The following is a 72,089-nucleotide window of genomic DNA, read 5'->3' as shown; positions in this document are numbered from 1 at the left end:
GCGGCTTCCCGCTCCTCCTCGGCGCGTGCTGGACTGGCCGGTTCCCCGGACGCTAGGCCCCGACGCCGGCAATAGACCGACGCCAGAGACAGAGCATCCAGATCCCACGGCATGACTCCAGCCAGCACGCACGCCACCTCACCGGAGATGGTCCGGTACCCCCGTATCGCCCGGATGGCCATCACCCTCTGCGCACGTCGCAGCAGGGTGATGTTGTGCCGGTCCAGGGCGTCCGCCCATACGGGAGCACCGTAGAGCGCCATCGATCGGACCACTCCGGTGTACAGCCGACGGCTAGAGGCGCTCGGCCCACCAACATTGGGCAAAAGGCGCGCCAGTGCCGCCGCTGTCTTCAATAGTTTCGGGGCCAAGGATGTAAAGTGGCCCCGAAAACTCCACCGACCATCCAGAACAAGTCCGAGGTACTTCATGCTCCGGGCGACGTCAATCTTGACGCCACCGACGACGATGTGGGCATCTGCCGGTGGGCCCTTTCGAGGAGCATGGAAGTAGATTGCCTCGGACTTGTTGAGGGAGACCTCCAAACCCAGCCGCTTTATGCGGCCGACGACCTCCGCCACTCCAGCCGTCGCGAGGACCGCCGCCTCCCGATAGGTCCTCTGCTGCGCCAAGACCAGCGTGTCATCGGCGTAACAGAGGACCTTTATCCCCCTCAGGGTGCCGCCCCGCAGCACCCAGTCGTACCCGATGTTCCAGAGGATCGGACCCAGCACCGATCCTTGTGGAACACCGGCCGACACAACAAACTCCCTCCAACCTCCTCCAGGAGCCGGAAAGGTCACAGACCTCCCGGACAGGTAAGCCCCGATGAGATGGAGGACACGATGGTATAACAGTGCCTCCTTTATGCAGGGCCATGGCAGGGAGTTGAAGGCGTTGGCGATGTCTAAAGACACCGCCAAGACTCCATCGCCTCGGGCCACCGCATCCTGCGCATAGGACTTTACCTCCAGTATGGCATCCACCGTCGATCGCCCCCTACGGAAGCCATACTGGTGGTCCGAGAGGTCCGGACCTGTCCCCTCCAAATGGTGTTGTAGCCTCCTGGCTACAACACGCTCGAAGAGCTTGGCGATCTCGCTCAAGAGCACGATGGGCCTGTAGGCGGAGGCTGAATCCGCCGGGCGACCCTCCTTCTTGATGAGGACTAACCTGCCTGTCTTCCACCGCTGTGGAATTATGGCTTGAGCCAGACAGGCAGTGAATAGTCCTCGCACTCTGGGCCCTAAGGTGTTGAGGGCCAGAGTTAGCGCCCGGCCGGGAATGCCATCCAAGCCCGGGGCGGTGCTCTTGAGCCGAGATCGGCGTACAGCTTCTTCGAGCTCCTCCTCCTCCACCGGTGGTGTGACGTTGTCCTCGTCGTCCTCCTCTACCTCCTCACGCGCTGCAGGGCGGGCCATACTGGGTGGTGCAAAACTGGCCCGCTGCGGGAATAGCGACGACAGAACCCCTCGGAGTATGTCCGGTCGGAGTGTCTGCGTCAGTGGCGGTGCCCAAGCCCGTAACCTACCGAGCACCATTCGGTAAGGTGTGCCGTACGGGTCTTGGTCTATCCCCGCGATCAACCGGTCGTGCGACTCGCCTTTCACACGACCGATCTCCTCCTGCAGCTGCGTTCTCGCCTCGACATAGACGCGGTACAGTCGGTCTTCCTCCTCCTGCACCTTCTGTACCCGTCTGCGATAGTGGCTGTACTGGCGTCTCGCCGCAACGCAGGTGTTACGCAGTTGCGCGATCTCCCACGACCACCAGTACACTTGCCGCCGTTGAGGGCGGCGCCCGGAACGAGGCATTGACGCGTCACAGATACGCGTCAGCGCCCCCTGCGCCCAGGATGCGGCGTCTTCTGCAGACGCCAAGCTCTGGGGCAGCCAGGATTCCACTATCGCGGCCTCCTCCAACAACTCCCTGTCGAGACGACCCAGTTGCCACCGCGGTCCGTACTCTCGCGAGTTTGGACTGGGGGCTGGTTGCACCGCTGAATGTGTGGAGATCTCGTACAAGATGTAGAGGTGATCCGAGAGAGTCTCCACATCATCCAGCACTCGCCAGCCCCGAACACGACACGCTAGGGCCGGGCTCGCGAACGAAACGTCCACGACGGATCCGCCCAGCCTTCGCACACACGTGTTCTTGGTCCCTCGGTTGAGCACAGACAAACCGGTGGCAACAACCCACTCCGACAGCGTCACACCACGCACATCCGTCGTTGCGGAGCCCCACACGCTGGACTTCGCGTTGAAATCGCCCGCGACCACCACTTCCGCCGGACGAAATCGCTCTACCATTTCCCCCAATCGTATAAGGAACTCTTCAAACTCCGCAAGAGTTCGATTGGGGGAAAAGTAGACCCCTACGACAACTAGGTCGCCGACAAGTGCTGCGACGCATCCCGCACCCCTCTCTACTCGTGAGAAGGGTGGAGAGCCCGCTGCGACCTGGGTGATAATAGTCACCACCCCGGTGTTGTCGGCTACCCAGTTATCTCTGTCGGGAACGCTGTAGGGCTCCGAAACAACCGCTACCTGGATAGACCACTGCGCCAGGCTTTGGACCAATAAGTCCTGGGCCCGGGCACAGTGGTTAATATTCGCCTGCAGCACACGGAGAGCCATTATTGGTCTTCCATGTGCTGCGCCTCCTCTCGCCCAACTGGGGCGTCTGGCTTGCCCGCTGGTGGCCCATTTTCTCCCTTCCTGCCGCTCCTCCTCTTCCTCGAGGAGCTGGCTTTCGCACATATGGCGCTTCCCACTGTATGGTCTGCGGGCTGTTCTGCCGCCACGCAAACCGGGCAGTGAGGTGCCGCCGAGCACTGATTTTGTTTGTGCCCAGCTTGTCCGCACCTGAAACACTGCTGGCTCCTATCATGTGCACTGCTGCACTTCGCCGCCATGTGACCAATTTCGTGGCAGCGATAGCAGCGCAGGGCTCGCTGTTGCAGCAGTTGCACACGCGCCGAAACGAAGCCCACTAGGAGCCTCGACCTGCTGACCTTCTTCGCTGCCATAACAGGGCAGCGAACCCACACTGTGCCCAGACCATTTCTGTCCTGCCGGATCTCCCCTGCCTTCACCGACCCTTCGTCTCATCCGCCAACTCGACTTATAGCCTGCACCACCTCCTCCGAAGTGGCAGAGTCATCCAGGCCACTGACCCGCAACTCTGCGCACTTCACTGGTCTTGCGACCAAAACCTCGCTGGAGTCCAGCACCCCACGCAGCCGCTGAGCTAGGGTATCCGCCTTTTCGCTGCTATTGGCGCCAGGTAGCTCCAGAACCCTGGCACCAGTAGAGGCGACTCTAAGACGCAAGTCAGAGATGCCCAGGTCTTCTAACTTTATCGCCTGCTTTACTTGTGACAGCACGTCTTTGTATGTCAACTCCTTGTTGACGGCTGCCGGCTGCAGAGTCAGCGTCACCGCCGCCGATCGCGGGGGGCGCAACTTGGGCTGCTTGGCAGACTTCTTCGCCTTCGTCTGCTTCCCACTAGGGACTACAGCCGCCTTCTTTTTGCCCTTGCGCACCACCACGCTCCAGCCCTCATTCAAATCGGCAGGAGTGGGAGGCAGCGGACGAGGCTCCACAGACGCCGCTTTCTTTCCTCCTGTTTTGCCTTTCCCTTTCTTTGGGCCCTGTTTTTGTTTTGGGCCTGGATTGGCAGGCGCGACTAGGGTCGTCACAGTGGGCTCAGCCACCACCACTGAGACGGCCGCCTGTCGCCTTCTGTCCGCCGCTAAAGGAGGACGAACTGGCTTTGCCGGTAGGAGCCTGTCCTCCAGCGCCGCCAGCCGCGTATTAAGCAATGTGCCCACCTGCACCATTACCGTACGCGCCACGTCGTCCTCCTTTTTCTTCTCTTCGTGTCCCTGTCGCTGGGTCCTTGATCGTTCTAATTCCTCTCTCATCAAGGACATCTCTTTGCGCAGCTCCGACAGCTCATTAGTTAAACGGCTGTTGGCCGCCCGCAACTGCGTCACCTCCTCGTTTGCCGTCTTATTGGCCAAAACTTCCACGGCCATACTAATGGCGCCGGCGGCCTGCTTAAGGACTTTTGTAAAAGTGCCCTTAAGATTGCCGGATCTGCAGGCGACTTTGTTGATAATGGACAAGCTGTCCTTGACCTGGTGCTGCAGATCTTGCACCAGTTGGCCACTCACACTAGGTCTCGCCGAGTCGGAGAAATCCGAGAGCCTGGAGCTTGCCCTGGACTGCACCGACTGCACCATCCCCTCGACCTCTTCCTCCGCTTCTAGCCGAAGCTCCTCTCGCCGAACCGAACTTAACTTGGCCTTCGGCTTTTCTCTCTCTCCGCCACTTTCCGAAGAGCCGGAGCGGGTCTTCTTGCTCCTCGGCCTCTTCCGATACTTGCGGTCTCTCCGCATCTCCTCAGTTTGGGGCTCTATGGAGACACTGCCTCCGACTCAGTGGCCGCCCAGAAGCGGCCACGTGAGGATGTTGAGCCCGACCTGGACCTTCCGCTGACAATGGAGGCGATTTCCGCCAGGTCCAGCCGCTCTATCACCACTTTCGCGTCTTTCACGCCACTAGCTCCACTTACAGGCGCAGAAGCCAGTTTCCCAACGCCTATGAAAGGCACAACTCCCTCCACTCCGCCCATCTCGGGCACTAACACACCACCGCCCTCCTCGGGCCCTCCTACTACATCAATTTGGGTTTTTGTTTTGTTTTTTAAGTCTTCCACCGCCTACCAACCTGGCCCGAGTAGGCGCGCACAGGTTGCTCCCGCGCGCTACTCCGAGCAGGCCGTCGAGGGTGCCCACACACCCTTGACTCCGCGACGTGCCTTGCAGGCTCCCGCCGCCGCGTTTCGCGGAAGACTCACGTCCCCGTGTCTCGCGGCCAGTGGCGGTCGAGGAGGAGCACCGTGAGGTTTTAGTGGGTATTGGGATAATACTATCCAATTAGCAGAAAATGTTAAATTCTTAGGCATGATTCTCGATAAAAGACTGAACGGAATTGCCCATGCTGAACATGTCAGTAAAAAATGTGAAAACGGCATCAACGCTTTAAGAGCTGTGTCTGGTGTGTGGTGGCGTGCACACCCTGAAGTAAGTAATACAGGTATTAATATACTTAATTATTTATTAATTATTTTAATTATTGTTCAAATTTTATTATTAATTCTTGAATCTGCCGTAGCAATTATTCAATGTTATGTAATTTCTATTTTAAGAACTCTTTATTCTAGAGAAGTAAATTAATGTCTAATCATAATCATCCATATCACTTAGTTGACTATAGACCTTGACCCTTAACAGGAGCTATTGGAGTAATAACCTTAGTAACTGGTTTAGTAAAATGATTTCATAATTTTAATATAAACTTATTTTTTATTGGATATATTATCGTGTTATTAACTATATTTCAATGATGACGAGATATTTGTCGTGAAAGAACATTCCAAGGAAAACATACTATTATAGTATCAAAAGGTTTACGGTGAGGAATAATTTTATTTATTATTTCTGAAATTTTTTTCTTCATTTCTTTTTTCTGAGCATTTTTACGCATTTCAGCGGTGAGGAATCATTTTAGAATAGAATAAAATAGAATATACTTTATTGCACACATAAAAGAAATATATAGAAAGAACAACACAAATAAAATTTAAAGAAAAACACGTATGCAAAGGCGGTCTTATTGCTTTAAGCAATCTCCACCAGACAACCTTTGAAACATTACGGATAAAATGTAACGAGGAGAAAGGGGATAACGTCTCAGTGCAAATTTTATGAAATATAATTAAATATTATATAATATATAATAAACTAAGTCAATAATATAAAATAAACTTACATAAAATGTGTTTAATGTTTATATACTTTACACATACATACATACATACATAAAACGTGTTCAAAAATATATACATAATATTAAAAAAAATAAATAAAGATAAACTATTATACTAAATTAAATAAGTACTCTTTCAGACGATTTTTAAAACTGTATAGAGATTTGGAATGACGAACTTCTGTAGGAAGTTCATTCCAAAGAATTGCAGATTTCATAGTAAAAGACTTAGAATAAAATAGGGTATGGGAAGTTGGTAATTTAAGGAGATTATCACAACGGGATCTAAGGTGGAGGTGAAGAAGTGAATCGGCACCTAGGAAACAAAATCGATCTTTTAAGTAGGAGGGAGAGAGAGAGTTGTACAGGATAGAATAGAGGAGAGTCAGCATGCGGAAATTTCGGCGATGTCGGATAGGAAGCCATCCAAGCTGACGACGATGATCAGAAACATGATCAAATTTACGTAAACCGAAGATAATAGATTTTGTAACCGCTCTAGTTTATTTAGTTGTTCCTCAGATAAGTCTGGGTAACACGAATCAGCATAGTCTAAAATCGGTAACAGTAGTGAATGAGCTAGAGCAGTTTTGGTCTTTATAGGTAGGAAATATTTCCATCGTTTGAGCGATCCGATAGTGGCAAATAATTTACGGGTAACCTCAGCTATCTGTACTGACCAAGATAGGGAATTGTCTATAATAATACCAAGGTTCTTAATAGATGGACTCAGGCTCAAATCGACGCCGCCAAACTGTATAGCAGGGAGGCTATTCTGGTCAAGTTTTTTTAGTTGCTTAGAGCCACCAATAATACTGACCTGTGACTTGGCAGGATTGACAGTTAAGCCAAAAGATTTGCTCCACCTACTAACATTCCGCAAATCTTCGTTAAGCTTATGAATAGCCTCACTAACATCATCAAACGGGGCGGCTAAGTAAATTTGAAGGTCGTCAGCATATAGATGAAAGGAAGAGCGAGAGATTTTGGGAAACTGAATTAATAAAAATGGAGAAAAGGAGAGGATAGAGGACACCACCTTGGGGAACACCGGCAGAAAGAGAGCAAAGGGAAGATGACTTGTCATTGGCTTGAACGTACTGTTGCCGATCACATAAATAGCTTCTGAACCACTCAGTGGCTTCAGGAGAGATATTTATTGAACGCAGAACAGCAACCAAGAGATCAGTATCAACAGAATTAAAGGCGTTGCTAAAGTCCAGCAAAGCAATGACTGTAAGATTTTGTTTGTCCATGCTAAGTCTGATATCGTCACAAACTTTAATCAAAGTAGTGACTGTGCTATGCCCGTTACGGAATCCAGACTGGAACTCGGATAATATATGGTTGTCAAATAGATATTGATTTAGTTGCTGAAAAACAATACGTTCCAAGACCTTTGACAAGAAAGGAAGGATGGAGATAGGACGGTAGTGAGAGAAGGATTTTGGATCTTTGGTTTTGGGTATGGGGATAACGCGGGCAATGCGCCACAAACTGGGAAAAGTGTTATGGGAAATAGAAAAATTTAAAATATGGGTAATGACTGGAACTAAGACTTCCAAGGGCAAATGCGGTTGATGCCATCATAACCAGAAGCATCAGATTTGATGGCTAGGATACTGTTTCTTACCTGGGATGAGGTTATAGAAGCAAAGTTAAAAGGAACGATTGTGGGAGACGGCAAGGAGTTGATATAATTCAATGTATTTGCTTCAATTGTGTTGTCCATAGATGTTATCGAGGCAAAGTGTTTATTCAAGGCATCAACGTCTAGATTGCAATTCAAATCCTTACGTTGCCGGCCAATGCCTAGCGATTCCAGAAATTTCCACAACTTACGTGGGCTTAAGTTTTTCATTCATTCATTTTATTTATTATTTCTGAAATCTTTTTCTTCATTTCTTTTTTCTGAGCATTTTTTCATAGTTTCATGATATAAAATTATCTGGGTAATCAGAATAACGACGGGGTATACCAGCTAATCCTAAAAAATGTTGAGGAAAAAATGTTAAATTAACACCAATAAGTATGGAAATAAATTGAATTTTTAATAAATAAGGATTTAATAATAATCAAGTAAATAGAGAATATCAATGAACAAAACCCCCTAAAATAGCAAATACAGCTCCTATCACATCACTGCACCTGCGTGGCGGTAGGGTGAGTACACACCACGCCCTCCGGTTCCTCACACTGTGACCTCTGCATGACAGAGAACACACACGACAGTGAGACACACACGAGACAAAAATTATTGTGCATTTTACACTAAAATATAATTTTTTTATAATGAATTTAAATTCATCTTTAGAATATTTTATTCTTATTTTTTATTTTATTAATTAATAATTCCAATAAAATGTTTTTCTTATTTATTTTATTTTTCAGAACTATAATTTCTATTTCATCAAATTCATGATTAGGATGCTGAATTGGCTTAGAAATTAATTTACTTAGATTTATCCCCTTAATCTCTTCCCCCAATAATCTATTAAATTCAGAAGCTTCCTTAAAATATTTTTTAACTCAATCTATTGCATCAATTAATTTTTTATTTTCTATCCTATTGAATTTATTTCTTATAAAAATATTTATTAATGATTTATTATCAATTATTATAAATTCTGCAATATTAATAAAAATAGGTTCTGTTCCTTTTCATTTTTGATTTCCTAATATTATAGAAGGATTATCATGATTTAATAGATTTATTTTAATAACATGACAAAAAATTTCACCAATAATTTTATTATCTTATAATATAAATTTTATTTTTTTAATTTTTGAATTAAGGATTAGACGGAGAAGAGGACAAGGGATGAGGAAGAGAGGTAAATTTCAGGAAACTATTGAGCAAGTAGGGTAGGGGCCTGCCCGGAGGAATGAGGTCCGCTAAATCAGATAGCTTGGACCATAGAGGGTGGGATGACAGCTGTAACATTTTACCAACAAACCGATCAGACAGGAATTGGCGACGGATAGGATAAGGAGGATCAACACACTCAACCTGCAGTGCGTTGGTGGGAGAAGACTTCATTGCACCTATAATAATTCGTAGGCATTTGTATTGGATTCTATTGAGTTTTTCAGTAGCAACTTTGTTAAAGGGGTCTAAAACAAATAATCCGTAGTCAATGTGACTACGGATAATGGCATTGTACAGTAGTTTGAGAGTATAAGGGTGTGCACGCCACCACACACCAGACACAGCTCTTAAAGCGTTGATGCCGTTTTCACATTTTTTACTGACATGTTCAGCATGGGCAATTCCGTTCAGTCTTTTATCGAGAATCATGCCTAAGAATTTAACATTTTCTGCTAATTGGATAGTATTATCCCAATACCCACTAAAACCTCACGGTGCTCCTCCTCGACCGCCACTGGCCGCGAGACACGGGGACGTGAGTCTTCCGCGAAACGCGGCGGCGGGAGCCTGCAAGGCACGTCGCGGAGTCAAGGGTGTGTGGGCACCCTCGACGGCCTGCTCAGAGTAGCGCGCGGGAGCAACCTGTGCGTGCCTACTCGGGCCAGGTTGGTAGGCGGTCAGCTTCCCCAAGCTGACCGCCCTCTGGCACATTAGGGCGGAAGGCGGCGATCGTGTGCCACCCTCCGGCGACCCGGTCTCTTACGGCGGATGGCGACTTCGGCAAAAGCCTCCCTCGCCCGTTCCGCCGACTCCTTCTCGAGCACCACTGCCTCGCAGAAGGATGAGACCGCATCCCACGACGTCTCGCTGCCGGCCATAGCCTTGACCACGGCCGGCAGGGAAAGGTCGTCCCCTATGACGTCGCGCAAAGCGCGACGTTGAGACGCCCAGGCTGAGCACACCTCCAACGTGTGCTGGGCCGTCTCATCGAGGCAGTCGTCGCAGTGGTGGCAGCGAGCGTCGGGCTCCCTCCCGGCGATCCGACACAAGTAACCCCCGAAGCAGCCATGCCCCGTGAGCACCTGTGTCATGCGGAAGGTTAGGACGCCGTGACGCCGCGCTAACCACTGGCGGAACACTGGACGAACAGCCTCGATCGTCCTCAGGCCGGCAGTTGGTGTTGCCAGCCGAGTTTCCCACAACTCCATTGCGGCTACCCGCACCTCCTCAGTGCGTGCCTGGCTTGCCGGTTCTCCGGACACTAGGCCTATTATTTCTTCATTTGGTTCATATATTTCATTATTTTCCATAATTTTAATTATTATTATTATTTGAGAATCAATAATTAATCAACGAATAATCCTATTTTCATTAAATATACCATCCTCTATTGAATGATATCAAAATTTACCTCCTTCTGAACATTCTTATAATGAACTTCCTATTTTAAGAAATTTCTAATATGGCAGATTATATGTAATGGATTTAAACCCCATTTATAAAGGAATATCCTTTTTTTAGAAATGGCAACCTGATCTAATTTAAATTACCAAAATAGAGCTTCTCCATTAATAGAACAAATTATTTTTTTTCATGACCATACATTAATTATTTTAATTATAATTACAATTTTAGTAGCATATTTAATAATAAATTTATTTTTCAATAATTATATTAATCGATTTTTATTAGAGGGTCAAATAATTGAATTAATTTGAACTATTTTACCAGCTATTACTTTAATTTTTATTGCACTTCCATCATTACGATTGTTATATATTTTTAACCGACTTCTGTAAGAAAAGGAGGTTATCAATTCGACTGTATTTTTTTTTTTATTATTTTTTTTTATGTTTGTTACCTCATAACTTTTGACTGGGTGAACCGATTTTGATATTTTTTTTTTATTTGAAAGGTGAAGCTTCCCGAATGGTCCCATTTTTTTTTGGTTCATGTCTGACAATGGTATCCATGAGAAAATCACATAAGTCTTAAATTTGCATTAGGTATGTGCGCGACAAATAGACGCATAACTTAATGTCGCGCAAACTGATTTTGATGATTCTTATTTTATTTGAAAGGATACACTTCAAGGATAATTTGGTGAAAGTTTGGCTAGATTCCGATTATGGAATCCGGTGAAATTTGAGAAAGTTTGTTTTTTTTGGTAAAAAATTGATTATACTGTAATAGTTAAAAGCAAAAACTTTTTAACTCGATGTCAGAAGTGAGATTCCTGATCGTTACATTTCTTTTCAATCAACCTCAAAAAAGAGAATGTTCTCATTTTCAACCAACTTCAAAAAAGGGAGATTCCCAATTCGCCCGAATACTTTTTATGTATGTTCTTGTCAATATACCAAAATGTTACTTTGCGCAAAAATAAACCCTAATTAAATGAAGTTTTACATGGGACATTCACAACCACTCGTTGACAACCACTACCACCACCATCACCACTCGTTCAAGAAGCATCATTTTAAGATCTACCCATCACTTAAAATCGTAAAATAAATTATTTTTTAACAAAAACAAAAACCGACTTCTAACAACGAACTAAAAAGTGAAAAATAATTTTACAAAGATTTTATTATTTTGAAGTCGGTGCTCAGTAGAACAAACAGGCTTAGTAATTAGATATTGTAGTAAAGGTGTTGTATTAGCATTAGCTTGACACCGACTTCAAAATAATAAAATCTTTGTAAAATTATTTTTCACTTTTTAGTTCGTTGTTAGAAGTCGGTTTTTGTTTTTGTTATAAATTAATTTATAGATGAACTTAATAATCCTTTAATTACATTAAAATCAATTGGACATCAATGATATTGAAGATATGAATATTCTGATTTTAATAACATTGAATTTGTAGGGAACATTACTTATTCAAAATTAATATTATTACATTTACTAGAATCATCCGCACGCAGCGCATTGGAACAATTCAAACCTGTTCCGAGTTTTTTTGCTATGCCTGTCGTAGGCTGCTAGCCAGCATCGCCACGTTTAAAGAGTCGGCTAGAATCGCTTGCGACATTCACTTGTGTATCCATTGCTCTCTTAGCTTGCATTCAATTCTCAACCTTAACTTCTTGCTATTACGTGCTAGTTTAGCTTGTATTTTCTATTGGTATTTATTTAAATTTCTTTATTTCCTTCTGTGATTATTTTCTCTTCACGTATCTGTGAGTTAAATAAATTTGGACAATTTCTCCACAAAATTTGGATTTTTAATTTTACTCATTTAGTGTAAAATAAATAAGATCATATTAAATAGTGGTATCACATCTCAACCGCTATATTGGTGACCCCTAAATTGGTGAGCACTACAATAAATACCTACGCTTACTGCTGGCAAGAAGATTTAAAACGGCAGGAGGCCATTTTAACGACCTTGGCAAGTGACCTCTGATACAAGATGGAGGACGCGACTACATCCAACGTGTGCAGAATTGGCGTGCGTATTCCACCATTCTGGCCGGAAGAACCAGCCCTTTGGTTTTCACAAATTGAAGGTCAGTTTGCTTTATCTAATATAACAAGTGATACTACAAAATTTTATTACGTTGCCGCTCAGTTAGATAATCAATTTGCTGTCGAGGTGAAGGATATTATCATTTCTCCTCCCGAGACGGATAAATACATCACTCTTAAAACGCAACTGATTAAAAGATTGTCTGCGTCTCAAGAAAAGAAAGTGATGCAGTTGCTGAGGCACGAGCAGCTAGGTGATCGCAAGCCATCACAGTTTCTGCGATACATGCAAGATCTTGCGGGTTCATCTGTCCCCAAGGATTTTTTAAAAACATTATGGTCGAGTAGGTTACCACAAAACATTCAAACGGTTATAGCTTCACAGCCTGATCTGCCTATCGAAAAATTAGCTGACCTGGCAGACAAAGTGCATGAGATAGCACCCTCATCACCACAGGTCGCAAGCACATCTGCGATGGCCACACCCCCTGCATCCTCCATGTTGGAAGAAATGGCCAAGCAGATCCAACTCCTGACCAAGCAGGTATCGGAACTCTCGACCCACGTACGTCACAACTCGGTCTCATCAAAATTTAAAGAGCGTTCCCGGAGCCATTCCAGACATCGCAGGAAGTCGACTACCCAGCAAAAATGTTGGTACCATTTTAAATTTGGTTCAAATGCTAAAAAATGTGTGCAGCCATGTAGTTACGGAGAGTCGGAAAACTCTCTGGGCAGCCGGAAGTAGCGGCCAACGTCTGCCCTTTACCTACAGGCCGTCTTTTCATTACCGACCGTATTTCAAAAATGCTTTTCCTCATTGATACTGGCTCGGATCTCTGCGTTTTTCCACGGTTGGCTACCAAGGCGCCCTGTACCAAGACAAAGTATGAACTTATGGCGGCGAACGGTACAGTCATTCATACTTACGGTCCTACATTATTGCACTTAGACCTAGGACTGAAACGTACTTTCACCTGGAAATTTACCATCGCTGATGTTTCAAAGCCCATTATCGGCGTAGATTTTTTGATATTTTACAATCTTCTTGTAGATTGCAGATGTCAGCGACTCGTCGATGGAAATACCACTCTGTCAGTGCAAGCAATAAAAGAAAATATCTCCGATGACCTTGCGTCAGTCAAAGCCATTTCGGGAGAATCAAAATACCATCAGCTGCTTCATGAGTTTCCAGAGGTAACGAGACCATCAGGTACGTCTTCCTTACCTAAGCATAATACCGTGCATTACATCAAAACCATTCCCGGACCACCGGTTACCAGTAGACCTCGTCGTTTAGACCCAGTTAGACTGAAAGCAGCCAAAAAAGAATTTGACGATATGCTGTCACAGGGAACTGCCCGCTCCTCTAACAGTTCGTGGTCGTCCGCTCTGCACTTAGTTAAGAAGAAGGACGACGGATGGAGACCATGTGGTGATTATAGGGCACTCAATGCTCGCACAGTACCTGACAGGTATCCGATACGCCATATCCAGGATTTTTCCTACCAACTCTCTGGTTGTACAGTATTTTCAACTATCGATCTAGTCAAGGCGTACAATCAAATACCAGTACACGTCAATGATATCCACAAAACAGCCATTATAACTCCTTTTGGACTTTTCGAGTTCCCGTACATGACCTACGGACTGCGCAATGCAGCACAAACCTTTCAGAGGTTCATGGACGAAGTGCTACGTGATTTTGATGACTTTTGTTTTGGTTACTTAGACGACATTTTGGTATTTTCCAGTTCTGAAGAACAACATCAGCGCCACATCAGACTACTCTTCACCAGGCTCAAAGAGTATGGTGTTTTGATAAACACATCCAAGTGTGTCTTCGGGCAGCGACAGGTAAAATTTCTTGGTTACCTAGTGTCAGGTTCTGGGACTCAACCTTTAGAGACGAACGTAAAGAGCATAGAGGAGTGCAGTGTGCCGAAAACTGCTAAGGAATTACGACGTTTCCTCGGTATGTTCAATTTTTATCGGCGTTTTATTCCCGATGCCGCAAATATCCAAGCACCATTAGATGCTGCGCTTCTAGGACCTAAGATGAAAGGAGCTAAGCCGATCACTATGACGCCGGAGATGATGGAAGCCTTTCAAAAATGTAAGACTTGTTTATCTCAAGCCACATTACTGGCTCACCCAGATCCTTCTGCAGAGCTAGCTATTGCCACTGATGCTTCTGATGTCGGAATTGGAGCAGTTCTTCAACAACGTGTTAATAACGTATGGCAACCTCTTGGTTTCTTTTCTAAAAAATTAACATCTGCGCAGAAGAAGTATAGTCCTTACGACAGAGAACTGTTAGCCATTTATGAAGCCATTAAATATTTTCGACACATGGTTGAGGCTCGAAACTTCGTGATTCACACGGATCATAAACCTCTCACATATGCATTCAACATTAACAGGGAGAAATGCTCACCGCGCCAATATCGGTACTTTGATTATATTTCTCAGTTCACAACTATTATTCAATACTTACCAGGACGTTTGAACGTAGTGGCTGATACTCTGTCACGACTGGAAGAGGTGAGTCGATCTATCGATTACCAGGCTCTAGCACTTGCTCAAGATACTGATCCTGAACTGCTAGGTCTGCTTCAAAAAGGCTCATCGTTAAAACTGGTTAAGGTAGATTTGCCACACTGTAACCAGAAGTTATACTGTGACGTATCAATGTCTTCTCCGCGCCCGTTCATTACTGAGAAGTTTCGCCGACAAGTTTTTGAAACTTCACACAGCTTGAGCCATCCTGGTAGGACAGCTACAGTGCGGCTGGTTACACAGAGATTCGTATGGCCAGGGATTCGCAAAGACTGTAGAGAGTGGACACGAGAGTGTGTACTTTGTCGAAAGAGCAAAGTTCACCGTCATACCCTTGCTCCCTTATCCTCAATTCCAACTCCTACATCGAGGTTTGCACACATCCACCTCGACATCGTCGGACCTTTAACTATTTCGTCTGATTTCAGATATTGCCTTACTGTCATCGACCGTTTCACACGATGGCCTGAGGCATTCCCACTTAAGGACATCACAGCTGATTCCTGTGCTGCCGCTCTTCTCTCTGGTTGGATAGCAAGATTTGGTTGCCCTCTTCGAATTACAACCGATAGGGGTCGGCAATTCGAGTCGCATCTCTTCAAGGCACTATCAGCCATGGTTGGTGCACATCACTTTACGACTACTTCGTATCATCCAGCTTCCAACGGCTTGATCGAGAGACTCCATCGTCAGCTGAAGGCAGCTATCATGTGCCATCCCTCTTCGACCTGGACGGAAGCACTTCCCTTAGTGCTGCTGGGCATCCGTAGCGCTTGGAAGGATGATATTCAGGCTTCAGCGGCTGAGCTGGTCTACGGGGAGCCCCTTCGACTTCCAGGGCAATTTCTTGCACCCTCAGAGGATTACAGGACAGCAGATATCACAAATCTGGTCACTCGTCTTCGTGCTGGTATGGCACGACTCTCACCGAAGCCCACGTCATGGCATAGGACAGGTCCTTTTTATATGCCAGCTGACCTTGCAGAGACAACACATGTTTTTTTACGGCAGGACCACGTCCGCAAACCACTGGAACCACCTTATGCAGGCCCATACAAGGTTCTCAAGAGGACTCCTAAATATTTCAAAATAGACATATGTGGTAAGCCTAATAACGTTAGTGTGGACAGGATCAAGCCCGCATATGTTACGAGAGAGGCCGTTCCTGCATCAAAGAGAATAATAACAGCACCAAAGGCTATCTCTCAATCTGACGTGGAGCAGACACTTGAGAAGCGGACGAGAAGCGGAAGAAGAGTCAAGTTTCCAGACTACTATCGCCCTTAACCAGGTCTCTGGGGGGGAGTACTGTAGGGAACATTACTTATTCAAAATTAATATTATTACATTTACTAGAATCATCCGCACGCAGCGCATTGGAACAATTCAAACCTGTTCCGAGTTTTTTTGCTATGCGTGTTTGCTGCTAGCCAGCATCGCCACGTTTAAAGAGTCGGCTAGAATCGCTTGCGACATTCACTTGTGTATCCATTGCTCTCTTAGCTTGCATTCAATTCTCAACCTTAACTTCTTGCTATTACGTGCTAGTTTAGCTTGTATTTTCTATTGGTATTTATTTAAATTTCTTTATTTCCTTCTGTGATTATTTTCTCTTCACGTATCTGTGAGTTAAACAAATTTGGACAATTTCTCCACAAAATTTGGATTTTTAATTTTACTCATTTAGTGTAAAATAAATAAGATCATATTAAATAGTGGTATCACATCTCAACCGCTATAAATTTGATTCATATATTTTTCATTCAATCTGATGAAAATTTAAATAATTTTCGACTTTTAGATGTTGATAATCGAATTATTTTACCTATAAATAATCAAATTCGTATTTTAGTTACAGCTACAGATGTAATTCACTCTTGAACAATTCCATCATTAGGAGTAAAAATTGACGCTAATCCAGGACGATTAAATCAAACTAGATTTTTTATTAATCGTCCTGGAATTTATTATGGTCAATGTTCTGAAATTTGTGGGGCAAATCATAGTTTTGTACCTATTGTTATTGAAAGAATCCCTATAAAAAACTTTATTAATTGAATTAATAATTATTCATTAGATGACTGAAAGCAAGTACTGGTCTCTTAAACCATTTTATAGTGAATTAGCATTTACTTCTAATGATAAAGAATTAGTTAATAAATAACATAAATATGTCAAATTTAAATTATTACTTTTTGTAATATTCTTTTATTCCTCAAATAATACCTATCAATTGAATAATTTCATTATTATTTTTTATTTCTATTTTTATTAGTTTTATAATTATAAATTATTTTATTTTTAATTATAAAAATAATTTTAATTTTAAAAAAATTAATAAAAATAATTTCAAAAAAAATTGTTGAAAATGATAAATAATCTTTTTTCAATTTTTGATCCTTCAACAAATTTATTTAATTTCCCATTTAATTGAATTAGAACATTTATTGGATTATTATTTATTCCTTTATATTTCTGATTTTTTCCTAATCGTCATTATTTATTATGAAATTTTATTTCTAATAAACTTCATAATGAATTTAAAACTTTATTAGAACCAAATAGAATTAATGGATCAACTTTTATTTTTATTTCATTATTCTTTTTTATTTTATTTAATATTTTTTTAGGTTTATTCCCATATATTTTTACTAGAACAAGTCATCTTAATATATCCCTTTCATTATCTTTAACATTATGATTAAGATTTATAATTTATGGATGATTAAATAATACACAACATATATTTATTCATATAATTCCTCAGGGAACACCAACTATTTTAATACCTTTTATAGTACTAATTGAAACTATTAGTAATATTATTCGACCTGGAACTTTAGCAGTTCGATTAACAGCTAATATAATTGCAGGTCATTTACTTTTAACTTTATTAAGTAATACAGGTATTAATATACTTAATTATTTATTAATTATTTTAATTATTGTTCAAATTTTATTATTAATTCTTGAATTGCCGTAGCAATTATTCAATCTTATGTAATTTCTATTTTAAGAACTCTTTATTCTAGAGAAGTAAATTAATGTCTAATCATAATCATCCCTATCACTTAGTTGACTATAGACCTTGACCCTTAACAGGAGCTATTGGAGTAATAACCTTAGTAACTGGTTTAGTAAAATGATTTCATAATTTTAATATAAACTTATTATTTATTGGATATATTATCGTATTATTAACTATATTTCAATGATGACGAGATATTTGTCGAGAAAGAACATTCCAAGGAAAACATACTATTATAGTATCAAAAGGTTTACGGTGAGGAATAATTTTATTTATTATTTCTGAAATTTTTTTCTTCATTTCTTTTTTCTGAGCATTTTTACGCATTTCAGCGGTGAGGAATCATTTTAGAATAGAATAGAATAGAATATACTTTATTGCACACATAAAAGAAATATATAGAAAGAACAACACAAATAAAATTTAAAGAAAAACACGTATGCAAAGGCGGTCTTATTGCTTTAAGCAATCTCCACCAGACAACCTTTGAAACATTACGGATAAAATGTAATGAGGAGAAAGGGGATAACGTCTCAGTGCAAATTTTATGAAATATAATTAAATATTATATATAATGTGAATGTTATTTTATAGTAGTAATTAAAACACACTGAGTTTCTCGTTAAAGAAACGACATTTAATGTCTATTACTTCTAACAAATTTTTATGTTACACGTGTTCAGCAAAATTAATTAAAAAGATCTATGTTGACAGTTTTGTATAGCTTAACTATTTGTACAGATTATCTTTTTCAAACCATAGACGTAGTTACGTCTATGGCCAGGAATTAAAAATTAAAGAGAATTACATGTAATTGTCTTTACATCTCCCTCCCAAAGTAGGTTCCTCAAGCAGAGGCATTGGAGTAATTTTTGAAATGTGGAAAAAATTTGATTCAGATTTTTTATGACCGGTATTTATCTTGAAAATTGAGTTTGATATTTTTTCCATGATTTGATAGGGACCGCTTCGCAATTCATCAAGTTTCCTTCTATTTAATTTATTTCCATTGTCCACAAAAACAATGTCACCAACTTTTAAATCTATATGTTTTCTATTTTTATCATAAATCACTTTGTTATAATTATGAGACTTGATTGTATTTTCCAGAGCTTTTTCTCTATCTTTAGTAAGATCATATTCTGTCTTTTTTAGTTTAAGTTCATTTGGCAAAATAGTGACATCTGTGCCATTTAACAAATATTTTGGAGGAAATCCTGTGACAGAGTGTATAGTTTCATTATAGTTTCTAACACAATGATGTGCTATAGTTGTCCATGCTATTTTTGTATTATTTTCGTTAATCTTGCATCTGATTCTATTAACTAACGTTTGATTCAGTCTTTCATTTAAGCCATTTGAGAAGGGCGAGTTCACAGCTGTAAAAATTATGGGAATATTTTTGTCATCTAAAAATTTTTTAAATTCTTTTGAATTGATTCCGGGGTATTGATCTGAAAGAATTACGCCAATGTGGTCAGGTTCTGCACAGCTTTTTACTAGTCTAATGAAATCATTTGCATTTTGAGTACTTGATGTTAAAATATATGCATATCTTGTAAAATGATCTGATAGTAGATGTAAGTATTTCTTTGTGGACCTAGAACCCCCAAAGCCACCAATAGTATCAATAGAACATATCTCAAAGGGTTATGTGGCAGGACCTAAGTGAGACATCAAACCATATTTATTTAGTCCTCTTGATTTGTTCTTTATACACATTATACAAGTTTCACATATCCTTTTTATGTTTTTGGTCATGTTTTTTGATGTATATAGTGAACTGATCATTTTGTGCATTTGATTGATTCCTATATGACCTAGGTTTGTATGTACATTTTTCATCAATTGTATACTAAATTTCTCTGATATAATAATTTTTTCCTTTTTTTTTACTTTTTTATAATAAACATTGTTTTTAGTAATTAACTTATTTTTCCTACACTGTATTTCTTTATTATTTACCTGATCATTTAAGATATCTTCTATTTTTATTATGTTGACTATTTTTAATTGTTCATCCTTATTTTCATTTGGTTCCAGGACTGGGTTCCTGCTTAAGCAATCAGCTTCGAGGTTGTATTTTCCTGGAGCATATTTAACCTGAAAATCATATTGGGATAGATAAAATGTCAGATCCCCTAATTCTTCGTCCGTTCTCGACTTAATATTCATATTTTCTAATGGTTTATGGTCTGAGAATACAATAAATTTCCTACCTATCAAAAGATGCTGCCAATATTTTACGCATTCTTTAATTGCTAGACATTCCAGATATATAGCTTTCTTTCTTTTTTGAACATCACTCAATTTTTTCGAGAAATATGCCACTGGTTTCACAAGATTGTCTTCTTGAGGCTGCTTTAGAACTGCACCCACTCCTAGTATACTGGCATCAGTGTATATGTAAATAGGTAAATTTGGATTAAAAATAGTTAATATAGGTTGAGAGCACAATATTTGTTTCATTTCATTAAATGCTTCTTCACAGTTTTTTGTCCAATTAAAGGATTGCCCTTTTCTTAACAAGTTATGTAATGGTTCCAGTTTAACCGCTATATTAGGGACATACTTATGATAAAAGTTTATTTTCCCCAAAAACTGTCTAACGTTTTTTGGGGTTTTTGGAGTAGGGAAGTTTTTTATTGATATTAAGTTGTCTTTCAAAGGCCTTACTGAATTGTTCTGTATAATGTGGCCCAGATATTTAACTGAATCAGCTGCAAATGTACACTTGGAAAATTTTAATCTTAACCCTTCAATTTTTATTGCTTCAAATAACTGTTTTAAGTGTCTAATATGATCTGAAAAGGATTTTGAAAACAGTAAAATATCATCAATATAGCATACTGTGAACTCACCAAGCTTATGTTTCCGGATTATGTTACACATTATTCTCTGGAATATTGCCGGAGATGTTTTTAGACCAAATGGCAAACAAGTCCATTGGTAATGACCTTCTCGTGTGACGAATGCTGTTTTATGCCTATCTGAAACACGAAGAGGAATTGACCAAAATGCAGAGTTTAGATCCAGTGTAGAAAAAAAAATACAATCTCTTGTTTTAACTAATAGGTCCTCAATAAGTGGGAATAGCTGTGATTGTGGAACTACAATTTTATTTAAATCTCGAAAATCTATGCATAACCTTGATTTTTTATTTTCCTCTTTCTTATAAGCCAGTGTAACTGGGGCAGCAAACGGACTATATGATTCTTCTATCATATTTTTTTCCAATAACTTTGTAATCTGATTTTCTATCTCTTTCTTATCTTCAATTGTACAACGATATGGCCTTCTACTGCAATATTTGTCTATTAATAGATCAATATGTGCTTCATACTCCGTTACTTTTCCAATGTCATACTTATCCTTTGCAAACACAGATTTATGGTTCAATATTAAATCATTTATCATTGCCTGTTTTTGGAAATCGAGATGGTTAATAAAAATTTTGAAGTTCTCTTCACAGAAATTTTCATTGAAATTTATTGAATTATCCAATTTAATTTCATTTGGAATTGTAGTATATGATTCCTTAGAATCTACTTCTCTTCCCTGTAAAGGGATTTTCTGATAAACTTCCAAGTTCGGAACAAGCTCCGGTCCCAATCACCTTAGTCTCCGACATCAGAAGTGGGATGAACCTCACTCTCACGTGAAGTAAGTAATGTTTCGACACTTTCAATAGTCTACCGTTCTGTGAGTGTGTAAATACGTAGTTACGTCGCGTGAGTGTAGTAAATAATTTCGTTAGTCTGTTCGTTTCGTTAGTTACGTTAATTTCTTTAGTTTTAGATTCTTAAAGTATCGACGCCCCGTCTAATACGCACCGTATTAAATGAAAAATGTAAAAAAATATTTCAAATTTTAAAAAATTATGTCGGTAGGTCACTAATTTTATAGAAGGTTTACAATGAAATCATTATGAACGTAATTCATTTTAAAAAAGGTGAAATACAGTTGTTTCCATAATTATGGCGCAGCATATAACAGTGTAAATTAAAGAAACGGAAGTTATTTGGTAATTTAATTTTAAAAAAGTGACATATTTGAAAGTGACATATTAGGTAAAGATTGTTTAAAGAAAGTAAAGAGGTTAGTTAATTCTTTTAAAGTGATTATAAAGTTAGATGTAATTGTTAAGAGAAATAAAATAGTTAGTGAACGTACCGTATATTTCAAATTGTATTAAAAGAAAAGTAATGGCTCCGAATATTGTAAAGGTTAGTGTCGCTTAATATTTAAGTTCAACTAGGGTTTTGGTCGCCAGTAACCAGTTAATTATTTTAAGTAAATGGTGTTAATCCAATTAGTGACAATTTTAATTAAATTGTAGTAGATACATTAAAATTCTTTAAAGGCAAGTTAGTTAAAAGAAATTTAAAAGTAATGGTTTAAAAATTAGAGACGCGTTTATGCTTAATTGTTGCCAATTTCATAGTGAAACATCAATGAAGTGTGTGTAATTTACATACCTAGTTAGATTTTGTTACTTAGTTACATCTCAACGTTATAAGTGTTAAAATAAAACTTTTTGGTTAAAGTTTTACTTCAGGATTGTTTCTGAAATTTAGTAATACTCTGTAGGAGTAATACATAGTGCAGATAATATGTTGCCTAGTTCTAAAAAAAGTTTCAATGATGAAAGGAAATTAATTGTAGGAATCTATTTCAACAAAATTATATAGTGTAGAAAAATGGTTAGCTCTAGTAACAATATCTAGTGTAATTTAATGTCTGATTCCATAGGAATATCGGCTATAGATATCTTGTTGTAGCGATATCGATGTGATCTTGGAAAGGGTTGCTTATACGAGTCATACTCGGTATAGTTTGGTTCAGTAGTGTAAGCTATAGGGATAAGATTTTTAGGGTAACGATAATGTGCAGTGTAGTAGTACCTCTATCGACTAAACAGGTAGTGTGTGTCGGGTTCATGTAACAGTTGGTGTGATCGTGACGAGAGTGGATAACGGTTGACGAACGTAGATACTGTAGGGTCGCTGGCACAGTGTACGGGCCATAGGAGGTGGTAAGTGGTTGCAGGGCAAGGCCGTCCGGTCCATGTCGTCATACGAGATGGCGAATGGTCGAAGGGACACTTTGGTTACGGTTTCATGGTAAGGCCGTCCGGTCCATGTCGTCATTTGAGATGGCGACTGGTCGAAGGGACACCTTAGCCATGGTTTATGTTCTTGAGGTCATATACGGTGGTCGAAAGGATAATGTCGTCCGGTCCATGCAGCTGATGGCTGATGGTCGAAGGGACACATTCATCCGGTCCATTCTTAGGTGTTCGTTGATCGAAGGGATAATGTCGTCCGGGCCATGCAGCTGATAGCGGCTGGTTGAAGGGACACATTCATCCGCTTCATTCTTTGGTTGTTCGATGGGTTAGTTGGTCGAAGGGATAGTGTTGTCCGGGCCATGCAGCTGATAGCGGCTGGTCGAAAGGACACATTCATCAACTTCATTTTTAGGTTGATCGAAGGGTTAGTTGGTCGTAGCGTCGAAGGGTCGAAAGTTTGAAGGGTCATGCACGTGTGGCTGGTCGAAGAGACACATTCATCCGGTTCATCCTTAGGTTGTGTCGAAGGTTTAGTTAGTCGAATTGGTCGAAAGGACTCGCCCGTCCTGTTCAATTTGATAGTGTTAGGTTAGATTAGGTCCAATTTGATAGTGTTAGGTTAATGTGTCAGGATTGGACGAGCGGAATAAAGTAGTAGTGATCTCAGTAGGAGTGGTATGGTTGGATTATTATTCTTAGGCAGGCTAAATCGAGCACTATTGAAGGCAAAAGCGCTCGAGGACGCGCGCATGTCAGGATTGGCCGTATCAGGGAAGCAGATTATTTAAGTTGCCAGTTGTCAAAACCAGATGGTGTTGCCTGTCACTCTGACGTCACACCGATCGATGACAATCACATAAAACCAACCGCACGGACGTACGCTCAGTCGAGGCTCTACCACGGCTCGGTGCACTACTCGTGCTCCACCGCTGGCCAACCTCGACTACTTCAATTACAAATGTGGTTAAGACCTATTTGCAATTATACTGGGCTGGAGCAGTGAAAGGCGAGTGTTAGTACTGTAAAGGGATCCCTTAAGCCTACAGTTGTGGTCACAAGTCCACGGCACTGCTCCAAGCTTCACGTCAAGAGTAAGATAACATTTCTTATAATTACCACGCCCGAATTAGAAGTACGATGTCGGTCATATCTGTCTACATCAGAAGTGGGATCGGAACAAGCTCCGGTCCCAATCACCTTAGTCTCCGACACATAATATTAAAAAAAATAAATAAAGATAAACTATTATACTAAATTAAATAAGTACTCTTTCAGACGATTTTTAAAACTGTATAGACATTTGGAATGACGAACTTCTGTAGGAAGTTCATTCCAAAGAATTGCAGATTTCATAGTAAAAGACTTAGAATAAAATAGGGTATGGGAAGTTGGTAATTTAAGGAGATTATCACAACGGGATCTAAGGTGGAGGTGAAGAAGTGAATCGGCACCTAGGAAACAAAATCGATCTTTTAAGTAGGAGGGAGAGAGAGAGTTGTACAGGATAGAATAGAGGAGAGTCAGCATGCGGAAATTTCGGCGATGTCGGATAGGAAGCCATCCAAGCTGACGACGATGATCAGAAACATGATCAAATTTACGTAAACCGAAGATAATAGATTTTGTAACCGCTCTAGTTTATTTAGTTGTTCCTCAGATAAGTCTGGGTAACACGAATCAGCATAGTCTAAAATCGGTAACAGTAGTGAATGAGCTAGAGCAGTTTTGGTCTTTATAGGTAGGAAATATTTCCATCGTTTGAGCGATCCGATAGTGGCAAATAATTTACGGCTAACCTCAGCTATCTGTACTGACCAAGATAGGGAATTGTCTATAATAATTCGCTCGTACACGCGCTCACTTCTTCGTGAGCGCGTGTACGAGCTACACACACAGTTAAGCGTTCCTTTTGTAAATTTAAAATTATATGTCATTTAAAGTTATATAAACCATTGAACAATAATAGTGAATAATTAAACTTGATTTCTAATCATTAAAGTAATTTTCGAAAGTGTCTAGTGAATAAATAATATCATATCAGTGAAATAAAAGTCAACAATAGTTCGAAGAAAAGTCTAACCGCAGACATTGTTCGATTAAAACGTGTCAGTGCCGCGATCTGCATGGCGTTTTGGACTTTATTACAATACTAATACGAGACAGTTTAGCATCTGCGTCTTGTGGAGTGTACTGCTTAGTTAGTTAGCTAGTTACCCTCAGTTGTTTTTATTTAACAAATATAGGTTATCAAATTATTAAAATATAATTATTAACAATGTCCTCTAAATGCAGTGTATGTTCATCAAGTATATTAAAAAAAGAAGAAATATGTTGCTCTTCTTGTACGGAAAAATTTCATTACGCATGTTTAAGAATAAGTGACGCTAATTTTAAAAAGATGTCAGTGAAGCATAAGGAAACCTACATATGTCCTAAGTGCGCAGAGAAAACATCTCCGTCTGCCGAATACTCGAATAAAAACTGCAAAGAACTACAAATACAAAATTTGGAATATATTTTGGATAAAAAATTGACTGATTTTAAAAACAATATCATAGCGGAATTAAAGCAAACTGTACTATCGGAAATAAAAAATAATTTAACTACATTATCCTCGGAACTATTGAATTTGGCAACTTCTCAAAATACATTACAAAGTGAGCATGAAAAATTGATTGCGGAGCACAATATTCTCAAAACACAAGTTAGTAAATTGGAGGAGAGTGTAAGCGAACTGACTTGTCAATTTTCAAAACAGCAACAATGGGTAAGACAGCAGAATATAGAAATAATAGGTGTTCCTGAATTGAATAATGAAGACATACCTGGCATTATTATTAAAGTTGCCAAGCACGCTGGTGTGTCTCTGCACCATCATGATATTGAATTTGCGAACAGAATCACACCAAGACAAAATATCAAGGACAGGCCACGAGTTATTGTTTGTAAACTTAAAAACAGACTCCTCAAGGACAACATCCTATCCGGCTTGAAAAAAACTCGAGGTATCACGTCTCAAGACATAGATATATCAGGGAGGACAAATAGAATTTTTGTAAATGACCATCTCACGCCACAGAATAGGTATTTGTTGAAAAAAAGTAAACAACTCGCAACTGAAAAGGCTTATAAGTTTGTTTGGTCAAAAAACTGTTCCATCTTTGTGCGAAAAAACGAGGTAACACATGCAATCGCTATAAATTCAGAAAAGGATTTATTAAAAATAATTTGAAAGTTTATATTATTAATCTGTGTCACTTTACTCTTTTCATAAATGTATATGGCTATTTAAATTTTAGAATAACATTTTTTAAAGTTTTATTTTATTTTTATTATATAAACAAGTTGGGATTTAATGCACCCTTAACACACATCACTCTCACATACACTTATTACATTAACTCGCACACTTATACACTTTTTACTTGCTTATATATAATTTTTAATAAAGCAATTATTTTCTTACTGCTAATTTATCAAACACATCTGCCATCCCATAAAATTGACTATGTTTCCCCCACTATAATTTCCTATATATATTTAAAGTATGTAATCAAACTATTTAAAAATATTATTATAAATGATTAATTCAATTAAATTATATTACCAAAATGTTCGTGGTCTCCGTACTAAGGTTAATGATATTTATCAAAGCGTATTGTCTAATGATTTCGATTTAATATTTATAACAGAGACATGGTTAAATAATAGTTTCCTAAACAGTGAGGTAAGTGATGCACGCTATGATATTTTTAGATGTGATCGAGACACCAAATCCTCCCATAAAAGTATAGGTGGTGGAGTTATGATATACGCTAAGCAGGTGTACCATGCACAACTGAGGAGCGAGTTCTCACGGGTGGGTGTTGAATTAGTTTGGATAACAATAGGTGCGCGCGGTTTTGGTATTACTCAGCGACGAGCTGTCCACTTAGGAGTAGTTTATGTACCTGGAGACATGCAGCATTCTCAGAGATTAGCTTTAGTGTTGGATTCTTTGAATGCCGTAATGCAAGCTCATCCTGATGATCATGTCATATTATTGGGCGACTTCAATATGCCCAGTATACAATGGGATTCACGAGGAGGGCCAACTTGTGCAAAAGAAGGCACCAATGAAACATTTAATACTGCTGTTACTTTCCTGAATGCATTACAGTTTCATGGACTCCTGCAACTCAATAAATATTCCAATTTCAGTGGAAATATTTTAGATTTAGTTATAGCTAATACTAACTTAAATATATCAATTTCAACCGATCCTTTACTAAGTGAAGATAAATATCACCCGGCATTAGAAATTGACAGTATTGAGATTTTTACAGCCGAGGTTCGTCTTGGAAAGTTTATAAAATATTTATTTCAGAAAGCAGACTATGATCGTATAAAGAAGGAACTTTCTTTAATTAATTGGAATATTATTTTTCAAAATAAATCAGTAGATGAATCTTTAAATTGTTTTTACGAAATTTTATATAAATTAATTAATGATTTCGTGCCTAAGCATGCCGTGGGAGGTAGACACAATTAACCTGTTTGGTACTCTAGGGCTTTAATAAATGTTATTAGGGAAAAATATAAAATACACCATAAATGGAAAGTATATGGTAATTTATTGGACTATGATGAATTTAAACTTTTGAGGGATAGGCAAAAGCAGATGCAAAAAACATGCTTTAAGCGTTACATACTTTACATTCAGGATCATATATTGAAATCACCGGAAGTTTTGCACACGTATGTTAGGTCGAAACGTAAGAAAGCATCGAATTATCCCAGCATCTTGTATTACGACAACGAAATCTATGACGACGAACTAAAAATCTGTCAAGGTTTCAATAAATATTTTAAAAGTGTCTTTATTGATTCCACGCTAAATTATACCGAACAAAGTTATAATGTTTCCTCCTTTTCAGACGAAAATTTATATATGATTAGGCTTACAGAGACAGAAATTCTGAAGGTATTTGAATCGCTTAATATACGAAAAGGTCCTGGTAGTGATAATATACCTTCAGTATTTTTCAAAAACTGTGCTAAAGAGGTTGCTTTTCCTTTAATGCTTTTATATAATAAATCACTGAGTGAAGGTATTTTCCCATCTAAATGGAAAGAAGCACACATCATACCTATACATAAAAAAGGATCCGAAACTCTAATTATAAACTATCGTCCTATATCTATTTTGAATATATTGGGTAAAGTGCTAGAAAAACTAATATATACTAAATTGTATTCTGTTCTCAGCAGAGCCATACCTAATAATCAACATGGATTTATGAAAAGGCGATCAACTAATTCTAATCTGATTGGGTTTACAAGTGACATTTTGAAATACATGGACGAGGGATATCAAGTTGACGTAATTTATACAGATTTCGAGAAAGCGTTTGACCGCGTGGACCATGTTATCCTTATGAAAAAACTATATGCCTTAGGTATACGAGGAGATTTATTTCGTTGGATCTAGGACCACTGCTATATAATATATATCTTTTTGATATAAGAGATTGCTTTAAACATTCTAAGTTTTCAATGTTTGCAGACGATAAGAAGGTGTACATGAAAGTGAACAGCATTACAGACTGCTTATTGATCCAAAGCGACTTAGATAGGTTAAGTCAATATTATAGAAACAATAGGATTACTGTCAATGTCGAAAAATGCAGTCAAATTACTTTTACACGAAAAAACACTTTAATCGATCATGCCTATATTATTAATAACTCTCCGATTAACAAAACTCATTTGGTTCGTGATTTAGGTATTTTATTGGATAGCAAATTGCAAATGAATGAACATATTAATTACATTACGAATAAAGCTTACAAATATTTAGGTTTTGTTATTCGTTCATGTAAACCCTTCAAAAACATTAATTGTATAAAGAGTGTTTATTTTGCGCTTGTAAGAAGCATATTAGAGTATGGTAGTTGTATCTGGAATCCTCAGTTTGCTAAATATATAAATGCTATTGAAGCTATACAAGTAAAGTTTATTAAACACCTGAACTTTAAAATATATAGGAATTTTGGGACCTATGAGGAAAGCTGTAAACACTTTCATATTGCTTCGCTAAGTGATCGTCGTGAATTATTGGACTTGATGATAATTTATAATCTTCTGTCAGGCAGCATTAATTCACCCGAATTGCTTTCATGTCTAAATATCAACGTACCTATAAAAAGAACTAGAATAGCCCAGTCTAATCTATTTTATGTACCTACATCACATACTAAATACGCGGATAACTCTTTTTTCTCTCGTGTACCATTATTATACAATAAAAAGTATGCTCATATTGATCTCTTCCATTTATCTGCAGATTCTTTTAGAAACCAAATTAAACGGTTTCAATCTACATAATTGCTTATTGTTATACACACACACACATATACATACACACACATACATACACACATAGATACACACACAACACACACACACTAATGGGGCATTTTATCTTATTATTATTATTTTTGGTATATATTATTACTTTTTGTTTGGTTTTGTTTGGTTATTTCTTTTTTTATTTAAATATTTAAATATGTATCTTTTTTTTTTTCTAATAATATGTTTAAATTTGTGTAGCTCTGTACTGTACTTAGATAATATTTATAAGTAGAAAACTATAATTGGCTTTATTTTTTTGTATAAGTTTTTTTTTTTTATAAGTAGTTATTAATATGCTGTTGTTTTCTGTAAAATAAAATAAAAAAAAATAAAAAAAATAAATAATACCAAGGTTCTTAATAGATGGACTCAGACTCAAATCGACGCCGCCAAACTGTATAGCAGGGAGGCTATTCTGGTCAAGTTTTTTTAGTTGCTTAGAGCCACCAATAATACTGACTTGTGACTTGGCAGGATTGACAGTTAAGCCAAAAGATTTGCTCCACCTACTAACATTCCGCAAATCTTCGTTAAGCTTATGAATAGCCTCACTAACATCATCAAACGGGGCGGCTAAGTAAATTTGAAGGTCGTCAGCATATAGATGAAAGGAAGAGCGAGAGATTTTGGGAAACTGAATTAATAAAAATGGAGAAAAGGAGAGGATAGAGGACACCACCTTGGGGAACACCGGCAGAAAGAGAGCAAAGGGAAGATGACTTGTCATTGGCTTGAACGTACTGTTGCCGATCACATAAATAGCTTCTGAACCACTCAGTGGCTTCAGGAGAGATATTTATTGAACGCAGAACAGCAACCAAGAGATCAGTATCAACAGAATTAAAGGCGTTGCTAAAGTCCAGCAAAGCAATGACTGTAAGATTTTGTTTGTCCATGCTAAGTCTGATATCGTCACAAACTTTAATCAAAGTAGTGACTGTGCTATGCCCGTTACGGAATCCAGACTGGAACTCGGATAATATATGGTTGTCAAATAGATATTGATTTAGTTGCTGAAAAACAATACGTTCCAAGACCTTTGACAAGAAAGGAAGGATGGAGATAGGACGGTAGTGAGAGAAGGATTTTGGATCTTTGGTTTTGGGTATGGGGATAACGCGGGCAATGCGCCACAAACTGGGAAAAGTGTTATGGGAAATAGAAAAATTTAAAATATGGGTAATGACTGGAACTAAGACTTCCAAGGGCAAAATAATCATTTTGCGGTTGATGCCATCATAACCAGAAGCATCAGATTTGATGGCTAGGATACTGTTTCTTACCTGGGATGAGGTTATAGAAGCAAAGTTAAAAGGAACGATTGTGGGAGACGGCAAGGAGTTGATATAATTCAATGTATTTGCTTCAATTGTGTTGTCCATAGATGTTATCGAGGCAAAGTGTTTATTCAAGGCATCAACGTCTAGATTGCAATTCAAATCCTTACGTTGCCGGCCAATGCCTAGCGATTCCAGAAATTTCCACAACTTACGTGGGCTTAAGTTTTTCATTCATTCATTTTATTTATTATTTCTGAAATCTTTTTCTTCATTTCTTTTTTCTGAGCATTTTTTCATAGTTTCATGATATAAAATTATCTGGGTAATCAGAATAACGACGGGGTATACCAGCTAATCCTAAAAAATGTTGAGGAAAAAATGTTAAATTAACACCAATAAATATGGAAATAAATAGAATTTTTAATAAATAAGGATTTAATAATAATCCAGTAAATAGAGAATATCAATGAACAAAACCCCCTAAAATAGCAAATACAGCTCCTATCACATCACTGCACCTGCGTGGCGGTAGGGTGAGTACACACCACGCCCTCCGGTTCCTCACACTGTGACCTCTGCATGACAGAGAACACACACGACAGTGAGACACACACGAGACAAAAATTATTGTGCATTTTACACTAAAATATAATTTTTTTATCATGAATTTAAATTAATCTTTAGAATATTTTATTCTTATTTTTTATTTTATTAATTAATAATTCCAATAAAATATTTTTCTTATTTATTTTATTTTTCAGAACTATAATTTCTATTTCATCAAATTCATGATTAGGATGCTGAATTGGCTTAGAAATTAATTTACTTAGATTTATCCCCTTAATCTCTTCCCCCAATAATCTATTAAATTCAGAAGCTTCCTTAAAATATTTTTTAACTCAATCTATTGCATCAATTAATTTTTTATTTTCTATCCTATTGAATTTATTTCTTATAAAAATATTTATTAATGATTTATTATCAATTATTATAAATTCTGCAATATTAATAAAAATAGGTTCTGTTCCTTTTCATTTTTGATTTCCTAATATTATAGAAGGATTATCATGATTTAATAGATTTATTTTAATAACATGACAAAAAATTTCACCAATAATTTTATTATCTTATAATATAAATTTTATTTTTTTAATTTTTATTATAATTTTTAATGTAATAATTGGAGCTGTAGGAAGATTTAATCAAACTTCTTTACGTAAATTAATAGCTTTTTCTTCAATTAATAACATTGGTTGATTAATTTCAGCTTTATTAATTAGAGAAAATTTATGATTAATATATTTTCTATTCAATTCAGTTAAATTCAGTTGAAACTGGTGTCGATCGTTCGGGCTTCGAGGGGCCTTCAAGGTGGTATACAACCCGCGGGAATGCGCGGGAAGGTGCCGGCGGTTAGTGGCGAAAACCGATTTTTTCAGTTTTCCCCGCTCGGATTCAGTTGAAACTGGTGTCGATCGTTCGGGCTCCGAGGGGCCTTCAAGGTGGTATACAACCCGCGGGAAGGTGCGGGCGGTAAGTGGCGAAAACCGATTTTTTCAGTTTTCCCCGCTCGGATTCAGTTGAAACTGGTGTCGATCGTTCGGGCTCCGAGGGGCCTTCAAGGTGGTATACAACCCGCGGGAATGCGCGGGAAGGTGCGGGCGGTAAGTGGCGTAAACCGATTTTTTTAGTTTTCCCCGCTCGGATTCAGTTGAAACTGGTGTCGATGGCGGTAAGTGGCGAAAACCGATTTTTTCAGTTTTCCCCGCTCGGATTCAGTTGAAACTGGTGTCGATCGTTCGGGCTCCGAGAGGCCTTCAAGGTGGTATACAACCCGAGGGAATGCGCGGGAAGGTGCGGGCGGTAAGTGGAAAAAACCGATTTTTTCAGTTTTCCCCGCTCGGATTCAGTTGAAACTGGTGTCGATCGTTCGGGCTTCGAGGGGCCTTCAAGGTGGTATACAACCCGCGGGAATGCGCGGGAAGGTGCCGGCGGTTAGTGGCGAAAACCGATTTTTTCAGTTTTCCCCGCTCGGATTCAGTTGAAACTGGTGTCGATCGTTCGGGCTCCGAGGGGCCTTCAAGGTGGTATACAACCCGCGGGAATGCGCGGGAAGGTGCGGGCGGTAAGTGGCAAAAACCGATTTTTTCAGTTTTCCCCGCTCGGATTCAGTTGAAACTGGTGTCGATCGTTCGGGCTCCGAGGGGCCTTCAAGGTGGTATACAACCCGCGGGAATGCGCGGGAAGGTGCGGGCGGTTAGTGGCGAAAACCGATTTTTTCAGTTTTCCCCGCTCGGATTCAGTTGAAACTGGTGTCGATCGTTCGGGCTCCGAGGGGCCTTCAAGGTGGTATACAACCCGAAGTTGGAAGGTGAAGGTGCGGGCGGTAAGTGGCGAAAACCGATTTTTTCACTTTTCTCCGCTCGGATTCAGTTGAAACTGGTGTCGATCGTTCGGGCTCCGAGGGGCCTTCAAGGTGGTATACAACCCGCGGGAATGTGCGGGAAGGTGCCGGCGGTAAGTGACGAAAACCTATTTTTTCAGTTTTCCCCGCTCGGATTCAGTTGAAACTGGTGTTGATCGTTCGGGCTCCGAGGGGCCTTCAAGGTGGTATACAACCCGCGGGAATGCGCGGAAAGGTGCCGGCGGTTAGTGGCGAAAACCGATTTTTTCAGTTTTCCCCGCTCGGATTCAGTTGAAACTGGTGTCGATCACGAAACGTGAATGATATAAATCAATGATACATACCAATGATACACATCAAAGATACACACCACAGATACACACCATTGACACACATTAACGACAAATCAATGACACACACCAATGATACACATCAATGACACATCAATGATACACACCACCGATACACATCAATGATAACGGTATCGTTATTTTATGAATTAAAATCTACCGGTTCATCGTACAATTTATCTCGAGTTGTACCCTCCTACAGATTCTTGCCACAACTTATTACCACCGCTAGTCTCAAACGTTGTCGACATGGACTTTAACACACTTCTGACGCGCTTTACCTGCCTGTTAGCACTGGGTAAGCCCGCCGCCGTAAGATGCCAACCTAAGTCTACTAGTGAAAACTACCACCAGTAAAACAATCTTCCCTGGTCAGCTATGATGCGAGTTGGAGCCCCAAACAAAGCCACAAGTCACCTCGTGAACACTCCAAGAGTCAATGCCTGCCGCACGAAACAAAAGAACACACTTCGCGAACGCGTCTGTCAGAATGAAAATGTACTCCTTATCGTTTCACCGCTGAGCCTATTCGCCACGTCTACACGAACCGTATTTCACGGCATCATTACCTTAGGGATTTGATGCAGGCTAGTTTGAACTCTTCCTGAGTGAGATTTCGCGACCCTACAAGTAACGCAGACATCCACAAATCCTCCAGCACACCATGACCGGAAACCAGCAAAAGTCAAAATGCTGTTCAATAGTCCCCTCAGCCTCGAGACGAACAACAGATTCAAAACTGACGGAAAATAAACGGAAAATAAATAGACGGAAATAGGAAGCTAATCCGACGAACTGCTACTACTTAATCACAGTCTCTGGAGGCGATAGAGACCTGACTAGCCTCCACTTCAAAAGGAACACTTCACTAGGTTCAAAGAGAAACCAGCCCTTGTCACAGCTTCCAACACTGCATTAAGTCCTCCCATACTGGACCGCTAAATCGGTTGAGACAATGTCAATGTCAAAATGTCCTCAAAATACACCACCACGCAATCACGAACCAAATCACCCAACACGATCACAATTGTCTTCTGAAAAATCGAAATTGAATTCTTCAGACCAAAAGGCACAGTCAAGAATTCAAACTGCCCTTCACCTGTTATGAAAGCAGTACTGTCTACAGAATTTTCGTTTACTGTGATCAAATGAAAACCGCTTGTGCTATAGAGTTTCAAAAAATAATTAGCACCCTGAAAACGTGAAGTTTGATCAGTAATTAATGGAAGCGGATAACTGTCAGGGTTGGTATTATTGTTAAGCTCACTATAGTCAATACAGATACGGTCTGAACCGTCATACTTCTTTACTAATAAAGCCGGACTTTCAAAAGGAGGACAGCTCGACCTAATGATATTCACGTGTAAACCTTCCTTTACTCTGTTGCGTATAACGCTACGTTCGTCCGGCGACATCCTATATGGACGCCGCTGTACTGTGCGATTCGAACCAACCCGGTCACTACCACCGGTCACTACCAGTAATATCAGCTGAGATATCAGTCAAAGTCAACTCACTCACACTATCGTTATTCACTGAATTTACATAAAGATTCCCGTCAAACAAAATGTCAGTCAGTTATGTTTACTGTACAACCCTGATTTAAAATCTCGCGACAATAATATCCTAAGAGGGCAATCGTTAATACTACAAAACACAGAATTTGTTCGGTACTGTATACTCGTGTTTGACTAATACCGGTCATAGTAACAACATTACTAAACCGTCGACCACTAAATGTAACAGAAAAACTTTCAACTAACGAGAATTTAGCACCAGAATCGTAAACAAAACAAAACAGTTCACCTTTTGTCTTGTACCCTACCCTTTGGAAATTGGACACTGCATACGTCCACACGCCGCTCCGTGGGAGTGGGTCGCAAGTCCGATGCTCTAGACCGCTCCAACTCCGCTCTCAAAAGGGCAAACTCCTTCCGCAACTCCACCAACTCCGACTGCAGTCGCGAGTTTGTTGCCTTGAGGATATCCACTTCCTCTGATGCCGTCCTCTTTGCCAGAGTATTAACGGCAGAAGAGATAACTCCGGCAGCGTCTTTAAGGGCCCTAGTAAATGTGCCCTTCAGATTCCCCGACTTGCAGGCGACTCTATTGATTATAGCCAAGCTATCAGATACTTGGCTACGCAAGTCGGAGACCATGTGCTCCTCACCGCAAAGTTCCAGGGGCACATCCGAGAGCCTAGAACTTGCTCTAGTTTGTATCGCCGCGGAGATTTCAGCAACTTCCTCCTCCGCCCTCAGCCGGCGCTCCTCGCGCTTGGCATCGTTTAGCGCCTTCTTTCCAGCAGCTAGCCCTATATTCTCATCAGGAATATTTGGTACGACCACGACTCCCTCTGGCCGAAGCAACCTTCGCTTTCGGCTTGTCTCTGTCTCCCCATCCGCATCCGAGGATTCAGAGTTACTCTTCCTGTGATGGCGCCTCTTTCTGTCCTTTCGGAACTGCGCTTTAGCCCCCTCGATAGCATTGGAGCCGTTCGACCCAACAGACATCACGCCATCGGCGTCTGACTCGGAAGCCGCACAGAAACGGCCTCGCGACGAAAGTGACGACCTGGACCTATCTCTTATAATAGAGGCAACCTCCTCATGGTCCAGACGCTCTAACACGACTCGCGCATCCTTCAACCCCCCTCATATTGGCACAAGTGCCGGACTTTTGCCCCTTTCGAGCAAAGTACTCCCTACGCCTTTCTCGGGCACAACTACTACTCCGCCCATCTCGGGCAACAACAGATCACCGCCCTCCTCGGGCCTCCCTACGTCATCATTTTGGGTTTTTAAGTTAACATTTTCCATTTTGTTCCCACGAGTGTGGGGGAAAAACGGTCCATCCGAGCAGTGCCCCCTGTACTCGGATAAGCCTATTACGCCAGGGTGTCGGCCGGTACCCTGGCGGGACCAGCAGTAGCGACTGATCTCCCCATCAGCCATGAACCCCTCGCGCTGCTTCGCCGCTTGGGTTGGGGTAATTTTTTATAGAGGTTTTCTTCCTCGCAGCCCGGCCGGTAAAGACAAGGCCCTCAGTTCCATTCCTGATTACGAGACATGACCGCAACCAAGAGTGGAGTTCCGACATTACCCAAGGACGAATCCTGTAGGCACCAAGTACTCGCCGCCCAGGGTGCACCGGTCCGCCAAGAAAGGGCCAACAGCGGGTGAACACACGAGGAGGTCATCCGACCAAGCACCCCAACCTAACCTGACATTTTTTTTTTTTTTTTTTAACGTGAGGAAATCCTTTTACGGATACCGGCCCGAGTGGGGACTCGAGCGGGTTATGTGGGACTCATGGACCGGCTGAAGGCCAATCCCAATACCCACTAAAACCTCACGGTGCTCCTCCTCGACCGCCACTGACCGCGAGACGCGGGGACTATAATCGTCCACGAAACGCGGCGGCGGGAGCCTGCTAGGCACGTCGCGGAGTCAAGTGTGTGTGGGCACCCTCGACGGCCTGCTCGGAGTAGCGCGCGGGAGCAACCTGCGCGCGCCTACTCGGGCCAGGTTGGTAGGCGGCCAGCTTCCCCAAGCTGACCGCCCTCTGGCACATTAGGGCAGAAGGCGGCGATCGTGTGCCGCCCTCCGGCGACCCGGTCTCTTACGGCGGATGGCGACTTCGGCAAAAGCCTCCCTCGCCCGTTCCGCCGACTCCTTCTCGAGCACCACTGCCTCGCAGAAGGATGAGACCGCATCCCACGACGTCTCGCTGCCGGCCATAGCCTTGACCACGGCCGGCAGGGAAAGGTCGTCCCCTATGACGTCGCGCAAAGCGCGACGTTGAGACGCCCAGGCTGAGCACACCTCCAACGTGTGCTGGGCCGTCTCATCGAGGCAGTCGTCGCAGTGGTGGCAGCGAGCGTCGGGCTCCCTCCCGGCGATCCGACACAAGTAACCCCCGAAGCAGCCATGCCCCGAGAGCACCTGTGTCATGCGGAAGGTTAGGACGCCGTGACGCCGCGCTAACCACTGGCGGAACACTGGACGAACAGCCTCGATCGTCCTCAGGCCGGCAGTTGATGTTGCCAGCCGAGTTTCCCACAACTCCATTGCGGCTACCCGCACCTCCTCAGTGCGTGCCTGGCTTGCCGGTTCCCCGGACACTAGGCCTATTATTTCTTCATTTGGTTCATATATTTCATTATTTTCCATAATTTTAATTATTATTATTATTTGAGAATCAATAATTAATCAACGAATAATCCTATTTTCATTAAATATACCATCCTCTATAGAATGATATCAAAATTTACCTCCTTCTGAACATTCTTATAATGAACTTCCTATTTTAAGAAATTTCTAATATGGCAGATTATATGTAATGGATTTAAACCCCATTTATAAAGGAATATCCTTTTTTTAGAAATGGCAACCTGATCTAATTTAAATTACCAAAATAGAGCTTCTCCATTAATAGAACAAATTATTTGAAAAAAAAGATTTCAGAAATAATAAATAAAATTATTCCTCACCGTAAACCTTTTGATACTATAATAGTATGTTTTCCTTGGAATGTTCTTTCTCGACAAATATCTCGTCATCATTGAAATATAGTTAATAATACGATAATATATCCAATAAATAATAAGTTTATATTAAAATTATGAAATCTTTTTACTAAACCAGTTACTAAGGTTATTACTCCAATAGCTCCTGTTAAGGGTCAAGGTCTATAGTCAACTAAGTGATAAGGATGATTATGATTAGACATTAATTTACTTCTCTAGAATAAAGAGTTCTTAAAATAGAAATTACATAAGATTGAATAATTGCTACGGCAGATTCAAGAATTAATAATAAAATTTGAACAATAATTAAAATAATTAATAAATAATTAAGTATTTTAATACCTGTATTACTTAATAAAGTTAAAAGTAAATGACCTGCAATTATATTAGCTGTTAATCGAACTGCTAAAGTTCCAGGTCGAATAATATTACTAATAGTTTCAATTAGTACTATAAAAGGTATTAAAATAGTTGGTGTTCCCTGAGGAATTATATGAATAAATATATGTTGTGTATTATTTAATCATTATAAATCTTAATCATAATGTTAAAGATAATGAAAGGGATATATTAAGATGACTTGTTCTAGTAAAAATATATGGGAATAAACCTAAAAAAATATTAAATAAAATAAAAAAGAATAATGAAATAAAAATAAAAGTTGATCCATTAATTCTATTTGGTCCTAATAAAGTTTTAAATTCATTATGAAGTTTATTAGAAATAAAATTTCATAATAAATAATGACGATTAGGAAAAAATCAGAAAGATAAAGGAATAAAATAATAATCCAATAAATGTTCTAATTCAATTAAATGGGAAATTAAATAAATTTGTTGAAGGATCAAAAATTGAAAAAAGATTATTTATCATTTTCAAAAAAATTTTTTGAAATTATTTTTCTTATTTTTTTTTAAATTAAAATTATTTTTATAATTAAAAATAAAATAATTTATAATTATTAAACTAATAAAAATAGAAATAAAAAATAATAATGAAATTATTCAATTGATAGGTATTATTTGAGGAATGTGGTGTGAGTGGTGATGGTGGTGGTAGTGGTTGTCAACGAGTGGTTATGATTGTTCTATGTAAAACTTCATTTAATTAGCTATTATTTTTGTGCAAAGTTACATTTTGGTATATTGACAAGAACAAACATAAAAAGTATTCGGGTGAATTCGGAATCTCCCTTTTTTGAAGTTGGTTGAAAATGAGAACATCCTCTTTTTTGAGATTGGTTGAAAAGAAATGCAACGATCAGGAATCTCACTTCTGACATCAATTTAAAAAGTTTTTGCTTGTAACTATTACAGTATAATTAATTTTTGACCAACAAAAACAAACTTTCTCAATTTTCTCCGGATTCCATAATCGAAACCTAACCAAACTTTCACCAAATTATCCTTGAAGTGTATCCTTTCAAATAAAAAAAGAATCATCAAAATCGGTTGGCGCGACATTGAGTTATTCGGCTATTAGTCGCGCACATGCATAATGCAAATTTAAGACTTATGTGATTTTCTCATGGATACCATTGTCAGACATGGACAAAAAAAAAATATGACCATTCGGGAAGCTATACCTTTTAAATAAAAAAAAAAATATTAAAATTGGTTCACCCAGTTAAAAGTTATGAGGTAACAAACATAAAAAAAAAAAAAAAAATACAGTCGAATTGATAACCTCCTTTTCTTACAGAAGTCGGTTAAAAAAGGATTATTATTCATTATAAGAATGTTCAGAAGGAGGTAAATTTTGATATCATTCTATAGAGGATGGTATATTTAATGAAAATAGGATTATTCGTTGATTAATTATTGATTCTCAAATAATAATAATAATTAAAATTATGGAAAATAATGAAATATATGAACCAAATGAAGAAATAATAGGCCTAGTGTCCGGGGAACCGGCAAGCCAGGCACGCACTGAGGAGGTGCGGGTAGCCGCAATGGAGTTGTGGGAAACTCGGCTGGCAACACCAACTGCCGGCCTGAGGACGATCGAGGCTGTTCGTCCAGTGTTCCGCCAGTGGTTAGCGCGGCGTCACGGCGTCCTATCCTTCCGCATGACACAGGTGCTCTCGGGGCATGGCTGCTTCGGGGGTTACTTGTGTCGGATCGCCGGGAGGGAGCCCGACGCTCGCTGCCACCACTGCGACGACTGCCTCGATGAGACGGCCCAGCACACGTTGGAGGTGTGCTCAGCCTGGGCGTCTCAACGTCGCGCTTTGCGCGACGTCATAGGGGACGACCTTTCCCTGCCGGCCGTGGTCAAGGCTATGGCCGGCAGCGAGACGTCGTGGGATGCGGTCTCATCCTTCTGCGAGGCAGTGGTGCTCGAGAAGGAGTCGGCGGAACGGGCGAGGGAGGCTTTTGCCGAAGTCGCCATCCGCCGTAAGAGACCGGGTCGCCGGAGGGCGGCACACGATCGCCGCCTTCTGCCCTAATGTGCCAGAGGGCGGTCAGCTTGGGGAAGCTGGCCGCCTACCAACCTGGCCCGAGTAGGCGCGCGCAGGTTGCTCCCGCGCGCTACTCCGAGCAGGCCGTCGAGGGTGCCCACACACACTTGACTCCGCGACGTGCCTAGCAGGCTCCCGCCGCCGCGTTTCGTGGACGATTCTAGTCCCCGCGTCTCGCGGTCAGTGGCGGTCGAGGAGGAGCACCGTGAGGTTTTAGTGGGTATTGGGATTGGCCTTCAGCCGGTCCATGAGTCCCACATAACCCGCTCGAGTCCCCACTCGGGCCGGTATCCGTAAAAGGATTTCCTCACGTTAAAAAAAAAAAAAAAAAAATGTCAGGTTAGGTTGGGGTGCTTGGTCGGATGACCTCCTCGTGTGTTCACCCGCTGTTGGCCCTTTCTCGAATGCTTGTCGTTCGGGGGGGACGAACAGTGTTGCGGACCGGTGCACCCTGGGCGGCGAGTAATTGGTGCCTACAGGATTCGTCCTTGGGTAATGATTGCTCGCTGGCTAATAATCCGGCGTGGTTCTTCGCGTGTCCTCTGTCATGCAGAGGTCACAGTGTGAGGAACCGGAGGGCGTGCGTGGTGTGTACTCACCCTACCGCCACGCAGGTGCAGTGATGTGCCAGCGCCGAAAATATCGGAACTCCACTCTTGGTTGCGGTCATGTCTCGTAATCAGGAATGGAACTGAGGGCCTTGCCTTTACCGGCCGGGCTGCGAGGAAGAAAACCTCTATAAAAAATTACCCCAACCCAAGCGGCGAAGCAGCGCGAGGGGTTCATGGCTGATGGGGAGATCAGTCGCTACTGCTGGTCCCGCCAGGGTACCGGCCGACACCCTGGCGTAATAGGCTTATCCGAGTACAGGGGGCACTGCTCGGATGGACCGTTTTTCCCCCACACTCGTGGGAACAAAATGGAAAATGTTAAATTAAAAACCCAAAATGATGACGTAGGGAGGCCCGAGGAGGGCGGTGATCTGTTGTTGCCCGAGATGGGCGGAGTAGTAGTTGTGCCCGAGAAAGGCGTAGGGAGTACTTTGCTCGAAAGGGGCAAAAGTCCGGCACTTGTGCCAATATGAGGGGGGTTGAAGGATGCGCGAGTCGTGTTAGAGCGTCTGGACCATGAGGAGGTTGCCTCTATTATAAGAGATAGGTCCAGGTCGTCACTTTCGTCGCGAGGCCGTTTCTGTGCGGCTTCCGAGTCAGACGCCGATGGCGTGATGTCTGTTGGGTCGAACGGCTCCAATGCTATCGAGGGGGCTAAAGCGCAGTTCCGAAAGGACAGAAAGAGGCGCCATCACAGGAAGAGTAACTCTGAATCCTCGGATGCGGATGGGGAGACAGAGACAAGCCGAAAGCGAAGGTTGCTTCGGCCAGAGGGAGTCGTGGTCGTACCAAATATTCCTGATGAGAATATAGGGCTAGCTGCTGGAAAGAAGGCGCTAAACGATGCCAAGCGCGAGGAGCGCCGGCTGAGGGCGGAGGAGGAAGTTGCTGAAATCTCCGCGGCGATACAAACTAGAGCAAGTTCTAGGCTCTCGGATGTGCCCCTGGAACTTTGCGGTGAGGAGCACATGGTCTCCGACTTGCGTAGCCAAGTATCTGATAGCTTGGCTATAATCAATAGAGTCGCCTGCAAGTCGGGGAATCTGAAGGGCACATTTACTAGGGCCCTTAAAGACGCTGCCGGAGTTATCTCTTCTGCCGTTAATACTCTGGCAAAGAGGACGGCATCAGAGGAAGTGGATATCCTCAAGGCAACAAACTCGCGACTGCAGTCGGAGTTGGTGGAGTTGCGGAAGGAGTTTGCCCTTTTGAGAGCGGAGTTGGAGCGGTCTAGAGCATCGGACTTGCGACCCACTCCCACGGAGTCTATTGCTGTGGAGGACATAGTGGGCACTATGGTCTCCACCAGGCTGGAAGCCTTTAAAGATCGGCTACCACCGGAGAGAAATCTGCGACCTCCGCTAGCGGCGGACAAGCGCAAGGTGGATAGCCCAAAGCAGGCGCAAGTGGACCCTGTCGCATCCACTTTGATGGCGCCGGCTAATCCGGCACCAAAGGAGCAAAGGTCTAAAAAGGCCAAGAAGAAGAAAGGCCCGGTAAAGACCGCATCTACTGAGCCTCGACCTCTGCCACCCGCTCCGGCTGATATGTCCGAGGGCTGGACTGTAGTAGCCCGGAAGGGGGCCAAGAAGAGAAAGCCAGCTCCTAAGCCGAAAGCGCAAAAGGCTAAAGCGCAAAAGGAGCCAAAGTTGCGTCGTCCTAGATCGCAAGTTGTGACGATTAAGTTGCAGCCAGCCGTCGCCGACAAGATGTCGTATAGCGATGTCCTTACCCGGGTCAAGGAAAGTATAAAGTTGGAAGACCTGGGTATAGAGGACCTGAGATTCCGTGTTGCGTCTACTGGCTCTAGAATGCTAGGCGCTAGAATGCCTGGCGCCAACACTGCTGAGAAGGCGGATGCGCTAGCTGAGAAGTTGCGTGGGGTTCTCAGCCCCGAAGAGGTCCAGGTGTCGAGGCCAGTGAAATGTGCGGAATTGAGGGTGTTTGGCCTCGATGACTCCGCCACTGCTGAGGACATGACGGCGGCAATAAGCCGAGTTTCCGGCTGTGCTGCGGGTAATATAAAAGTCGGAGAGATCCGACAGGACCGGGCCGGTCTAGGAACAGTATGGGTCCGATGTCCTGTCGGCGCAGCGCAGAAGATTAGCGGGGCGAGACTACTTGTTGGCTTCGTCTCTGCTGGAGTGAGGCTGTTGATGCCCCGTGCGCAACGTTGTTTCCGTTGCCACGAAGTGGGCCACATGGCTGCGAAGTGCAGTAGCCAGGTGGACCGCAGCAAACAGTGTTTCCAGTGTGGCCAGACCGGGCATCAGCAGAGATCGTGTTCGGCAGAGCCTCATTGTCCGGTGTGTGAGGCGGCGCAAACGCCCGCTAATCACATGTTGGGGAATGCTGCCTGTGGAAAGGCTAGCACCAATAACGGTGGAAAGCGCAGACGAGTGCCGGCAATATCGGCCAGGTCTAATATCCCAGCTGGGCCTGAGGAGGTGCAACACATGGAAGACCAATAATGGCTCTCCGCGTGTTGCATGCGAACATTAACCACTGTGCTAGGGCCCAGGACTTATTGGTCCAAAGCCTGGCGCAGTGGTCTATCCAGGTGGCGGTTGTTTCGGAGCCCTACAGCGTTCCCGACAGAGACAACTGGGTAGCCGACAACACCGGGGTGGTGACTATTATCACCCAGGTCGCCGCGGGCTCCCCGCCTTTCTCACGTGTAGAGAGAGGTGTGGGATGCGTCGCCGCACTTGTCGGCAACCTAGTTGTCGTAGAGGTCTACTTTTCCCCCAATCGAACTCTCGCGGAGTTTGAAGAGTTCCTTATACGATTGGGGGAAATGGTAGAGCGATTTCGTACGGCGGAGATGTTGGTGGCCGGCGATCTCAACGCGAAGTCCAGCGTGTGGGGCTTCGCAACGACGGATGTGCGTGGTGTGACGCTGTCGGAGTGGGTTGTTGCCACCGGTTTGTCTGTGCTCAACCGAGCGACCAAGAACACGTGTGTGCGAAGGCTGGGCGGATCCGTCGTGGACGTTTCGGTCGCGAGCCCGGCCCTAGCATGTCGTGTTCGGGGCTGGCGAGTGCTGGATGATGTGGAGACTCTCTCGGATCACCTCTACATCTTGTACGAGATCTCCATACATCCTGCGGTGCCACCAGCCCCCAGTCCAAACTCGCGAGAGTACGGACCGCGGTGGCAACTGGGTCGTCTCGACAGGGAGTTGTTGGAGGAGGCCGCGATAGTGAAATCCTGGTGGCCCCAGAGCTTGGCGTCTGCAGAAGACGCCGCATCCTGGGCGCAGGGGGCGCTGACGCGTATCTGTGACGCGTCAATGCCCCGTTCCGGGCGCCGCCCTCAACGGCGGCAAGTGTACTGGTGGTCGTGGGAGATCGCGCAACTGCGTAACACCTGCGTTGCGGCGAGACGCCAGTACAGCCACTATCGCAGACGGGTACAGAAGGTGCAGGAGGAGGAAGACCGACTGTACCGCGTCTATGTCGAGGCGAGAACGCAGCTGCAGGAGGAGATCGGTCGTGTGAAAGGCGAGTCGCACGACCGGTTGATCGCGGGGATAGACTTAGACCCGTACGGCACACCTTACCGAATGGTGCTCGGTAGGTTACGGGCTTGGGCACCACCACTGACGCAGACACTCCAACCGGACGTACTCTGAGGGGTTCTGTCGTCGCTATTCCCGCAGCGGGCCAGTTTTGCACCACCCAGTATGGCCCGCCCTGCAGCGCGTGAGGAGGAATAGGAGGACGACGAGGACAGCGTCACACCACCGGTGGAGGAGGAGGAGCTCGAAGAAGCTGTTCGCCGATCTCGGCTCAAGAGCACCGCCCCGGGCTTCGATGGCATTCCCGGCCGGGCGCTAACTCTGGCCCTCAACACCTTAGGGCCCAGAGTGCGAGGACTATTCACTGCCTGTCTGGCTCAAGCCATAATTCCACAGCGGTGGAAGACAGGCAGGTTAGTCCTCATCAAGAAGGAGGGTCGCCCGGCGGATTCAGCCTCCGCCTACAGGCCCATCGTGCTCTTGAGCGAGATCGCCAAGCTCCTTGAGCGTGTTGTAGCCAGGAGGCTACAACACCATTTGGAGGGGACAGGTCCGGACCTCTCGGACCACCAGTATGGCTTCCGTAGGGGGCGATCGACGGTGGATGCCATACTGGAGGTAAAGTCCTATGCGCAGGATGCGGTGGCCCGAGGCAATGGAGTCTTGGCGGTGTCTTTAGACATCGACTTTAGATTTCAACTGAATCCGAGCGGGGAAAACTGAAAAAATCGGTTTTCGCCACTTACCGCCATCGACACCAGTATCAACTGAATCCGAGCGGGGAAAACTGGAAAAATCGGTTTTTTCCACTTACCGCCCGCACCTTCCCGCGCATTCCCGCGGGTTGTATACCACCTTGAAGGCCCCTCGGAGCCCGAACGATCGACACCAGTTTCAACTGAATCCGAGCGGGGAAAACTGAAAAAATCGGTTTTCGCCACTAACCGCCGGCACCTTCCCGCGCATTCCCGCGGGTTGTATACCACCTTGAAGGCCCCTCGAAGCCCGAACGATCGACACCAGTTTCAACTGAATCCGAGCGGGGAAAAGTGAAAAAATCGGTTTTCGCCACTTACCGCCCGCACCTTCACCTTCCAACTTCGGGTTGTATACCACCTTGAAGGCCCCTCGGAGCCCGAACGATCGACACCAGTTTCAACTGAATCCGAGCGGGGAAAACTGAAAAAATCGGTTTTCGCCACTAACCGCCGGCACCTTCCCGCGCATTCCCGCGGGTTGTATACCACCTTGAAGGCCCCTCGAAGCCCGAACGATCGACACCAGTTTCAACTGAATCCGAGCGGGGAAAAGTGAAAAAATCGGTTTTCGCCACTTACCGCCCGCACCTTCACCTTCCAACTTCGGGTTGTATACCACCTTGAAGGCCCCTCGGAGCCCGAACGATCGATACCAGTTTCAACTGAATCCGAGCGGGGAAAACTGAAAAAATCGGTTTTCTCCACTAACCGCCGGCACCTTCCCGCGCATTCCCGCGGGTTGTATACCACCTTGAAGGCCCCTCGAAGCCCGAACGATCGACACCAGTTTCAACTGAATCCGAGCGGGGAAAACTGAAAAAATCGGTTTTTTCCACTTACCGCCCGCACCTTCCCGCGCATTCCCGCGGGTTGTATACCACCTTGAAGGCCCCTCAAAGCCCGAACGATCGACACCAGTTTCAACTGAATCCGAGCGGGGAAAACTGGAGCGGGCCAAAGATGTAAAGCGGCCCCGAAAACTCCACCGACCATCCAGAACAAGTCCGAGGTACTTCATGCTCCGGGCAACGTCAATTTTGACGCCACCGACGACGATGTGGGCATCTGCCGGTGGGCCCTTTCGAGGAGCATGGAAGTAGATTGCCTCGGACTTGTTGAGGGAGACTTCCAAGCCCAGCCGCTTTATGCGGCCGACTACCTCCACAACTCCAGCAGTCGCGAGGACCGCCGCCTCTCGATAGGTCCACTGCTGCGCCAAGACCAGCGTGTCATCGGCGTAACAGAGGACCTTTATCCCCCTCAGGGTGCCGCCCCGCAGCACCCAGTCGTATCCGATGTTCCAGAGGATCGGACCCAGCACCGATCCTTGTGGAACACCGGCCGACACAACGAACTCCTTCCAACCTCCTCCAGGAGCTGGAAAGGTCACAGACCTACCGGACAGGTAAGCCCCGATGACGCGGCGCAGGTATGGAGGCACACGATAGTATAACAGTGCCTCCTTTATGCAGGGCCATGGCAGGGAGTTGAAGGCGTTGGCGATGTCTAAAGACACCGCCAAGACTCCATTGCCTCGGGCCACCGCATCCTGCGCATAGGTCTTTACCTCCAGTATGGCATCCACCGTCGATCGCCCCCGACGGAAGCCATACTGGTGGTCCGAGAGGTCCGGACCTGTCCCCTCCAAATGGTGTTGTAGCCTCCTGGCTACCGAGCTACTAACTTACCGAGCACCATTCGGTAAGGTGTGCCGTACGGGTCTAAGTCTATCCCCGCGATCAACCGGTCGTGCGACTCGCCTTTCACACGACCGATCTCCTCCTGCAGCTGCGTTCTCGCCTCGACATAGACGCGGTACAGTCGGTCTTCCTCCTCCTGCACCTTCTGTACCCGTCTGCGATAGTGGCTGTACTGGCGTCTCGCCGCAACGCAGGTGTTACGCAGTTGCGCGATCTCCCACGACCACCAGTACACTTGCCGCCGTTGAGGGCGGCGCCCGGAACGGGGCATTGACGCGTCACAGATACGCGTCAGCGCCCCCTACGCCCAGGATGCGGCGTCTTCTGCAGACGCCAAGCTCTGGGGCAGCCAGGATTCCACTATCGCGGCCTCCTCCAACAACTCCCTATCGAGACGACCCAGTTGCCACCGCGGTCCGTACTCTCGCGAGTTTGGACTGGGGGCTGGTGGCACCGCAGGATGTATGGAGATCTCGTACAAGATGTAGAGGTGATCCGAGAGAGTCTCCACATCATCCAGCACTCGCCAGCCCCGAACACGAAATGCTAGGGCCGGGCTCGCGACCGAAACGTCCACGACGGATCCGCCCAGCCTTCGCACACACGTGTTCTTGGTCGCTCGGTTGAGCACAGACAAACCGGTGGCAACAACCCACTCCGACAGCGTCACACCACGCACATCCGTCGTTGCGAAGCCCCACACGCTGGACTTCGCGTTGAGATCGCCGGCCACCAACATCTCCGCCGGACGAAATCGCTCTACCATTTCCCCCAATCGTATAAGGAACTCTTCAAACTCCGCGAGAGTTCGATTGGGGGAAAAGTAGACCCCTACGACAACTAGGTTGCCGACAAGTGCGGCGACGCATCCCACACCTCTCTCTACACGTGAGAAAGGCGGGGAGCCCGCGGCGACCTGGGTGATAATAGTCACCACCCCGGTGTTGTCGACTACCCAGTTGTCTCTGTCGGGAACGCTGTAGGGCTCCGAAACAACCGCCACCTGGATAGACCACTGCGCCAGGCTTTGGACCAATAAGTCCTGGGCCCTAGCACAGTGGTTAATGTTCGCATGCAACACGCGGAGAGCCATTATTGGTCTTCCATGTGTTGCACCTCCTCAGGCCCAGCTGGGATATTAGACCTGGCCGATGTTGCCGGCACTCGTCTGCGCTTTCCACCGTTATTGGTGCTAGCCTTTCCACAGGCAGCATTCCCCAACATGTGATTAGCGGGCGTTTGCGCCGCCTCACACACCGGACAATGAGGCTCTGCCGAACACGATCTCTGCTGATGCCCGGTCTGGCCACACTGGAAACACTGTTTGCTGCGGTCCACCTGGCTACTGCACTTCGCAGCCATGTGGCCCACTTCGTGGCAACGGAAACAACGTTGCGCACGGGGCATCAACAGCCTCACTCCAGCAGAGACGAAGCCAACAAGTAGTCTCGCCCCGCTAATCTTCTGCGCTGCGCCGACAGGACATCGGACCCATACTGGTCCTAGACCGGCCCGGTCCTGTCGGATCTCTCCGACTTTTATATTACCCGCAGCACAGCCGGAAACTCGGCTTATTGCCGCCGTCATGTCCTCAGCAGTGGCGGAGTCATCGAGGCCAAACACCCTCAATTCCGCACATTTCACTGGCCTCGACACCTGGACCTCTTCGGGGCTGAAAACCCCACGCAACTTCTCAGCTAGCGCATCCGCCTTCTCAGCAGTGTTGGCGCCAGGCATTCTAGCGCCTAGCATTCTAGAGCCAGTAGACGCAACACGGAATCTCAGGTCCTCTATACCCAGGTCTTCCAACTTTATACTTTCCTTGACCCGGGTAAGGACATCGCTATACGACATCTTGTCGGCGACGGCTGGCTGCAACTTAATCGTCACAACTTGCGATCTAGGACGACGCAACTTTGGCTCCTTTTGCGCTTTAGCCTTTTGCGCTTTCGGCTTAGGAGCTGGCTTTCTCTTCTTGGCCCCCTTCCGGGCTACTACAGTCCAGCCCTCGGACATATCAGCCGGAGCGGGTGGCAGAGGTCGAGGCTCAGTAGATGCGGTCTTTACCGGGCCTTTCTTCTTCTTGGCCTTTTTAGACCTTTGCTCCTTTGGTGCCGGATTAGCCGGCGCCATCAAAGTGGATGCGACAGGGTCCACTTGCGCCTGCTTTGGGCTATCCACCTTGCGCTTGTCCGCCGCTAGCGGAGGTCGCAGATTTCTCTCCGGTGGTAGCCGATCTTTAAAGGCTTCCAGCCTGGTGGAGACCATAGTGCCCACTATGTCCTCCACAGCAATAGACTCCGTGGGAGTGGGTCGCAAGTCCGATGCTCTAGACCGCTCCAACTCCGCTCTCAAAAGGGCAAACTTTACCGGCCGGGCTGCGAGGAAGAAAACCTCTATAAAAAATTACCCCAACCCAAGCGGCGAAGCAGCGCGAGGGGTTCATGGCTGATGGGGAGATCAGTCGCTACTGCTGGTCCCGCCAGGGTACCGGCCGACACCCTGGCGTAATAGGCTTATCCGAGTACAGGGGGCACTGCTCGGATGGACCGTTTTTCCCCCACACTCGTGGGAACAAAATGGAAAATGTTAACTTAAAAACCCAAAATGATGACGTAGGGAGGCCCGAGGAGGGCGGTGATCTGTTGTTGCCCGAGATGGGCGGAGTAGTAGTTGTGCCCGAGAAAGGCGTAGGGAGTACTTTGCTCGAAAGGGGCAAAAGTCCGGCACTTGTGCCAATATGAGGGGGGTTGAAGGATGCGCGAGTCGTGTTAGAGCGTCTGGACCATGAGGAGGTTGCCTCTATTATAAGAGATAGGTCCAGGTCGTCACTTTCGTCGCGAGGCCGTTTCTGTGCGGCTTCCGAGTCAGACGCCGATGGCGTGATGTCTGTTGGGTCGAACGGCTCCAATGCTATCGAGGGGGCTAAAGCGCAGTTCCGAAAGGACAGAAAGAGGCGCCATCACAAGAAGAGTAACTCTGAATCCTCGGATGCGGATGGGGAGACAGAGACAAGCCGAAAGCGAAGGTTGCTTCGGCCAGAGGGAGTCGTGGTCGTACCAAATATTCCTGATGAGAATATAGGGCTAGCTGCTGGAAAGAAGGCGCTAAACGATGCCAAGCGCGAGGAGCGCCGGCTGAGGGCGGAGGAGGAAGTTGCTGAAATCTCCGCGGCGATACAAACTAGAGCAAGTTCTAGGCTCTCGGATGTGCCCCTGGAACTTTGCGGTGAGGAGCACATGGTCTCCGACTTGCGTAGCCAAGTATCTGATAGCTTGGCTATAATCAATAGAGTCGCCTGCAAGTCGGGGAATCTGAAGGGCACATTTACTAGGGCCCTTAAAGACGCTGCCGGAGTTATCTCTTCTGCCGTTAATACTCTGGCAAAGAGGACGGCATCAGAGGAAGTGGATATCCTCAAGGCAACAAACTCGCGACTGCAGTCGGAGTTGGTGGAGTTGCGGAAGGAGTTTGCCCTTTTGAGAGCGGAGTTGGAGCGGTCTAGAGCATCGGACTTGCGACCCACTCCCACGGAGCGGCGTGTGGACGTATGCAGTGTCCAATTTCCAAAGGGTAGGGTACAAGACAAAAGGTGAACTGTTTTGTTTTGTTTACGATTCTGGTGCTAAATTCTCGTTAGTTGAAAGTTTTTCTGTTACATTTAGTGGTCGACGGTTTAGTAATGTTGTTACTATGACCGGTATTAGTCAAACACGAGTATACAGTACCGAACAAATTCTGTGTTTTGTAGTATTAACGATTGCCCTCTTAGGATATTATTGTCGCGAGATTTTAAATCAGGGTTGTACAGTAAACATAACTGACTGACATTTTGTTTGACGGGAATCTTTATGTAAATTCAGTGAATAACGATAGTGTGAGTGAGTTGACTTTGACTGATATCTCAGCTGATATTACTGGTAGTGACCGGTGGTAGTGACCGGGTTGGTTCGAATCGCACAGTACAGCGGCGTCCATATAGGATGTCGCCGGACGAACGTAGCGTTATACGCAACAGAGTAAAGGAAGGTTTACACGTGAATATCATTAGGTCGAGCTGTCCTCCTTTTGAAAGTCCGGCTTTATTAGTAAAGAAGTATGACGGTTCAGACCGTATCTGTATTGACTATAGTGAGCTTAACAATAATACCAACCCTGACAGTTATCCGCTTCCATGAATTACTGATCAAACTTCACGTTTTCAGGGTGCTAATTATTTTTTGAAACTCTATAGCACAAGCGGTTTTCATTTGATCACAGTAAACGAAAATTCTGTAGACAGTACTGCTTTCATAACAGCTGAAGGGCAGTTTGAATTCTTGACTGTGCCTTTTGGTCTGAAGAATTCAATTTCGATTTTTCAGAAGACAATTGTGATCGTGTTGGGTGATTTGGTTCGTGATTGCGTGGTGGTGTATTTTGAGGACATTTTGACATTGACATTGTCTCAACCGATTTAGCGGTCCAGTATGGGAGGACTTAATGCAGTGTTGGAAGCTGTGACAAGGGCTGGTTTCTCTTTGAACCTAGTGAAGTGTTCCTTTTGAAGTGGAGGCTAGTCAGGTCTCTATCGCCTCCAGAGACTGTGATTAAGTAGTAGCAGTTCGTCGGATTAGCTTCCTATTTCCGTCTATTTATTTTCCGTTTATTTTCCGTCAGTTTTGAATCTGTTGTTCGTCTCGAGGCTGAGGGGACTATTGAACAGCATTTTGACTTTTGCTGGTTTCCGGTCATGGTGTGCTGGAGGATTTGTGGATGTCTGCGTTACTTGTAGGGTCGCGAAATCTCACTCAGGAAGAGTTCAAACTAGCCTGCATCAAATCCCTAAGGTAATGATGCCGTGAAATACGGTTCGTGTAGACGTGGCGAATAGGCTCAGCGGTGAAACGATAAGGAGTACATTTTCATTCTGACAGACGCGTTCGCGAAGTGTGTTCTTTTGTTTCGTGCGGCAGGCATTGACTCTTGGAGTGTTCACGAGGTGACTTGTGGCTTTGTTTGGGGCTCCAACTCGCATCATAGCTGACCAGGGAAGATTGTTTTACTGGTGGTAGTTTTCACTAGTAGACTTAGGTTGGCATCTTACGGCGGCGGGCTTACCCAGTGCTAACAGGCAGGTAAAGCGCGTCAGAAGTGTGTTAAAGTCCATGTCGACAACGTTTGAGACTAGCGGTGGTAATAAGTTGTGGCAAGAATCTGTAGGAGGGTACAACTCGAGATAAATTGTACGATGAACCGGTAGATTTTAATTCATAAAATAACGATACCGTTATCATTGATGTGTATCGGTGGTGTGTATCATTGATGTGTCATTGATGTGTATCATTGGTGTGTGTCATTGATTTGTCGTTAATGTGTGTCAATGGTGTGTATCTGTGGTGTGTATCTTTGATGTGTATCATTGGTATGTATCATTGATTTATATCATTCACGTTTCGTGATCGACACCAGTTTCAACTGAATCCGAGCGGGGAAAACTGAAAAAATCGGTTTTCGCCACTAACCGCCGGCACCTTTCCGCGCATTCCCGCGGGTTGTATACCACCTTGAAGGCCCCTCGGAGCCCGAACGATCGACACCAGTTTCAACTGAATCCGAGCGGAGAAAAGTGAAAAAATCGGTTTTCGCCACTTACCGCCCGCACCTTCACCTTCCAACTTCGGGTTGTATACCACCTTGAAGGCCCCTCGGAGCCCGAACGATCGACACCAGTTTCAACTGAATCCGAGCGGGGAAAACTGAAAAAATCGGTTTTCACCACTAACCGCCCGCACCTTCCCGCGCATTCCCGCGGGTTGTATACCACCTTGAAGGCCCCTCGGAGCCCGAACGATCGACACCAGTTTCAACTGAATCCGAGCGGGGAAAACTGAAAAAATCGGTTTTTGCCACTTACCGCCCGCACCTTCCCGCGCATTCCCGCGGGTTGTATACCACCTTGAAGGCCCCTCGGAGCCCGAACGATCGACACCAGTTTCAACTGAATCCGAGCGGGGAAAACTGAAAAAATCGGTTTTCGCCACTAACCGCCGGCACCTTCCCGCGCATTCCCGCGGGTTGTATACCACCTTGAAGGCCCCTCGAAGCCCGAACGATCGACACCAGTTTCAACTGAATCCGAGCGGGGAAAACTGAAAAAATCGGTTTTTTCCACTTACCGCCCGCACCTTCCCGCGCATTCCCTCGGGTTGTATACCACCTTGAAGGCCTCTCGGAGCCCGAACGATCGACACCAGTTTCAACTGAATCCGAGCGGGGAAAACTGAAAAAATCGGTTTTCGCCACTTACCGCCATCGACACCAGTTTCAACTGAATCCGAGCGGGGAAAACTAAAAAAATCGGTTTACGCCACTTACCGCCCGCACCTTCCCGCGCATTCCCGCGGGTTGTATACCACCTTGAAGGCCCCTCGGAGCCCGAACGATCGACACCAGTTTCAACTGAATCCGAGCGGGGAAAACTGAAAAAATCGGTTTTCGCCACTTACCGCCCGCACCTTCCCGCGCATTCCCGCGGGTTGTATACCACCTTGAAGGCCCCTCGGAGCCCGAACGATCGACACCAGTTTCAACTGAATCCGAGCGGGGAAAACTGAAAAAATCGGTTTTCGCCACTAACCGCCGGCACCTTCCCGCGCATTCCCGCGGGTTGTATACCACCTTGAAGGCCCCTCGAAGCCCGAACGATCGACACCAGTTTCAACTGAATTTAACTGAATTGAATAGAAAATATATTAATCATAAATTTTCTCTAATTAATAAAGCTGAAATTAATCAACCAATGTTATTAATTGAAGAAAAAGCTATTAATTTACGTAAAGAAGTTTGATTAAATCTTCCTACAGCTCCAATTATTACATTAAAAATTATAATAAAAATTAAAAAAATAAAATTTATATTATAAGATAATAAAATTATTGGTGAAATTTTTTGTCATGTTATTAAAATAAATCTATTAAATCATGATAATCCTTCTATAATATTAGGAAATCAAAAATGAAAAGGAACAGAACCTATTTTTATTAATATTGCAGAATTTATAATAATTGATAATAAATCATTAATAAATATTTTTATAAGAAATAAATTCAATAGGATAGAAAATAAAAAATTAATTGATGCAATAGATTGAGTTAAAAAATATTTTAAGGAAGCTTCTGAATTTAATAGATTATTGGGGGAAGAGATTAAGGGGATAAATCTAAGTAAATTAATTTCTAAGCCAATTCAGCATCCTAATCATGAATTTGATGAAATAGAAATTATAGTTCTGAAAAATAAAATAAATAAGAAAAATATTTTATTGGAATTATTAATTAATAAAATAAAAAATAAGAATAAAATATTCTAAAGATTAATTTAAATTCATGATAAAAAAATTATATTTTAGTGTAAAATGCACAATAATTTTTGTCTCGTGTGTGTCTCACTGTCGTGTGTGTTCTCTGTCATGCAGAGGTCACAGTGTGAGGAACCGGAGGGCGTGGTGTGTACTCACCCTACCGCCACGCAGGTGCAGTGATGTGATAGGAGCTGTATTTGCTATTTTAGGGGGTTTTGTTCATTGATATTCTCTATTTACTGGATTATTATTAAATCCTTATTTATTAAAAATTCTATTTATTTCCATATTTATTGGTGTTAATTTAACATTTTTTCCTCAACATTTTTTAGGATTAGCTGGTATACCCCGTCGTTATTCTGATTACCCAGATAATTTTATATCATGAAACTATGAAAAAATGCTCAGAAAAAAGAAATGAAGAAAAAGATTTCAGAAATAATAAATAAAATGAATGAATGAAAAACTTAAGCCCACGTAAGTTGTGGAAATTTCTGGAATCGCTAGGCATTGGCCGGCAACGTAAGGATTTGAATTGCAATCTAGACGTTGATGCCTTGAATAAACACTTTGCCTCGATAACATCTATGGACAACACAATTGAAGCAAATACATTGAATTATATCAACTCCTTGCCGTCTCCCACAATCGTTCCTTTTAACTTTGCTTCTATAACCTCATCCCAGGTAAGAAACAGTATCCTAGCCATCAAATCTGATGCTTCTGGTTATGATGGCATCAACCGCAAAATGATTATTTTGCCCTTGGAAGTCTTAGTTCCAGTCATTACCCATATTTTAAATTTTTCTATTTCCCATAACACTTTTCCCAGTTTGTGGCGCATTGCCCGCGTTATCCCCATACCCAAAACCAAAGATCCAAAATCCTTCTCTCACTACCGTCCTATCTCCATCCTTCCTTTCTTGTCAAAGGTCTTGGAACGTATTGTTTTTCAGCAACTAAATCAATATCTATTTGACAACCATATATTATCCGAGTTCCAGTCTGGATTCCGTAACGGGCATAGCACAGTCACTACTTTGATTAAAGTTTGTGACGATATCAGACTTAGCATGGACAAACAAAATCTTACAGTCATTGCTTTGCTGGACTTTAGCAACGCCTTTAATTCTGTTGATACTGATCTCTTGGTTGCTGTTCTGCGTTCAATAAATATCTCTCCTGAAGCCACTGAGTGGTTCAGAAGCTATTTATGTGATCGGCAACAGTACGTTCAAGCCAATGACAAGTCATCTTCCCTTTGCTCTCTTTCTGCCGGTGTTCCCCAAGGTGGTGTCCTCTATCCTCTCCTTTTCTCCATTTTTATTAATTCAGTTTCCCAAAATCTCTCGCTCTTCCTTTCATCTATATGCTGACGACCTTCAAATTTACTTAGCCGCCCCGTTTGATGATGTTAGTGAGGCTATTCATAAGCTTAACGAAGATTTGCGGAATGTTAGTAGGTGGAGCAAATCTTTTGGCTTAACTGTCAATCCTGCCAAGTCACAAGTCAGTATTATTGGTGGCTCTAAGCAACTAAAAAAACTTGACCAGAATAGCCTCCCTGCTATACAGTTTGGCGGCGTCGATTTGAGTCTGAGTCCATCTATTAAGAACCTTGGTATTATTTATTTTTTTTATTTTTTTTTATTTTATTTTACAGAAAACAACAGCATATTAATAACTACTTATAAAAAAAAAAAACTTATACAAAAAAATAAAGCCAATTATAGTTTTCTACTTATAAATATTATCTAAGTACAGTACAGAGCTACACAAATTTAAACATATTATTAGAAAAAAAAAAAGATACATATTTAAATATTTAAATAAAAAAAGAAATAACCAAACAAAACCAAACAAAAAGTAATAATATATACCAAAAATAATAATAATAAGATAAAATGCCCCATTAGTGTGTGTGTGTTGTGTGTGTATCTATGTGTGTATGTATGTGTGTGTATGTATATGTGTGTGTGTGTATAACAATAAGCAATTATGTAGATTGAAACCGTTTAATTTGGTTTCTAAAAGAATCTGCAGATAAATGGAAGAGATCAATATGAGCATACTTTTTATTGTATAATAATGGTACACGAGAGAAAAAAGAGTTATCCGCGTATTTAGTATGTGATGTAGGTACATAAAATAGATTAGACTGGGCTATTCTAGTTCTTTTTATAGGTACGTTGATATTTAGACATGAAAGCAATTCGGGTGAATTAATGCTGCCTGACAGAAGATTATAAATTATCATCAAGTCCAATAATTCACGACGATCACTTAGCGAAGCAATATGAAAGTGTTTACAGCTTTCCTCATAGGTCCCAAAATTCCTATATATTTTAAAGTTCAGGTGTTTAATAAACTTTACTTGTATAGCTTCAATAGCATTTATATATTTAGCAAACTGAGGATTCCAGATACAACTACCATACTCTAATATGCTTCTTACAAGCGCAAAATAAACACTCTTTATACAATTAATGTTTTTGAAGGGTTTACATGAACGAATAACAAAACCTAAATATTTGTAAGCTTTATTCGTAATGTAATTAATATGTTCATTCATTTGCAATTTGCTATCCAATAAAATACCTAAATCACGAACCAAATGAGTTTTGTTAATCGGAGAGTTATTAATAATATAGGCATGATCGATTAAAGTGTTTTTTCGTGTAAAAGTAATTTGACTGCATTTTTCGACATTGACAGTAATCCTATTGTTTCTATAATATTGACTTAACCTATCTAAGTCGCTTTGGATCAATAAGCAGTCTGTAATGCTGTTCACTTTCATGTACACCTTCTTATCGTCTGCAAACATTGAAAACTTAGAATGTTTAAAGCAATCTCTTATATCAAAAAGATATATATTATATAGCAGTGGTCCTAGATGTGAGCCTTGGGGTACTCCAGAAGTGATACAGACGTAATCAGATCGAGACCCCCCCAATCTAACAGCTTGCTTTCTATTAGATATATAAGACTTCATCCAACGAAATAAATCTCCTCGTATACCTAAGGCATATAGTTTTTTCATAAGGATAACATGGTCCACGCGGTCAAACGCTTTCTCGAAATCTGTATAAATTACGTCAACTTGATATCCCTCGTCCATGTATTTCAAAATGTCACTTGTAAACCCAATCAGATTAGAATTAGTTGATCGCCTTTTCATAAATCCATGTTGATTATTAGGTATGGCTCTGCTGAGAACAGAATACAATTTAGTATATATTAGTTTTTCTAGCACTTTACCCAATATATTCAAAATAGATATAGGACGATAGTTTATAATTAGAGTTTCGGATCCTTTTTTATGTATAGGTATGATGTGTGCTTCTTTCCATTTAGATGGGAAAATACCTTCACTCAGTGATTTATTATATAAAAGCATTAAAGGAAAAGCAACCTCTTTAGCACAGTTTTTGAAAAATACTGAAGGTATATTATCACTACCAGGACCTTTTCGTATATTAAGCGATTCAAATACCTTCAGAATTTCTGTCTCTGTAAGCCTAATCATATATAAATTTTCGTCTGAAAAGGAGGAAACATTATAACTTTGTTCGGTATAATTTAGCGTGGAATCAATAAAGACACTTTTAAAATATTTATTGAAACCTTGACAGATTTTTAGTTCGTCGTCATAGATTTCGTTGTCGTAATACAAGATGCTGGGATAATTCGATGCTTTCTTACGTTTCGACCTAACATACGTGTGCAAAACTTCCGGTGATTTCAATATATGATCCTGAATGTAAAGTATGTAACGCTTAAAGCATGTTTTTTGCATCTGCTTTTGCCTATCCCTCAAAAGTTTAAATTCATCATAGTCCAATAAATTACCATATACTTTCCATTTATGGTGTATTTTATATTTTTCCCTAATAACATTTATTAAAGCCCTAGAGTACCAAACAGGTTAATTGTGTCTACCTCCCACGGCATGCTTAGGCACGAAATCATTAATTAATTTATATAAAATTTCGTAAAAACAATTTAAAGATTCATCTACTGATTTATTTTGAAAAATAATATTCCAATTAATTAAAGAAAGTTCCTTCTTTATACGATCATAGTCTGCTTTCTGAAATAAATATTTTATAAACTTTCCAAGACGAACCTCGGCTGTAAAAATCTCAATACTGTCAATTTCTAATGCCGGGTGATATTTATCTTCACTTAGTAAAGGATCGGTTGAAATTGATATATTTAAGTTAGTATTAGCTATAACTAAATCTAAAATATTTCCACTGAAATTGGAATATTTATTGAGTTGCAGGAGTCCATGAAACTGTAATGCATTCAGGAAAGTAACAGCAGTATTAAATGTTTCATTGGTGCCTTCTTTTGCACAAGTTGGCCCTCCTCGTGAATCCCATTGTATACTGGGCATATTGAAGTCGCCCAATAATATGACATGATCATCAGGATGAGCTTGCATTACGGCATTCAAAGAATCCAACACTAAAGCTAATCTCTGAGAATGCTGCATGTCTCCAGGTACATAAACTACTCCTAAGTGGACAGCTCGTCGCTGAGTAATACCAAAACCGCGCGCACCTATTGTTATCCAAACTAATTCAACACCCACCCGTGAGAACTCGCTCCTCAGTTGTGCATGGTACACCTGCTTAGCGTATATCATAACTCCACCACCTATACTTTTATGGGAGGATTTGGTGTCTCGATCACATCTAAAAATATCATAGCGTGCATCACTTACCTCACTGTTTAGGAAACTATTATTTAACCATGTCTCTGTTATAAATATTAAATCGAAATCATTAGACAATACGCTTTGATAAATATCATTAACCTTAGTACGGAGACCACGAACATTTTGGTAATATAATTTAATTGAATTAATCATTTATAATAATATTTTTAAATAGTTTGATTACATACTTTAAATATATATAGGAAATTATAGTGGGGGAAACATAGTCAATTTTATGGGATGGCAGATGTGTTTGATAAATTAGCAGTAAGAAAATAATTGCTTTATTAAAAATTATATATAAGCAAGTAAAAAGTGTATAAGTGTGCGAGTTAATGTAATAAGTGTATGTGAGAGTGATGTGTGTTAAGGGTGCATTAAATCCCAACTTGTTTATATAATAAAAATAAAATAAAACTTTAAAAAATGTTATTCTAAAATTTAAATAGCCATATACATTTATGAAAAGAGTAAAGTGACACAGATTAATAATATAAACTTTCAAATTATTTTTAATAAATCCTTTTCTGAATTTATAGCGATTGCATGTGTTACCTCGTTTTTTCGCACAAAGATGGAACAGTTTTTTGACCAAACAAACTTATAAGCCTTTTCAGTTGCGAGTTGTTTACTTTTTTTCAACAAATACCTATTCTGTGGCGTGAGATGGTCATTTACAAAAATTCTATTTGTCCTCCCTGATATATCTATGTCTTGAGACGTGATACCTCGAGTTTTTTTCAAGCCGGATAGGATGTTGTCCTTGAGGAGTCTGTTTTTAAGTTTACAAACAATAACTCGTGGCCTGTCCTTGATATTTTGTCTTGGTGTGATTCTGTTCGCAAATTCAATATCATGATGGTGCAGAGACACACCAGCGTGCTTGGCAACTTTAATAATAATGCCAGGTATGTCTTCATTATTCAATTCAGGAACACCTATTATTTCTATATTCTGCTGTCTTACCCATTGTTGCTGTTTTGAAAATTGACAAGTCAGTTCGCTTACACTCTCCTCCAATTTACTAACTTGTGTTTTGAGAATATTGTGCTCCGCAATCAATTTTTCATGCTCACTTTGTAATGTATTTTGAGAAGTTGCCAAATTCAATAGTTCCGAGGATAATGTAGTTAAATTATTTTTTATTTCCAATAGTACAGTTTGCTTTAATTCCGCTATGATATTGTTTTTAAAATCAGTCAATTTTTTATCCAAAATATATTCCAAATTTTGTATTTGTAGTTCTTTGCAGTTTTTATTCGAGTATTCGGCAGACGGAGATGTTTTCTCTGCGCACTTAGGACATATGTAGGTTTCCTTATGCTTCACTGACATCTTTTTAAAATTAGCGTCACTTATTCTTAAACATGCGTAATGAAATTTCTTCTTTTTTTAATATACTTGATGAACATACACTGCATTTAGAGGACATTGTTAATAATTATATTTTAATAATTTGATAACCTATATTTGTTAAATAAAAACAACTGAGGGTAACTAGCTAACTAACTAAGCAGTACACTCCACAAGACGCAGATGCTAAACTGTCTCGTATTAGTATTGTAATAAAGTCCAAAACGCCATGCAGATCGCGGCACTGACACGTTTTAATCGAACAATGTCTGCGGTTAGACTTTTCTTCGAACTATTGTAGACTTTTATTTCACTGATATGATATTATTTATTCACTAGACACTTTCGAAAATTACTTTAATGATTAGAAATCAAGTTTAATTATTCACTATTATTGTTCAATGGTTTATATAACTTTAAATGACATATAATTTTAAATTTACAAAAGGAACGCTTAACTGTGTGTGTAGCTCGTACACGCGCTCACGAAGAAGTGAGCGCGTGTACGAGCGAATTATTATAGACAATTCCCTATCTTGGTCAGTACAGATAGCTGAGGTTAGCCGTAAATTATTTGCCACTATCGGATCGCTCAAACGATGGAAATATTTCCTACCTATAAAGACCAAAACTGCTCTAGCTCATTCACTACTGTTACCGATTTTAGACTATGCTGATTCGTGTTACCCAGACTTATCTGAGGAACAACTAAATAAACTAGAGCGGTTACAAAATCTATTATCTTCGGTTTACGTAAATTTGATCATGTTTCTGATCATCGTCGTCAGCTTGGATGGCTTCCTATCCGACATCGCCGAAATTTCCGCATGCTGACTCTCCTCTATTCTATCCTGTACAACTCTCTCTCTCCCTCCTACTTAAAAGATCGATTTTGTTTCCTAGGTGCCGATTCACTTCTTCACCTCCACCTTAGATCCCGTTGTGATAATCTCCTTAAATTACCAACTTCCCATACCCTATTTTATTCTAAGTCTTTTACTATGAAATCTGCAATTCTTTGGAATGAACTTCCTACAGAAGTTCGTCATTCCAAATGTCTATACAGTTTTAAAAATCGTCTGAAAGAGTACTTATTTAATTTAGTATAATAGTTTATCTTTATTTATTTTTTTTAATATTATGTGTCGGAGACTAAGGTGATTGGGACCGGAGCTTGTTCCGATCCCACTTCTGATGTAGACAGATATGACCGACATCGTACTTCTAATTCGGGCGTGGTAATTATAAGAAATGTTATCTTACTCTTGACGTGAAGCTTGGAGCAGTGCCGTGGACTTGTGACCACAACTGTAGGCTTAAGGGATCCCTTTACAGTACTAACACTCGCCTTTCACTGCTCCAGCCCAGTATAATTGCAAATAGGTCTTAACCACATTTGTAATTGAAGTAGTCGAGGTTGGCCAGCGGTGGAGCACGAGTAGTGCACCGAGCCGTGGTAGAGCCTCGACTGAGCGTACGTCCGTGCGGTTGGTTTTATGTGATTGTCATCGATCGGTGTGACGTCAGAGTGACAGGCAACACCATCTGGTTTTGACAACTGGCAACTTAAATAATCTGCTTCCCTGATACGGCCAATCCTATGCGCGCGTCCTCGAGCGCTTTTGCCTTCAATAGTGCTCGATTTAGCCTGCCTAAGAATAATAATCCAACCATACCACTCCTACTGAGATCACTACTACTTTATTCCGCTCGTCCAATCCTGACACATTAACCTAACACTATCAAATTGGACCTAATCTAACCTAACACTATCAAATTGAACAGGACGGGCGAGTCCTTTCGACCAATTCGACTAACTAAACCTTCGACACAACCTAAGGATGAACCGGATGAATGTGTCTCTTCGACCAGCCACACGTGCATGACCCTTCAAACTTTCGACCCTACGACGCTACGACCAACTAACCCTTCGATCAACCTAAAAATGAAGTTGATGAATGTGTCCTTTCGACCAGCCGCTATCAGCTGCATGGCCCGGACAACACTATCCCTTCGACCAACTAACCCATCGAACAACCAAAGAATGAAGCGGATGAAATTGTCACTAATTGGATTAACACCATTTACTTAAAATAATTAACTGGTTACTGGCGACCAAAACCCTAGTTGAACTTAAATATTAAGCGACACTAACCTTTACAATATTCGGAGCCATTACTTTTCTTTTAATACAATTTGAAATATACGGTACGTTCACTAACTATTTTATTTCTCTTAACAATTACACCTAACTTTATAATCACTTTAAAAGAATTAACTAACCTCTTTACTTTCTTTAAACAATCTTTACCTAATATGTCACTTTCAAATATGTCACTTTTTTAAAATTAAATTACCAAATAACTTCCGTTTCTTTAATTTACACTGTTATATGCTGCGCCATAATTATGGAAACAACTGTATTTCACCTTTTTTAAAATGAATTACGTTCATAATGATTTCATTGTAAACCTTCTATAAAATTAGTGACCTACCGACATAATTTTTTAAAATTTGAAATATTTTTTTACATTTTTCATTTAATACGGTGCGTATTAGACGGGGCGTCGATACTTTAAGAATCTCAAACTAAAGAAATTAACGTAACTAACGAAACGAACAGACTAACGAAATTATTTACTACACTCACGCGACGTAACTACGTATTTACACACTCACAGAACGGTAGACTATTGAAAGTGTCGAAACATTACTTACTTCACGTGAGAGTGAGGTTCATCCCACTTCTGATGTCGGAGACTAAGGTGATTGGGACCGGAGCTTGTTCCGAACTTGGAAGTTTATCAGAAAATCCCTTTACAGGGAAGAGAAGTAGATTCTAAGGAATCATATACTACAATTCCAAATGAAATTAAATTGGATAATTCAATAAATTTCAATGAAAATTTCTGTGAAGAGAACTTCAAAATTTTTATTAACCATCTCGATTTCCAAAAACAGGCAATGATAAATGATTTAATATTGAACCATAAATCTGTGTTTGCAAAGGATAAGTATGACATTGGAAAAGTAACGGAGTATGAAGCACATATTGATCTATTAATAGACAAATATTGCAGTAGAAGGCCATATCGTTGTACAATTGAAGATAAGAAAGAGATAGAAAATCAGATTACAAAGTTATTGGAAAAAAATATGATAGAAGAATCATATAGTCCGTTTGCTGCCCCAGTTACACTGGCTTATAAGAAAGAGGAAAATAAAAAATCAAGGTTATGCATAGATTTTCGAGATTTAAATAAAATTGTAGTTCCACAATCACAGCCATTCCCACTTATTGAGGACCTATTAGTTAAAACAAGAGATTGTATTTTTTTTTCTACACTGGATCTAAACTCTGCATTTTGGTCAATTCCTCTTCGTGTTTCAGATAGGCATAAAACAGCATTCGTCACACAAGAAGGTCATTACCAATGGACTTGTTTGCCATTTGGTCTAAAAACATCTCCGGCAATATTCCAGAGAATAATGTGTAACATAATCCGGAAACATAAGCTTGGTGAGTTCACAGTATGCTATATTGATGATATTTTACTGTTTTCAAAATCCTTTTCAGATCATATTAGACACTTAAAACAGTTATTTGAAGCAATAAAAATTGAAGGGTTAAGATTAAAATTTTCCAAGTGTACATTTGCAGCTGATTCAGTTAAATATCTGGGCCACATTATACAGAACAATTCAGTAAGGCCTTTGAAAGACAACTTAATATCAATAAAAAACTTCCCTACTCCAAAAACCCCAAAAAACGTTAGACAGTTTTTGGGGAAAATAAACTTTTATCATAAGTATGTCCCTAATATAGCGGTTAAACTGGAACCATTACATAACTTGTTAAGAAAAGGGCAATCCTTTAATTGGACAAAAAACTGTGAAGAAGCATTTAATGAAATGAAACAAATATTGTGCTCTCAACCTATATTAACTATTTTTAATCCAAATTTACCTATTTACATATACACTGATGCCAGTATACTAGGAGTGGGTACAGTTCTAAAGCAGCCTCAAGAAGACAATCTTGTGAAACCAGTGGCATATTTCTCGAAAAAATTGAGTGATGTTCAAAAAAGAAAGAAAGCTATATATCTGGAATGTCTAGCAATTAAAGAATGCGTAAAATATTGGCAGCATCTTTTGATAGGTAGGAAATTTATTGTATTCTCAGACCATAAACCATTAGAAAATATGAATATTAAGTCGAGAACGGACGAAGAATTAGGGGATCTGACATTTTATCTATCCCAATATGATTTTCAGGTTAAATATGCTCCAGGAAAATACAACCTCGAAGCTGATTGCTTAAGCAGGAACCCAGTCCTGGAACCAAATGAAAATAAGGATGAACAATTAAAAATAGTCAACATAATAAAAATAGAAGATATCTTAAATGATCAGGTAAATAATAAAGAAATACAGTGTAGGAAAAATAAGTTAATTACTAAAAACAATGTTTATTATAAAAAAGTAAAAAAAAAGGAAAAAATTATTATATCAGAGAAATTTAGTATACAATTGATGAAAAATGTACATACAAACCTAGGTCATATAGGAATCAATCAAATGCACAAAATGATCAGTTCACTATATACATCAAAAAACATGACCAAAAACATAAAAAGGATATGTGAAACTTGTATAATGTGTATAAAGAACAAATCAAGAGGACTAAATAAATATGGTTTGATGTCTCACTTAGGTCCTGCCACAAAACCCTTTGAGATATGTTCTATTGATACTATTGGTGGCTTTGGGGGTTCTAGGTCCACAAAGAAATACTTACATCTACTATCAGATCATTTTACAAGATATGCATATATTTTAACATCAAGTACTCAAAATGCAAATGATTTCATTAGACTAGTAAAAAGCTGTGCAGAACCTGACCACATTGGCGTAATTCTTTCAGATCAATACCCCGGAATCAATTCAAAAGAATTTAAAAAATTTTTAGATGACAAAAATATTCCCATAATTTTTACAGCTGTGAACTCGCCCTTCTCAAATGGCTTAAATGAAAGACTGAATCAAACGTTAGTTAATAGAATCAGATGCAAGATTAACGAAAATAATACAAAAATAGCATGGACAACTATAGCACATCATTGTGTTAGAAACTATAATGAAACTATACACTCTGTCACAGGATTTCCTCCAAAATATTTGTTAAATGGCACAGATGTCACTATTTTGCCAAATGAACTTAAACTAAAAAAGACAGAATATGATCTTACTAAAGATAGAGAAAAAGCTCTGGAAAATACAATCAAGTCTCATAATTATAACAAAGTGATTTATGATAAAAATAGAAAACATATAGATTTAAAAGTTGGTGACATTGTTTTTGTGGACAATGGAAATAAATTAAATAGAAGGAAACTTGATGAATTGCGAAGCGGTCCCTATCAAATCATGGAAAAAATATCAAACTCAATTTTCAAGATAAATACTGGTCATAAAAAATCTGAATCAAATTTTTTCCACATTTCAAAAATTACTCCAATGCCTCTGCTTGAGGAACCTACTTTGGGAGGGAGATGTAAAGACAATTACATGTAATTCTCTTTAATTTTTAATTCCTGGCCATAGACGTAACTACGTCTATGGTTTGAAAAAGATAATCTGTACAAATAGTTAAGCTATACAAAACTGTCAACATAGATCTTTTTAATTAATTTTGCTGAACACGTGTAACATAAAAATTTGTTAGAAGTAATAGACATTAAATGTCGTTTCTTTAACGAGAAACTCAGTGTGTTTTAATTACTACTATAAAATAACATTCACATTATATATAATATTTAATTATATTTCATAAAATTTGCACTGAGACGTTATCCCCTTTCTCCTCATTACATTTTATCCGTAATGTTTCAAAGGTTGTCTGGTGGAGATTGCTTAAAGCAATAAGACCGCCTTTGCATACGTGTTTTTCTTTAAATTTTATTTGTGTTGTTCTTTCTATATATTTCTTTTATGTGTGCAATAAAGTATATTCTATTCTATTCTATTCTAAAATGATTCCTCACCGCTGAAATGCGTAAAAATGTTCAGAAAAAAGAAATGAAGAAAAAAATTTCAGAAATAATAAATAAAATTATTCCTCACCGTAAACCTTTTGATACTATAATAGTATGTTTTCCTTGGAATGTTCTTTCTCGACAAATATCTCGTCATCATTGAAATATAGTTAATAATACGATAATATATCCAATAAATAATAAGTTTATATTAAAATTATGAAATCATTTTACTAAACCAGTTACTAAGGTTATTACTCCAATAGCTCCTGTTAAGGGTCAAGGTCTATAGTCAACTAAGTGATAGGGATGATTATGATTAGACATTAATTTACTTCTCTAGAATAAAGAGTTCTTAAAATAGAAATTACATAAGATTGAATAATTGCTACGGCAATTCAAGAATTAATAATAAAATTTGAACAATAATTAAAATAATTAATAAATAATTAAGTATATTAATACCTGTATTACTTAATTCCAGGTCGAATAATATTACTAATAGTTTCAATTAGTACTATAAAAGGTATTAAAATAGTTGGTGTTCCCTGAGGAATTATATGAATAAATATATGTTGTGTATTATTTAATCATCCATAAATTATAAATCTTAATCATAATGTTAAAGATAATGAAAGGGGTATATTAAGATGACTTGTTCTAGTAAAAATATATGGGAATAAACCTAAAAAAATATTAAATAAAATAAAAAAGAATAATGAAATAAAAATAAAAGTTGATCCATTAATTCTATTTGGTCCTAATAAAGTTTTAAATTCATTATGAAGTTTATTAGAAATAAAATTTCATAATAAATAATGACGATTAGGAAAAAATCAGAAAGATAAAGGAATAAATAATAATCCAATAAATGTTCTAATTCAATTAAATGGGAAATTAAATAAATTTGTTGAAGGATCAAAAATTGAAAAAAGATTATTTATCATTTTCAAAAAAATTTTTTGAAATTATTTTTCTTATTTTTTTTTAAATTAAAATTATTTTTATAATTAAAAATAAAATAATTTATAATTATTAAACTAATAAAAATAGAAATAAAAAATAATAATGAAATTATTCAATTGATAGGTATTATTTGAGGAATAAAAGAATATTACAAAAAGTAATAATTTAAATTTGACATATTTATGTTATTTATTAACTAATTCTTTATCATTAGAAGTAAATGCTAATTCACTATAAAATGGTTTAAGAGACCAGTACTTGCTTTCAGTCATCTAATGAATAATTATTAATTCAATTAATAAAGTTTTTTATAGGGATTCTTTCAATAACAATAGGTACAAAACTATGATTTGCCCCACAAATTTCAGAACATTGACCATAATAAATTCCAGGACGATTAATAAAAAATCTAGTTTGATTTAATCGTCCTGGATTAGCGTCAATTTTTACTCCTAATGATGGAATTGTTCAAGAGTGAATTACATCTGTAGCTGTAACTAAAATACGAATTTGATTATTTATAGGTAAAATAATTCGATTATCAACATCTAAAAGTCGAAAATTATTTAAATTTTCATTAGATTGAATGAAAAATATATGAATCAAATTTATAGCGGTTGAGATGTGATACCACTATTTAATATGATCTTATTTATTTTACACTAAATGAGTAAAATTAAAAATCCAAATTTTGTGGAGAAATTGTCCAAATTTATTTAACTCACAGATACGTGAAGAGAAAATAATCACAGAAGGAAATAAAGAAATTTAAATAAATACCAATAGAAAATACAAGCTAAACTAGCACGTAATGGCAAGAAGTTAAGGTTGAGAATTGAATGCAAGCTAAGAGAGCAATGGATACACAAGTGAATGTCGCAAGCGATTCTAGCCGACTCTTTAAACGTGGCGATGCTGGCTAGCAGCAAACACGCATAGCAAAAAAACTCGGAACAGGTTTGAATTGTTCCAATGCGCTGCGTGCGGATGATTCTAGTAAATGTAATAATATTAATTTTGAATAAGTAATGTTCCCTACAGTACTCCCCCCGAGAGACCTGGTTAAGGGCGATAGTAGTCTGGAAACTTGACTCTTCTTCCGCTTCTTGTCCGCTTCTCAAGTGTCTGCTCCACGTCAGATTGAGAGATAGCCTTTGGTGCTGTTATTATCCTCTTTGATGCAGGAACGGCCTCTCTCGTAACATATGCGGGCTTGATCCTGTCCACACTAACGTTATTAGGCTTACCACATATGTCTATTTTGAAATATTTAGGAGTCCTCTTGAGAACCTTGTATGGGCCTGCATAAGGTGGTTCCAGTGGTTTGCGGACGTGGTCCTGCCGTAAAAAAACATGTGTTGTCTCTGCAAGGTCAGCTGGCATATAAAAAGGACTTGTCCTATGCCATGACGTGGGCTTCGGTGAGAGTCGTGCCATACCAGCACGAAGACGAGTGACCAGATTTGTGATATCTGCTGTCCTGTAATCCTCCGAGGGTGCAAGAAATTGCCCTGGAAGTCGAAGGGGCTCCCCGTAGACCAGCTCAGCCGCTGAAGCCTGAATATCATCCTTCCAAGCGCTACGGATGCCCAGCAGCACTAAGGGAAGTGCTTCCGTCCAGGTCGAAGAGGGATGGCACATGATAGCTGCCTTCAGCTGACGATGGAGTCTCTCGATCAAGCCGTTGGAAGCTGGATGATACGAAGTAGTCGTAAAGTGATGTGCACCAACCATGGCTGATAGTGCCTTGAAGAGATGCGACTCGAATTGCCGACCCCTATCGGTTGTAATTCGAAGAGGGCAACCAAATCTTGCTATCCAACCAGAGAGAAGAGCGGCAGCACAGGAATCAGCTGTGATGTCCTTAAGTGGGAATGCCTCAGGCCATCGTGTGAAACGGTCGATGACAGTAAGGCAATATCTGAAATCAGACGAAATAGTTAAAGGTCCGACGATGTCGAGGTGGATGTGTGCAAACCTCGATGTAGGAGTTGGAATTGAGGATAAGGGAGCAAGGGTATGACGGTGAACTTTGCTCTTTTGACAAAGTACACACTCTCGTGTCCACTCTCTACAGTCTTTGCGAATCCCTGGCCATACGAATCTCTGTGTAACCAGCCGCACTGTAGCTGTCCTACCAGGATGGCTCAAGCTGTGTGAAGTTTCAAAAACTTGTCGGCGAAACTTCTCAGTAATGAACGGGCGCGGAGAAGACATTGATACGTCACAGTATAACTTCTGGTTACAGTGTGGCAAATCTACCTTAACCAGTTTTAACGATGAGCCTTTTTGAAGCAGACCTAGCAGTTCAGGATCAGTATCTTGAGCAAGTGCTAGAGCCTGGTAATCGATAGATCGACTCACCTCTTCCAGTCGTGACAGAGTATCAGCCACTACGTTCAAACGTCCTGGTAAGTATTGAATAATAGTTGTGAACTGAGAAATATAATCAAAGTACCGATATTGGCGCGGTGAGCATTTCTCCCTGTTAATGTTGAATGCATATGTGAGAGGTTTATGATCCGTGTGAATCACGAAGTTTCGAGCCTCAACCATGTGTCGAAAATATTTAATGGCTTCATAAATGGCTAACAGTTCTCTGTCGTAAGGACTATACTTCTTCTGCGCAGATGTTAATTTTTTAGAAAAGAAACCAAGAGGTTGCCATACGTTATTAACACGTTGTTGAAGAACTGCTCCAATTCCGACATCAGAAGCATCAGTGGCAATAGCTACCTCTGCAGAAGGATCTGGGTGAGCCAGTAATGTGGCTTGAGATAAACAAGTCTTACATTTTTGAAAGGCTTCCATCATCTCCGGCGTCATAGTGATCGGCTTAGCTCCTTTCATCTTAGGTCCTAGAAGCGCAGCATCTAATGGTGCTTGGATATTTGCGGCATCGGGAATAAAACGCCGATAAAAATTGAACATACCGAGGAAACGTCGTAATTCCTTAGCAGTTTTCGGCACACTGCACTCCTCTATGCTCTTTACGTTCGTCTCTAAAGGTTGAGTCCCAGAACCTGACACTAGGTAACCAAGAAATTTTACCTGTCGCTGCCCGAAGACCCACTTGGATGTGTTTATCAAAACACCATACTCTTTGAGCCTGGTGAAGAGTAGTCTGATGTGGCGCTGATGTTGTTCTTCAGAACTGGAAAATACCAAAATGTCGTCTAAGTAACCAAAACAAAAGTCATCAAAATCACGTAGCACTTCGTCCATGAACCTCTGAAAGGTTTGTGCTGCATTGCGCAGTCCGTAGGTCATGTACGGGAACTCGAAAAGTCCAAAAGGAGTTATAATGGCTGTTTTGTGGATATCATTGACGTGTACTGGTATTTGATTGTACGCCTTGACTAGATCGATAGTTGAAAATACTGTACAACCAGAGAGTTGGTAGGAAAAATCCTGGATATGGCGTATCGGATACCTGTCAGGTACTGTGCGAGCATTGAGTGCCCTATAATCACCACATGGTCTCCATCCGTCGTCCTTCTTCTTAACTAAGTGCAGAGCGGACGACCACGAACTGTTAGAGGAGCGGGCAGTTCCCTGTGACAGCATATCGTCAAATTCTTTTTTGGCTGCTTTCAGTCTAACTGGGTCTAAACGACGAGGTCTACTGGTAACCGGTGGTCCGGGAATGGTTTTGATGTAATGCACGGTATTATGCTTAGGTAAGGAAGACGTACCTGATGGTCTCTCTCACCATGATGCTTGGTCAGGAGTTGGATCTGCTTGGCCATTTCTTCCAACATGGAGGATGCAGGGGGTGTGGCCATCGCAGATGTGCTTGCGACCTGTGGTGATGAGGGTGCTATCTCATGCACTTTGTCTGCCAGGTCAGCTAATTTTTCGATAGGCAGATCAGGCTGTGAAGCTATAACCGTTTGAATGTTTTGTGGTAACCTACTCGACCATAATGTTTTTAAAAAATCCTTGGGGACAGATGAACCCGCAAGATCTTGCATGTATCGCAGAAACTGTGATGGCTTGCGATCACCTAGCTGCTCGTGCCTCAGCTATTCAATTCAGTTAAATTCAGTTGAAACTGGTGTCGATCGTTCGGGCTTCGAGGGGTCTTCAAGGTGGTATACAACCCGCGGGAATGCGCGGGAAGGTGCCGGCGGTTAGTGGCGAAAACCGATTTTTTCAGTTTTCCCCGCTCGGATTCAGTTGAAACTGGTGTCGATCGTTCGGGCTCCGAGGGGCCTTCAAGATGGTATACAACCCGCGGGAATGCGCGGGAAGGTGCCGGCAGTAAGTGGCGAAAACCGATTTTTTCAGTTTTCCCCGCTCGGATTCAGTTGAAACTGGTGTCGATGGCGGTAAGTGGCGAAAACCGATTTTTTCAGTTTTACCCGCTCGGATTCAGTTGAAACTGGTGTCGATCGTTCGGGCTCCGAGGGGCCTTCAAGGTGGTATACAACCCGCGGGAATGCGCGGGAAGGTGCGGGCGGTAAGTGGAAAAAACCGATTTTTTCAGTTTTCCCCGCTCGGATTCAGTTGATACTGGTGTCGATCGTTCGGGCTCCGAGGGGCCTTCAAGGTGGTATACAACCCGCGGGAATGCGCGGGAAGGTGCGGGCGGTAAGTGGCGAAAACCGATTTTTTCAGTTTTCCCCGCTCGGATTCAGTTGAAACTGGTGTCGATCGTTCGGGCTCCGAGAGGCCTTCAAGGTGGTATACAACCCGAGGGAATGCGCGGGAAGGTGCGGGCGGTAAGTGGAAAAAACCGATTTTTTCAGTTTTCCCCGCTCGGATTCAGTTGAAACTGGTGTCGATCGTTCGGGCTCCGAGGGGCCTTCAAGGTGGTATACA

At 41.6% G+C, this 72,089-nt stretch overlaps 4 protein-coding genes across 6 annotated transcripts; all 4 read left to right on the top strand.

Annotated features, from left to right (window-relative positions):
• Window positions 1-12,118: 12,118 nt before the first annotated feature.
• Window positions 12,119-12,922, top strand: LOC146526750 (uncharacterized). The gene has a single exon (XM_085206126.1). It carries the CDS (start codon window positions 12,119-12,121, stop codon window positions 12,920-12,922), a length of 804 nt encoding a protein of 267 aa, XP_085062252.1.
• Window positions 12,923-15,348: 2,426 nt separating this feature from the next.
• On the top strand, window positions 15,349-16,020 carry LOC146526749 (uncharacterized). The gene has a single exon (XM_085206124.1). It carries the CDS (start codon window positions 15,349-15,351, stop codon window positions 16,018-16,020), a length of 672 nt encoding a protein of 223 aa, XP_085062250.1.
• Window positions 16,021-41,476: 25,456 nt separating this feature from the next.
• On the top strand, window positions 41,477-43,333 carry LOC146526748 (uncharacterized). The gene has a single exon (XM_085206123.1). It carries the CDS (start codon window positions 41,477-41,479, stop codon window positions 43,331-43,333), a length of 1,857 nt encoding a protein of 618 aa, XP_085062249.1.
• A 20,958-nt stretch (window positions 43,334-64,291) lies between these two features.
• Window positions 64,292-66,027, top strand: LOC146526747 (uncharacterized). Of its 3 annotated transcripts, XR_014879359.1 has the most exons (3): window positions 64,308-64,423; window positions 64,540-64,677; window positions 65,189-66,027. XR_014879359.1 is itself a non-coding variant. In XM_085206751.1 (2 exons), exons 1-2 carry the CDS (start codon window positions 64,468-64,470, stop codon window positions 65,267-65,269), a joined length of 216 nt encoding a protein of 71 aa, XP_085062877.1. In that variant the 5' UTR covers window positions 64,292-64,467; the 3' UTR covers window positions 65,270-66,027. The 3 variants fall into 3 exon arrangements, 2 of the variants coding, with proteins under 2 accessions (XP_085062877.1, XP_085062876.1); XM_085206751.1 differs by having other exon boundaries at window positions 64,292-64,677; window positions 65,264-66,027; XM_085206750.1 differs by having other exon boundaries at window positions 64,540-66,027.
• Window positions 66,028-72,089: the final 6,062 nt, after the last annotated feature.

Source organism: Heliconius melpomene, chromosome 21, assembly GCF_056956725.1.
Source record: "Heliconius melpomene rosina isolate 202511_hmr_F chromosome 21, ASM5695672v1, whole genome shotgun sequence".
NCBI lineage: Eukaryota > Metazoa > Arthropoda > Insecta > Lepidoptera > Nymphalidae > Heliconius > Heliconius melpomene.
The sequence above is the reverse complement of the archived record's forward strand: the minus strand, read 5'-3'. Positions and strand labels throughout refer to the sequence as shown.

What these genes read in the sequence shown, in the direction of transcription:
- LOC146526750 (XM_085206126.1), top strand. Translation starts at nt 12,119, where the DNA reads ATGGAGGACGCGACTACATCCAACGTGTGCAGAATTGGCGTGCGTATT.
- LOC146526749 (XM_085206124.1), top strand. Translation starts at nt 15,349, where the DNA reads ATGGTTGGTGCACATCACTTTACGACTACTTCGTATCATCCAGCTTCC.
- LOC146526748 (XM_085206123.1), top strand. Translation starts at nt 41,477, where the DNA reads ATGTCTGTTGGGTCGAACGGCTCCAATGCTATCGAGGGGGCTAAAGCG.
- LOC146526747 (XM_085206750.1), top strand. Translation starts at nt 64,798, where the DNA reads ATGAAAAATGTACATACAAACCTAGGTCATATAGGAATCAATCAAATG.